Genomic DNA, 72,089 nt, shown 5'->3' on the forward strand with positions numbered 1-72,089 from the left:
CATAAAATTACCGTACGTCAAAGTACTAAGTGAAGACGTTTCGAGATTATTGCAATCTACGGGCATGCATAGCGTTTATTGTATACCGAAAAAATTGAATACACTAATTAAACGTGTCAAAGATCCTTTGCCTTTAAAAGAAAAAACAGGAGTTGTATACAAAATTAACTGCGCAAATTGTTCCTCATCATACGTCGGTCAGACTAAACGACAATTAGGCACACGCATAAAAGAACATTTTAATAATATTAAGGTACACAATAGTAATTATTCAGTCATTAGTAATCATAAATTCGATAATGGTCATGATTTTGATTGGTCCGCTCCTGAAATTTTACATCATGAGAAATATGTACGAAAAAGAGAAATCGCGGAGATGTTTTTTATCAAAAAATTTGACAACACAATCAATTTACAAAAAGACACGGATAATCTAAATATTGTTTACGATAAACTAATAAAGGTCGTTTAGTTTGATCGAAGTAATGAATATATAAAGAGCTTGAAACCAACACAATAATATAGTTAATTGTTTCACATTATATCATGTCACATTTTAAGATCAGAAATTAAGTTTCTATATAGAAAGTTGTGTTTTAGGTAGGATACATATTAATGTGTGGAAATATTTATTGTTACTCAGTTACTTTTTAATTAATTTTTTAATTTTCTAATAATTGTCATTATTATAATTTGTAGCACTTAATAAGGGCCGAAACCCATGGCCGAAACGTCGTGAATATTAAATAAAGATCATTAAATAGCCAGAGTTGGTTGATTAAATTACTATCATTATATAATAAATATTTAAATATATGCAAAACGCGGTGTAAAATAAAATATCTGGGAGAAAGAAATAGATAACATAGTAGTCATCCACAAAAAAATTTAAACATTTATTTTGGTATAAATTTCGTGAAAGTCGGACAACAAATGTGGAAGTAGTTCGCGGTAATACAAAAAAAAGAATTAATTTTTTGTGTTAAAACGAATTTAATATAGACTATATGAGGACCGCGCTTCGCGCGGTCCGAAAAGCTAGTAAATTTATAATATGCAAAATAATTCAATATTACTGCTAGAATATTTATGAATAATTTTAAAGTGTTCTATTTAACACACACTGTAAAAAATTTATGTAAAATTACATGTAATTTTAAAACCCACTATAATAGTTGTAAATTTCTATATTTATTTATAAATGTATAATATACAAGTAAAATTAATTTCTTAATTTAAAATAAAGTAGATTGTACTTAAATCTAAGTAAAATTAATTTCTCAATTTAAAATAAAGTAGATTGTATTTAAATCTACTTTATTTCAAATTAAGAAATTAATTTTAAATGTATACTATACATTTATAAATGAATGGAAATTTACAACTATTATAGTGAGTTTCAAAATTACCCACTATAATAGGTGTAATTTTACACAAATTTTTTATATATTAATGAATATTTCTGAAATGTTTATGATTTATCAGTTTTTATATTTTACCCTATTTTTTATTGTATTTTATAATATTTATATTTTGTCCTATCTTTGAATGCATTTTATAATGTTTATATAGATATAAATTAACGTTAATATATTATTCTATCTTTATTTTTCACTAGATATCAATAAAAATAGAATAAGACGTCGATTTACGTTAATATAATGATACATTATTCAATGAAAATTAAAGATAAAATGACGCTTTTGCATTTTTTCGTATTGCTATAAATGATAAATAAAATACATTCAAAGACAGAGCAGAACGTTGCTTATTGTGAAAATATTTCCGATACAGATATTCTGATTTTACGCAATTTTTATGGGAATTCTGACAATTTTTATTTTTCACCAAGAATGAGGATTATAACATCGCTGAAGAAACCCAGGAAAATGACGTGGACGATGATAAAATCCAAGAGGATACAGAACGCGTAGACGAAGATAATATGGAAGTACTGAAGTACCTAGAAGAGCAGGGAAACTTGAGTAATGTATGGTCAATTTAATATTTTTTTAGGTACTTTGGAGAAGCAGCATCAAATTTTGGACGTGCTTCACAGAGAATAGCGGGGAGGGGCCGTTCTCACCCCTAATTTATTTGTTTGCTTTTTCAGGTGTAAAATATGGAGGGGCAAATTTTTTGATTGTGCCTCACAGGAAAGGGCGGGGATGAGGCCCTTTCCCTCTCAGCAAACACAAAATAACAATAAGTTTGAGCTGAAATAAGATCGAGTAGTACTTTCTTGTTATGGGGGGTGGTTTTAGCGGGTCACCTAAGGCTGCGGGGGGATTATTATGCCCCCGCACCATTGCACTGAACCCCGCACTATCTCTGGACCGATTCAGAGGTGTCTGGTAGCAGATTTTCACCTCCTCGTCAGGAAAAAAAAATATAACATACATATGCATTACAGTTATACATATAACTATACAGATATACATGTATCATTAAGTAAATAATAATAAATAACACTGATGTTATTCATATATGTATATATTATTGTCGCTTTATGTTTGCTGGGTGATTTTTAAAAAATAATTTTATTTTATTAAAAGTTAATTAAAATTTAATTTATATAATTTCATTTATAATTTAATTACAAAATAATTTATTTAAAATGTGTTATTTTTAAATATTAATTATATTTATAACTAACTTACATTATATATATTATTAATACATATATGCGTGAGTTAATTATAATTGATATACATGTATATTAGTTATATTAACAAAATATACATAATATTTGTACATATAGTAATATATATATACATATATATATATATATATATATATATATACCCTGCATAAAATGTCTCATTTATATATAATTTTATATTATTTATTAGAGTAAATTATTATACACTATATACATATATATGTATACACACACACAAATATATATATATATATATATACATATATATACATATATATATATACATACATATGTATGTATATATATATATATATATATATATATATATATATATATATATATATGTATAATACGCATATATATAACTTTTCTTAAAGTTTACTTTCGTGAAGAGCGCGAAACCTACACAAATCTTACATAGAGAAGAGAAGCTTAATTCACATTAAAAATCAATTATAGAAAGAGATATTCTTCAAGATTACACCTGAGATTGTCATTGCTGTAATTTAAAAATCAACTTACAATAAGGATTATATTTTTCCTAACTTTCAAAAACTCTTCCATAAATTTTTACAAATTATTCAATGGCGATTGATTGTTATTTTCCAAATTGTTCACAATTATATGAGATTATCTAACAATTAAAAAAACTTGAAAATAATTAAGTCGTTTGTCTACAATTGTTTATTTAACTGTAATTTCCGTATAACCGAGACTCTTCAGTATAACCGAAACTCCTCAATTCCCACTTCTGGATAGAAAGGCAAACTCGAGTTTCAAGTTTGCTAAAAAGGATAACAAGACACGTGAGAGAGCACTCACCTTGAACCCTATAAATAAATATAAAATAACTTAAAAAAATTAAATAACAGCATAAGAGAATAATCCTCCAAATATTATACCTATAAATTTTTAATAAACATACAATATGAATATACATTAGCATAACATATTATTCAAATGCATATATAACAAAGTGTAAATGCGTTTAATATATATTTTGCTTATATGTAAGACGAACAATAGAAAAAATATTAGGAATAATTATTAAATATTAGAAGAATAATTTAATATATTATTATTACATATGAATAAAATATATGTTATAAATTTATATAGTTATGTATATATTTGTTATGTAGTATAGTGGCAACATTATGTAACATATATATAACATTTAAAGTACAGTGATATATATCTCTGATATATCAGAGAAGTACTTTTGTTGCTGACATTTAGTAGTACATGTAACATAGATGTATTATATTTTACTTATTATGTAACTATGTTACTTGTGATATATAATGTTATAACTCTGACAATGAGATATATATATATATATATATATATATATATATATATATATATATTACATCTCTGTGTTTGCTGGGAACGAAGTAAAAAATTTTTTTTGTAACTATAAAAATTTCTCAAAATTGTGACGTGATGAAATAAAATTTGGATTCGTATTCAGCATTCAAAAAACTATAAGAAACGACTAGTCTTCTGATTAATTTTTTTTTGTTGAACAGGGTTACAGATGCGATACGTTTATCTTGCGTAAGAAACATATAACGAGAGAATATTGGAAAACATTGGCACACATATATAAAATTGGTAATAGAAATTGTCATACATGTCTTCGGAATTTGTATAAAACAGGTCTTTTTATTCAAGAAATTAAACATTAATTCTTTCCATTATCAGTAAGCAAAGTTTACTTTTGTGAAGAGCGCGAAACCTACACAAATCTTACATAGAGAAGAGAAGCTTAATTCACATTAAAAATCAATTATAGAAAGAGATATTCTTTAAGATTACACCTGAGATTGTCATTGTTGTAATTTAAAAATCAACTTACAATAAGGATTATATTTTTCCTAACTTTCAAAAACTCTTCCATAAATTTTTACAAATTATTCAATGGCGATTGATTGTTATTTTCCAAATTGTTCACAATTATATGAGATTATCTAACAATTAAAAAAACTTGAAAATAATTAAGTCGTTTGTCTACAATTGTTTATTTAACTGTAATTTCCGTATAACCGAGACTCTTCAGTATAACCGAAACTCCTCAATTCCCACTTCTGGATAGAAAGGCAAACTCGAGTTTCAAGTTTGCTAAAAAGGATAACAAGACACGTGAGAGAGCACTCACCTTGAACCCTATAGTTTACAGACCGGCGGTTTCGCGTACGGTATTCCTCGGAACGCGATGTAATTGCGCCTTTCGAAGCGGAGTAAGGCCGCCGTGATCATATTTTCCTCGACGATATCGATTAATTGGACCTGGCGCACGTCCACGTCAGTCGCCGTGCATGACGGACACTGAATGAATAACGCCAAAATCGGCGCTAGTAATCTGGTCGAGATCCACCCAGCGTGACTGTCGATATGTCTCCGTCGGGATTAATGCGGCCATATTTACGTTTACGCAATCGAACTTGGAATTTGGAAGCATATGATTATAAAACGAGTTGGACTGGCGAGGAATGATAATTCGTCATTTTTTGATGACAATCATTATGAATATCGCTGATAACGTTATTGATAATAATTCGAGACTTATCAAATACGTAGCGCGCAAATATCGATTTTGTATTTCTTGATTATCTTCTCGTTTACAAACTCATACGTCTAAGCCAAAAGAAGATAATGAATAGAAAAAAAATATAAATTAGTTTTTTTCTTTCTTTTTTTCTCGAAAATTTCCTCACTGGATGAATGGGTCAGTCAAGCATGATTCAATAACAGTATTGTAACAACCCAGTTATCATTTTATAGGACATTAGTTTTTTTTCAAAAACAGAAAAAGGATTTAAATAAAGATACATGGAGAAAAAGAAAGACATTTTATTCTTAAAAGAATATATTTTTCATACGTTTAGGGTTTAATAAATTTTTAACCAAGAATTGTAAAATATTTTTGGGATTACTTTAAAAGTATTAAAAGTAAAAAATATTTGGAAAAATAATATATGTATACAGTATACATATTATTATTCTAAATATTGCATACAGTAAACATATATGTATACTATATCTACATACATATGTATATACAGTATATATACATATACCTATACCTAATAAACAGATTATGTGTTTTAAAAAAAGGAGGCTATTAAATTGGGAAAACGATTGAGCTTTGGTCACCATTGATACATTACTTTGTTTCTCACTGTCAGTCTTTTGTTAGTTTGTCAGTTTTTTGCATCAAAAGTTTCTTTTCAGAGCTATTCAATTTTAGTTAGATTTCTTCATATTTTATCTCATACTATAGGTCTATGTGAAGTGTAGTTAACGAATGGTTCTGTATCAGAAAATTGTTCCAATTTGGTATAACCTTTTGATAATATAAGTCTGTTCTCCCAATCCCATCGTTGGTTTTCTTTAATAAAAATCTTCATTTGAGGTCTTCTATTAATTTTTAAATAATCATACGTAGTGCCATTTTTCACTGGAGTCCATGTAAAATTAGCTGCAGAAGGTGTTGGATTACTGCAATAAATGTGTAATTGATTATTATTACGCGACTGTACGATGTCACAATAAATATTTGTCAGAAATGTCAAGTCTATGGTACCCCGTTTTAGCAAAATCTGTCCACATCTGCGTTAAGTATTCCATTATTTTATAATCCGGCGTACCATGTGCAATTAATAAGTCACCGAAACATTTTTTTATATGAGGATAAAATAAATAGCCCAGTTCCTCGAAGTGAGATGTACCTGCTAAATATTGTTACGTAAATTAATCTCAAAAGTTGATAACTTTTTCCTTACATTACAATATAAAGTTTATATTTAAATGTTCTCTAAATTTTTCTTAATCAAATTTCTCCCAAACTACGTGTGTTTTCTCACAATCATATATAGAAAAAATTTCACGTTCACTTTTTTTCTAACTCTAATATAAATTTGATTTTTACATTGTTCTACTTTAATTAAAACGCAATACCTGAAAGCGCCTTTTCAAAAAATATTTTCTTTACAGGAGAGGTTTCACTTTTGTACGAAAATTTGTACAAGTAAGTCGACTCGTTAACATTAGAATTCATTTGAGTATCAATTGCTTGTATAATGCCTCTATAGATATGCTGATCGCCGATAAAATCAGAAAGATTCATTATCGTTTCCTTTGACACTGTTTTATTACCAAAATACAATGATCGTAATTCCGGTACCGTGATTCCAACTTGTGATAATTGACGCAAAACTCTAGGATATATGGCTTTTTTGAAATCAGAATTAAATTCCTTTAAAGTCTCGTTGTTTACTACTAAAAATATTTGAATAACGATTTTAATTTTAATTTAACTTAATTTATTGTATTTTAATTTTAATTTTATTTTTAATTTATATAACGATTTTTTATTTAGGTATTTTAAATAAATATATAACTCTATTATTTTGAAACGATTTCATTAAATAAATAATTAATAATTCTTTGTACATTTAAAAGTTACATACTGCTGTGAAATCCTAAAATTTATTAATATTGATTAAATTTATTATAACATTGTGTGTACATTAAAACATTTTCAAAATATTGCAGATCACCTTTCTATGAAAATTTTACGTTATAAAGTGATTCATGATATTCTAATAATGTGTAATAATAAAAAGCAAAAGCAAATATATATACTTACGGCCGACAATATCACTTATGAAAAAATTGCCTTCTTGGCTATTATATCCAAACATGATTGGTATTTCAATTCCATTACGTAATAATTGCAATGGATTTTCTGGTAAAAAAGGATTGGATGACTTGGAATCCACGGTCGGCGTAAATGCAAGCAAAATATCTAAGCCAATCTGCAAGAACATAATATTATTAATATAAAAAAATAGTTTATAGTAATTCATCGAACATTATTATTGCAATAATCGTAATAGAGCGTCAAAAGACCTCCGCTGCTATCAAATTTGTTCCGTCTATTTCTTTCAGAAATTCCAAGGCGACTTCTGGATCTGAAGTCGCATTACCAAGTTTCTGGGCTAACATCAGACCGTTATTGATAGCATCGTCTCGTTCAGTAAAAGCCCAAGGAACTGTCATGACACCACTTTGACATATTGCTTTATGAAATAAACCTGTTAAGCACACATTCGCACATAATATAATTGGCACTTGAAGTTTAATATGATTTTATCATGAGATCTTTACTTTTTTCCTCTTTGACTCAATATAACACATAAAATTAATCAGCGTGCTTTTAATTTTCAATTCTCTATTTAAAATTTTTTTACTGAAGGATGTTATCAGTTATCTTTCAAGTAATTTTTTATGACGTTTTAAAACGTCGATATTATATAGTTTGCAATCAAGATTTAAGTTAAAATGAAAAAAAATCTTAATTAAAAATTTTTTTGCTATAGCAAAGCTATAAACATTTTTTATTTTTTTTCGTATATAATGTGTTCATAAATATTCTTAATATATGTATATCAATATTATGTGTTTTTGATTCGTACCTTTAGCTAACGGTGAAATAGTCAGATAGTGTACCATCACTCCACCCGCATTTTGACCAAAAATTGTGACGTTATCGGAATCTCCACCGAATTGCAATATATTGTTTTGAACCCATCTTAACGCCATAACTACATCTTTTAAGCCCTGATTTCCCGGCGCCATTTCCTCATCAAAATTGAGAAAACCTAAAGAGAAAATGAGAGAAACATGTCGTTAATACGTTTAGTAAAATTTACTATCAAGTCTTAAATATTCGTATTCGCTAGTCAGTAAAATAAGAAATATTAAATAGCCGACCAAACTAGCACAAATTAAAATTAATTAAGTTTTACGACGTTTTGACCATGTAGTTGAAATGTTTTTAACGTTTTTCACTTGAAAAGGACCACAACCACATGTTCGAAACGTCGTGAAACTTAATAAATTTTAATTTGTGCAAGTTTGGCCGATTATTTAATATTCCTATTTTATTTATGTAAGTTATATAAATATATGAACATTTCGATAATTAAATAAATTGATTTCACGAGTTTTTTTAATTACTTTATAATTTGACAATTGTTAAAAAAATACAAAATTTTTGAAAAAAGTTACGAAACGTTAAAATTAATAAAAAAGTTATAAGTTATAAAAATTGGTTATTATTTTGAAATTGGTATTTTAAAATAATCATACATACACGTAAATTATTTGAATTGTGGAAAGTAGAATGCGTCGTATGTGTTTATTTAAAAAAAAGTAGATCATCGAACGCAAGTACAAAAATGATTTCGAGCTAATTAATAATGTACCTACAACACCTAATCTGTAATTTAAGGTGACGAGTACCACATCCTTCCGCATGATATAATCGGGACCGTAATAAAACGAGGTGCCGTCTCCCATAAAAAAGCCTCCACCATGTATCCACACCATCACAGCACTTTTCTTTGAAGGCGTCACATCGTTGGCATACACGTTCAAATAGAGACAGTCTTCTTTGCCTATGACAACGTTCGTTTTCCTCTGAAGACAGACGTTTCCGTTAGACGAAGCGTCTCTGTCGCTGGACCTTGGTTCTGGTGGCTGCGGATCCTACAATCAATGTTTGTAATTTAAATAAAATTTTATAGATGATCAGTTAGATAAAATTTTGAAGTAATCTTATCTTGATATAGATAATAGAAATATGTATTATCTATATCTGCATCTTAGATGGCGGAAAGGGTTATTGTTACTAAATTATTCAGATAATTTGATTTAGAGTCATAGCATAGAAATAATTAATTATTATAACTTAAGCAATAAGCGATAAAAATTTAGAAATAAAAGTATGAATATATTTTTATATCTCATTTATAATCTAAATTTTTTATATAACTGTGTCTACATAAGCGATCTTAAAAACAATATTATTCGGAAGTTATCTAGATCAATCGCCATGTAAATTTATCTTTTATCTAGATATATTTAAAACAAAATCTTCTCATTCTTCTCTATATGTACATAATATTAATTAGCCGAATTTCTATTATGTACAATTTCAATTGTTTACATAATAGAAATACGGCGAATTAAAATTATATGCATAATAGAAATTCAAGAATTAAAATTATGTATATAATAAAAATAAAAAACTAAATTTTTGTGCACAATAAAAAGTCGGCGAATAAAAGTTATGTTCATATAATTGAAATACGGCTAATTAAAATTATGTACATAATTGAAATTCGTCGAATAATATAACCCTAGGACCGGAGTAGAAAGTTACACTGGCAAATTTCATAAAATAAATTAATATTTCCTAGTTACAAATAACTTATTCTGGCGTCTTTTATCGCATTTTGAAGATAAATAATCAAACGAATAATAATCCTTAAGGTTTGCCAGTAATAAATAACAAAAATCTCTCCTCAAAGTTAAAAGTCGACCAGACTGGCAATCATTTATTATAAATAATTAGTTGAAATACAACGTTTCGGCTGTCATTGCAGCCCTTTTCAAGTAAATCTATAAAAAGTTACATAAATATAATTATAATTTTGATACGCTTCATCGCTACAAATAATTATACATTCAAAAACCAAAAATATGCTACATACCAAATTAATACAGTAAATCAAATTCACTGCAAACCACCGACAATATTAAACATTGTTTAGATGAACAATGCAGAACTGACAGAAGTGAGCGCGAAATAAATAGATGTTAACAGTTAGCAAGAATCTTAGTCACTACGCGTTAAGAACGTAGAGACAAACCTAATGTCTCTTTTGCTATTTAAAACGTCATAACAAAGTCAAATCAATAAATAAATAGGTAAGTATAAAAATAAAAATAAGTTAAATAGCGTCAAGAACACGATCATAAATCCCACTAAAATTCTCCGTATCTTTCTGTAAATTAATGCTTTTTACGTTGTTTTTTTATATAAAACCTTTCTGCAATTTCTCTTTTTCTTGTTTGTTTTTCTTGATGCAAGATCAGCGGAAAATCCCAACGGAACTCATGATCGTTGCAAGTCCGATGCAAACTAACGACTGAATGTAATGTCGTGTCTTTTTTGATATTATTTCTATGTTCTTTGATGCGCGTTTCTAAATGTCTCTTTGTCTGTCCAATATACGTGGAATCACAATTCGCACATTCAATTTTATACACGACACTAATGGTAATTTGCCTCGTGCCTATGGTTTACCAAAGATCCATAAGGTAGGTTATCCTCTTTGTATCATAATTTCAACGGTAGGAAGTCCTGTTTATAACATTGCATCCTTTTTGAGTGAGATACTGCAAAATGCAGTCAAGAAACCTCGATCTCATATCAAGGATAGTTGGTCCTTTGTGGAAATCATCAAAGATAAAAACATTGATGATAGTCATGTTATGATTTCGTTGGATGTAACTTCACTTTTCACCAACACCCCGTGGGAGCTAATTAAAATAGCAATAGAAAACCGATGGGATGACATCTCACAATTTACTTCATTTGTAGCGATGAAGTGTATCAAAATTATAATTATATTTATGTAACTTTTTATAGATTTACTTGAAAAGGGCTGCAATGACAGCCGAAACGTTGTATTTCAACTAATTATTTATAATAAATGATTGCCAGTCTGGTCGACTTTTAACTTTGAGGAGAGATTTTTATAAATAATCATACATTTCATAATCGTAACATAAAAAGGAACACATTGTTCCGATAAAACGTAGCATAAAATTTTCTCAAAAACTTCACAACCATATATCCAGTCTTTCCTACCTGTCGCGATAATGCATAAAACGTCGTATATGAGGTCAGCATACTAGAACTCGATTGTATACATCATTTTAAGCAAAACAGTTTTTGTAAAAATGTGTCCTATTCTGAACTGTTATGAAGATATAATGTTCAAGTTTAAGAACGCAAACATTTGTTAACTTAATAAAATTAAATGCTATGAAAGAATTATATTACATTTTTGTAAACATTAGTTTACCTTCGGCAAATCTTGTTAGTTTTAAATTTTTGTTCCTGATGTAATTAAAATGGTTTATATTAATTCATGCAAAATTATTATTAATTAATTGAAAAATGTTTATTAATTAATATTAATTATTCAAATGTATTGCAAGTTTAAAGTTTCATAGTATTTGATTGTAATAAGTTAATGAATGTAGTCATTCTTAAAACTGAATACGTAATATCTCTTTGTTCAAAATAGGACTTATGTTTATAATAACTTTTTTGCCTAAAATGATATGTACAATTATGTCTTAAAATTATGTAAAAAATCATTTCTTCTGTATAACAGATTATATTTCTAATTTTTTGTAAATTACTGTATCTTTTATGTTTTATAAAATTATCCAATAAACAGTTTGTATCACTTGTCAAAGTGAAACTTTTAACAAAAATAGTAATATTTATAATCATTATCTGTACTTACTTGAAATCTGAGATCACCCACTGGAGGTTTAGCATATGATATTCCACGAAAGGCATTGTAAGAACCATAGATGCTTTCCTCGACGATGCCGACTAATGTCCCTCCAAACACATTTACTTTTACTCTGTTCGACGATGCGGCGAAAGATAACTCTGAAAAATTTATGCTCAGGCTAATTTATTGCGAAAAATAAGTATTTATATATAAACATATATAGACATTTTCTTATCATGATCCAATAGCTGCGCGATGTCAAAATAGAGTTCGTATCTTGATAAACATGAAGACATTATGAATAAATAATTATTTTGTGCGCTACAAAAAAAACGTCGCTCTTATTAAATATATACATTGTAACAGCAATAAGACTACTATTAACAAATTCTTCGATATTTCAAACCAAATTTGTCTAGTTGCAGATAAAGAATCTTCTTATGTAACAAAATTAATTTTCTTTATAAATCATTTTGCTATCTGTACAACTAATAAATTTTATTACACAAGATATATGTATGTACAACAATATCAACGAACGGATACTTTTCAATGTCATTCCTTTGAAAAAGAAAAATATAAGAAAAATTTTAAGTGTTACTAAAAGTTACAACGTAGTTCCCTTGTAGAAATTTAATATTAGTAACGCCAATTAATTACTTATTTCGAGTACTTAAAATACTGATATACAGTAATTCAAGTACTCGAAATAAGTGAGTAAGCTCTCGAAATAAGAGATAAATTGGTGTTACTAGTGATAAATTTCTATAAGGGTTAGATTTTTATATAGGTATATAGAATTATATATACAGAGTATCTCAAAATTATATTCTTCAGCAAAAATGTCGAGAGGGATGTTATAATTTTTTCTGTTTCCAATTTTTACCATGTACATACATATATTTTAGTAACTAAATCTTAAATTAAAATTCTATTATAATAAAGAATGTAGTTTTGTTAATATTTCAATTTCACAAGGCTTAATTTCTAATTTATAATTATAGTAATAATGTATAATAATAAGGTATAATAAGGCTTAAGTTATAATTAAACGAAAAACTTAATTTTTTTCAATCGCTTATAACTCGAAAATTATTGGTGCCTCGACATTTCTGCCGAGAAAAAATCGTCTCCAAATGATCTCCATTGACACATCAATCTGTTTCTCACTGTCAGTCTTATGTTAGTTTGTCAGTTTTTGAACTAAAAGGTTTTTTTTTCGGAGGAATTTAATTTTAGAGTTAGATTTCTTTTTATTTTATCTCATACTATAGGTCTGTGTAAAGTTTCGTATAGTTAACGAATGGTTCTGTGTGGTAGAAAATTGTTCGAATTTGGTATAACCTTTTGATAATTTAAGTCTGTTCTCCCAATCCCATCGTTGGTTTCCTTTCATAAGAATCTTCATTCGAGGTTTTTTAATAATATTTAAATAATCATACGTAGTTCCATTTTTCACTGGAGACCATGTAAAATTAGCTGAAGAAGGTGTTGGATTTCTGCAATAAATGTGTAATTGATTATTATTACGTGATTGTACGATGTCACAATAAATATTCGTATAAGAAATGTCAAGTCTACGGTACCCCGTTTTAGCAAAATTTGTCCACATCTGCGTTAAGTATTCCATAATTTTATAATCCGGCGTACCACGTGCAAATGGTAACACACCGAATGTTTTTCCTATATGAGGATAAAATAAATAGCCCAGTTCCTCGAAGTGAGATGTACCTGCAAAATATTGTTACGCAAATTAATTTCAAACGTTGATAATTTTTTCCATACATTACAAGTGCATTATAAAATTTATATTTAAATGTTCTCTAAATTTTTTAAATCAAATTTCTCCAGAACTACGTGTGTCTTCTTACAATCATATGTAGAAAAAAATTTCACGTTTACTTCTTTTCTAACTGTAATATTAATTTGATTCTTACATAGTTCTATTTTAATTAACAACGCAATACCTGAAAGCGGTTTTTGAAAAAATATTTTCTTCACAGGAGAGGTTTCACTTTTGTACGAAAATTTGTACAAGTAAGTCGACTCGTTAACATTAGAATTCATTTGAGTATCAATTGCTTGTATAATGCCTCTATAGATATGCTGATCGCCGATAAAATCAGAAAGATAATTTATAGTTTCCTCCGACACTGTTTTATTACCAAAATATAATGATCGTAATTCTGGTACCGTGATCCCAAGTTGTGGTAATTGACGCAAAACTCTAGGATATATGGCTTTCTTGAAATCATAATCAATTTCCTTTAAAGTCTCGTTGTTTACCACTGAAACAATTTTTATAACGATTTTAATATTAATTTTATTTGATTCTATTTATTTTAATTTTAATTTTAATTTTTAATTTCTATAATGATTTTTTATTTAGGTAATATAAATATATATGTAGCTCTATTACGTAGAAACAAAACGGTTTTATTAATAAATAATTAATAATCTTTTTGTACATTTAAAAGTTATATATTGATGAAATCCTGAAACTTATTAATATTGTTAAAAATAACTGTGAGACGACCCAACTGGCTTAAACTGATTCTTATTATTAGTTTGATGTCATATACAAGAAAAGACAACGTTTCGACTTCAGGTTTAGGTCCTTATCAAGTCTAAAATTAAAAATTAAAAAATACAATAAATGTACATACAAGAAGGTTCGCTTTTATCATTCATACTGAACGTTTTACTTGACACAGTATTTATATTGAAATGTGTAAAATGAAAAAACTTAATTATATATTGTACTAAAGATTTTGTAAGGTACGTTCTAATTTGTTATTACAATCTTGGTTTACTTTTTGCTTTCTTAAAAATCGAAATTCTTGTATGTACATTTATTGTATTTTTTAATTTTTAATTTTAGACTTGATAAGGACCTAAACTTAAGGTCGAAACGTTGTCTTTTCTTGTATATGACATCAAACTAATAATAAGAATCAATTTAAGCCAGTTGGGTCGTCTCACAGTTATTTTTAATTTTATTCATCACTGGCAATACAAGATACCTGCTATTAATTATTAATATTGATTAAATTTATTATAACATTCTATGTTCATCAAAACATTTTCAAAATATTGCAGATCGTTTTTCTATGAAAATTCTACATAAAATAGTGATTCATGATATACTAATAATTAATAATGTGTAATAATGAAAAGCAAAAGCAAATATATATATTTACGGCCGACAAAAGTGGCATTTATGAAACAATTGCCTTCCTGGCTATTATATCCGAACATAATTGGTATTTCAATTCCATTATGTAATAATTGCAATGGATTTTCTGGTAAAAAAGGATTCGATGACTTGGAATCCACGGTCGGCGTAAATGCAAGCAAAATATCTAAGCCAATCTGCAAGAACATAATATTCTTAATATAAAAAAATAGTTTATAGTAATTCATCGAACATTATTATTGCAATAATCGTAATAGAGCGTCAAAAGACCTCCGCTGCTATCAATTTTCTTCCGTCTATGTCTTTCAGAAATTTCAAGGCGTCTTCCGGATCAAAAGTCGCATTACCAAGCTTCTGGGCTAACATCAGACCGTTATTGATAGCATCGTCTTGTTCAGTGAAAGCCCAAGGAACTGTCATGACACCACTTTGACATATTGCTTTATGAAATAAACCTGTTAAGCACACATTCGCACATAATATAATTGTCACTTGAAGTTTAATACGACTTTATCATGAGATTTTTACATTTTTCCTCTTTGACTCGATATGACACATAAAATTAATCAGCGTGGTTTTAATTTTCAATTCTCAATTTAGAATCGATATTTTTTTACTGAAAGATGTTATCAGGTATCTTCTAAGTAATTTTCTACGATGTTTTAAAACGTCGATATTATATAGTTTGCAATCGAAATTTAAGTTAGAATGAAAAAAAAAATCTTATTAAAATTTTTTTTGCTACAGCAAATCTATAAAATGTTTTAAATTTTTTTTTGTGTAAAATGTGTTTCTAATATTCTTAATATATGTATATTAATATTATGTCCTGTTGATTCGTACCTTTAGCTAACGGTGAAATAGTTAGATAATGAACCATCACTCCACCCGCATTTTGACCAAAAATTGTGACGTTATCGGGATCTCCACCGAATTGCAATATATTTCTTTTAACCCATCTTAACGCCATAACTACATCTTTTAAACCCTGATTTCCTGTCGCCATTTCCTTATAAAAATTGAGAAAACCTAAAGAGAGAATGAGAGAAACATGTCGTTAATACGTTCAGTAAAGTTTACTATCAAGTCTTAAATATTCGTATTTGCTAGTCAGTAAAATAAGGAATATTAAATAGCCGACCAAACTAGCACAAATTAAAATTAATTAGGTTTCACGACGTTTTGACCATGTGGTTGCAATGTTTTAAACGTTTATCATTTGAAAAGTACCACATCCACATGTTCGAAACATCGCGAAACTTAATAAATTTTAATTTCTGCTAGTTTGGCCGATTATTTAAAATTCCTAATTTATTTATATAACTTATATAAATATATAAAAATTACAACGATTAAATAAATTGATTTCACGAGTTTTTTAATTACTTATAATTTGACAATTGTTAATGAAAACATAATTTATAAAAAAAGTTATGAAACGTTAAAATTTATAAAAAAGTTATGATAATTGATTATTGTTTTGAATTTAATAATTTAAAAGAATCATATATACACGTAAATTATTTGGAGCGTAGAAAGTAGAATGCGTGTGTATGTGTTTACTTAAAAAAAAGGTAGAACATTGAACGCAAGTAACATAAAATGATTTTGAGCTAATTAATAATGTACCTAGAACACCTAATCTGTAATTCAGGGTGACGAGTACCACATCCTTCCGCATGATATAATCGGGACCGTAATACAACGAGGTACCGTCTCCCACAAAAAAGCCTCCACCATGTATCCATACCATCACAGCACTTTTCTTTGGAGATATTACATCGTTGGTATACACGTTCAAATAGAGACAGTCTTCTTCGCCTATGACAATGTTCGTTACCATCTGAAGACAGACGTTTCCGTTAGACGAAGCGTCTCTGTCGCTGGACCATGGTTCTGGTGGTTGCGGATCCTACAATCAGTGTTTGTTATCTAATTAAAATTTTATAGATGATCAATTAGATAAAATTGTGCAGCACTCTTATATTAATATAGATAATAAAAATATGTATTATTTATACATATTTAAAAAATTAAAAAATTAAAGGTAAAGTATGAATATATTTTTATATCCTATTTATGATTTACATTTTTTTATAACTGTGTCTATATAAGCTATCTTAAAAACAATATTATCCAAAAATTATCTAGATAAATCGTCATGTAATTTTATCTTTTATCTAGATATATTTAAAACAAAATAATCTTAATCTTATCTAAAGGTGCATATAAACGACACGTGACTCGGCGAGTCTGGCTCGGGACTTGGCGCGCCGCGAGCCGTGTGAATAGACTTATAGCGCGAGAAGGCTTGGCGCGGCGCGTCTTTTCTGTTGATCGTCGATAAGGATATACGAGTCAAAAGAAACACGCCGCTTGTCGCTTGTCCCGTAAACGCATTCACACAGGCTCGAATAGATTCGTGGTTTGTGCAAAGCGCAATGGATTGGTCAAATAAATCAGTAGCGGAATTTTTACATTTGTTGAGTAGATATTCACAATCTGCTGTTGACATTGTGCAGAAATTTTGGAATTTACCAGAAAGTTCTTTGATTAAATCGTATAGCATGTCGGTCGCGTTATATCTGTAATAAGTCACATAATTATTAAAAATAGTATAAATTATTTGTACGTTTCAAAAACATAATAAATGAATATATATAATACTTACATAGCCCGACTTTTATTTAATGATACCATCCACCATCGTCTTCTACGTTTTTTTCTTTAAAAAATAATCACCACTCATTAATACGTAGCAAGCTGCTGCACAAGAAATGATGTGTTCTCGTTGACAAGACATTTTTAAATGACAAATGGGTTTCTTTAAAGTTCATACAGCACAACAAGCGGCGCGGGATTCGCGAATTAACGCGCCGTGAGAACAATAAAGGTTTATAATAAGTCGAATTCACGAGCTTGCACGAGCTGCGCGAAACTCGCCGAGTCACGCGTTGTTTATTTGCACCTTCACAAGGAACATGTCACAACTGTCCGGAACCGATTTGTTTCTTTATCAAATATGTTGTTAAATAAATAAATCTAAAATTTAGATTTTTAAATTCCAAAATTATTTATACTTTACAAAATACAAAAATTATTTATTCTATCTATTTAAAAGAGAGGGAAGGAGGGAAGAGTGAGAGAGAGAGAGAGAGAGAGAGAGAGACATGTATGTAGTTTTCTTCGTATAATTATTTACGTAATGTAACATTTCTACCATTCTCAATCGCAACAGTTTATTCTTATTCGGTCGAAACACTGTGTGTAAGCGTTGAGAAAAAAAATGTTCGTTCTCAGAATAGCAGTTAAAAAGAATTGACGTCGTTTGAACTTTTCGGCACTCGTTAGAGTCGTTGGTCGAATGCTTTGTTATGCTATTAAAAAATTAAATTTAATCTATATTTACAGAATAAATTATATATCACAAATTCGAGAGAAATTTAAAAAAGGCAAATTAAAGAAGTTTTTGAATTTGATCCTAATTTAATTATCTGAAATCGAGATTGTTTTGTAATCGCAAACTAAACTTTTATTGTAAACTATCTGATTTTTATACAATATTGTATAATAACACTTGAATAAATATAATTAGGCTGAATATATATTATGTAAAAAAATCTTTATAATTTTTTAGATGCTTAAATGCAGAGCACTAAAAACTTTTTTAAATTCTTTGGGAGAGAATTACTGCAGTTTCTTTTCTTTTTGCCAGTTAACTAATATTAAAAACTAATATTAGGAGAAAAATTAACTTGAGGAAACATAAAACTAACCTGAGAAAAAATACTACTAATATGAAGAAAAATAATACTAATATTAGGAAAAATAAAACTAATATTAGGAAAAACAAAACTAATATGAAAAATAAAACTAATATTAGGAAGAATAATACTAATATTAGGAAAAATGTATTTTCGGCAAGTTCTAAAGTATTAAAAGTTAATATAAAATTGAGAAATGTGGCGCGCGCTCGTAGCGCGCTTTTGTTGTTCTAGTATTTTAAAAAAATTAATGAGAAGGAATAAATTATCGATTCATTTGTCTACCTCTATTGGATATACCTTATATTGCATAAGGTCACGAGTGCATATTATTCTTGTAACTTTTTAAAAGTTTCTAGAAGTTATTATTTTCTAAGAATGCGTGTTTTTCTATAAAGATAAAGTTTAAACAAAGTTACTATATTTTTTACATTTCTATTTTTTCCAACGTTCGAAAAGTAGGGGAGACTAGGGCTAAATGTTACATGGATAAAATGTTACACCTATAAAATTATCCAACAAACAGTTTGTATCACTTGTCAAAGTGAAACATTTAACAAAGATGGTAATATTTATAATCATTATCTGTACTTACTTGAAATCTGAGATCACCCACTGGAGGTTTAGCATATGATATTCCACGAAAGGCATTGTAAGAACCATAGATGCTTTCCTCGACGATGCCGACTAATGTCCCTCCAAACACATTTACTTTTACTCTGTTCGACGATGCGGCGAAGGATAACTCTGAAAAATTTATGCTCAGGCTAATTTATTGCGAAAAATAAGTATTTATATATAAACATATATAGACATTTTCTTATCATGATCCAATAGCTGCGCGATGTCAAAATAGAGTTCGTATCTTGATAAACATGAAGACATTATGAATAAATAATTATTTTGTGCGCTACAAGGAAAACGTCGCTCTTATTAAATATATACATTGTAACAGCAATAAAACTACTATTAACAAATTCTTCGATATTTCAAACCAAATTTGTCTAGTTGCAGATAAAGAATCTTCTTATGTAACAAAATTATATTTCTTTATAAAACATTTTGCTATCTGTACAACTAATAAATTTTATTACACAAGATATATGTATGTACAACTATAACAACGAACGGATACTTTTCAATGTCATTCCTTTGAAAAAGAAAAATATAAGAAAAATTTTAAGTGTTACTAAAAGTTACAACGTAGTTCCCTTGTAGAAATTTAATATTAGTAACGCCAATTAATTACTTATTTCGAGTACTTAAAATTTTGATATACAGTAATTCAAGTACTCGAAATAAGTGAGTAAGCTCTCGAAATAAGAGATAAATTGGTGTTACTAGTGATAAATTTCTATAAGGGTTAGATTTTTATACAGGTATATAGAATTATATATACAGAGTATCTCAAAATTATATTCTTCAGCAAAAATGTCGAGAGGGATGTCATAATTTTTTCTGTTTCCAATTTTTACCATGTACATACATATATTTTAGTAACTAAATCTTAAATTAAAATTCTATTATAATAAAGAATGTAGTTTTGTTAATATTTCATTTTCACAAGGCTTAATTTCTAATTTATAATTATAGTAATAATGTATAATAATAAGGTATAATAAGGCTTAAGTTATAATTAAACGAAAAACTTAATTTTTTTCAATCGCTTATAACTCGAAAATTATTGGTGCCTCGACATTTCTGCCGAGAAAAAATCGTCTCCAAATGATCTCCATTGACACATCAATCTGTTTCTCACTGTCAGTCTTATGTTAGTTTGTCAGTTTTTGAACTAAAAGGTTTTTTTTCGGAGGAATTTAATTTTAGAGTTAGATTTCTTTTTATTTTATCTCATACTATAGGTCTGTGTAAAGTTTCGTACAGTTAACGAATGGTTCTGTGTGGTAGAAAATTGTTCGAATTTGGTATAACCTTTTGATAATTTAAGTCTGTTCTCCCAATCCCATCGTTGGTTTCCTTTAATAAGAATCTTCATTCGAGGTTTTTTAATAATATTTAAATAATCATACGTAGTTCCATTTTTCACTGGAGACCATGTAAAATTAGCTGAAGAAGGTGTTGGATTTCTGCAATAAATGTGTAATTGATTATTATTACGTGATTGTACGATGTCACAATAAATATTCGTATAAGAAATGTCAAGTCTACGGTACCCCGTTTTAGCAAAATTTGTCCACATCTGCGTTAAGTATTCCATAATTTTATAGTCCGGCGTACCACGTGCAAATGGTAACACACCGAATGTTTTTCCTATATGAGGATAAAATAAATAGCCCAGTTCCTCGAAGTGAGATGTACCTGCAAAATATTGTTACGTAAATTAATTTCAAACGTTGATAATTTTTTCCATACATTACAAGTGCATTATAAAATTTATATTTAAATGTTCTCTAAATTTTTTAAATCAAATTTCTCCAGAACTACGTGTGTCTTTTTACAATCATATGTAGAAAAAAATTTCACGTTTACTTCTTTTCTAACTGTAATATTAATTTGATTCTTACATAGTTCTATTTTAATTAACAACGCAATACCTGAAAGCGGTTTTTGAAAAAATATTTTCTTCACAGGAGAGGTTTCACTTTTGTACGAAAATTTGTACAAGTAAGTCGACTCGTTAACATTAGAATTCATTTGAGTATCAATTGCTTGTATAATGCCTCTATAGATATGCTGATCGCCGATAAAATCAGAAAGATAATTTATAGTTTCCTCCGACACTGCTTTATTACCAAAATACAATGATCGTAATTCTGGTACCGTGATCCCAAGTTGTGGTAATTGACGCAAAACTCTAGGATATATGGCTTTCTTGAAATCATAATCAATTTCCTTTAAAGTCTCGTTGTTTACCACTGAAACAATTTTTATAACGATTTTAATATTAATTTTATTTGATTCTATTTATTTTAATTTTAATTTTAATTTTTAATTTCTATAATGATTTTTTATTTAGGTAATATAAATATATATGTAGCTCTATTACGTAGAAACAAAACGGTTTTATTAATAAATAATTAATAATCTTTTTGTACATTTAAAAGTTATATATTGATGAAATCCTGAAACTTATTAATATTGATTAAATTTATTATAACATTGTATGTTCATCAAAACATTTTCAAAATATTGCAGATCGTTTATCTATGAAAATTCTACATAAAACAGTGATTCATGATATACTAATAATTAATAATGTGTAATAATGGAAAGCAAAAACAAATATATATACTTACGGCCGACCACAAGGGCATTTATGAAAAAATTGCCTTCCTGGCTATTATATCCGAACATGATTGGCATTTCAATTCCATTACGTAATAATTGCAATGGATTTTCTGGTAAAAAAGGATTCGATGACTTGGAATCCACGGTCGGCGTAAATGCAAGCAAAATATCTAAGCCAATCTGCAAGAACATAATATTCTTAATATAAAAAAATAGTTTATAGTAATTCATCGAACATTATTATTGCAATAATCGTAATAGAGCGTCAAAAGACCTCCGCTGCTATCAATTTTCATCCGTCTATGTCTTTCAGAAATTTCAAGGCCTCTTCCGGATCAAAAGTCGCATTACCACGATCATGGGCTAACATCAGACCGTTATTGATAGCATCGTCTTGTTCAGTGAAAGCCCAAGGAACTGTCATGACACCACTTTGACATATTGCTTTATGAAATAAACCTGTTAAGCACACATTCGCACATAATATAATTGTCACTTGAAGTTTAATACGACTTTATCATGAGATTTTTACATTTTTCCTCTTTGACTCGATATGACACATAAAATTAATCAGCGTGGTTTTAATTTTCAATTCTCAATTTAGAATCGATATTTTTTTACTGAAAGATGTTATCAGGTATCTTCTAAGTAATTTTCTACGATGTTTTAAAACGTCGATATTATATAGTTTGCAATCGAAAAATTTAAGTTAGAATGAAAAAAAAAATTTTATTAAAAATTTTTATGCTACAGCAAATCTATAAAATTTTTTAATTTTTTTTTGTGTAAAATGTGTTTCTAATATTCTTAATATATGTATATTAGTATTATGTCCTGTTGATTCGTACCTTTAGCTAACGGTGAAATAGTTAGATAATGAACCATCACTCCACCCGCATTTTTACCAAAAATTGTGACGTTATCGGGATCTCCACCGAATTGCAATATATTTCTTTTAACCCATCTTAACGCCATAACTACATCTTTTAAGCCCTGATTTCCTGTCGCCATTTCCTTATAAAAATTGAGAAAACCTAAAGAGAGAATGAGAGAAACATGTCGTTAATACGTTCAGTAAAGTTTACTATCACGTCTTAAATATTCGTATTCGCTAGTCAGTAAAATAAGGAATATTAAATAGCCGACCAAATTAGCACAAATTAAAATTAATAAATTTCACGACGTTTTGACCATGTAGTTGAAATGTTTTTAACGTTTCTTATTAGAAAAGGACCACACAACCACATATTCGAAACGTCGCAAAACTTAATAAATTTAAATTTTTGCTAGTTTGGCCGATTATTTAAAATTCCTAATTTATTTATAAAACTTATATAAATATATAAAAATTTCAACGATTAAATAAACTGATTGCACGAATTTTTTAATTACTTATAATTCGACAATTGTTAATGAAAAAATAATTTATAAAAAAAGTAATGAAACGTTAAAATTTATAAAAAAGTTATGATAATTGATTTTTGTTTTGAAATTGGTAATTTAAAAGAATCATATATACACGTAAATTATTTGGAGCGTAGAAAGTAGAATGCGTGTGTATGTGTTTACTTAAAAAAAGGTAGAACATTGAACGCAAGTAACATAAAATGATTTTGAGCTAATTAATAATGTACCTAGAACACCTAATCTGTAATTCAGGGTGACGAGTACCACATCCTTCCGCATGATATAATCGGGACCGTAATACAACGAGGTACCGTCTCCCACAAAAAAGCCTCCACCATGTATCCATACCATCACAGCATTTTTCTTTGGAGATATTACATCGTTGGTATACACGTTTAAATAGAGACAGTCTTCTTCGCCTATGACAATGTTCGTTACCATCTGAAGACAGACGTTTCCGTTAGACGAAGCGTCTCTGTCGCTGGACCATGATTCTGGTGATTGCGGATCCTACAATCAGTGTTTGTTATCTAATTAAAATTTTATAGATGATCAATTAGATAAAATTTTGCAGCACTCTTATATTAATATAGATAATAAAAATATGTATTATTTATACATATTTAAAAAATTAAAAAATTAAAGATAAAGTATGAATATATTTTTATATCCCATTTATGATTTACTTTTTTTTATAACTGTGTCTATATAAGCTATCTTAAAAACAATATTATCCAAAAATTATCTAGATAAATCGTCATGTAATTTTATCTTTTATCTAGATATATTTAAAACAAAATAATCTTAATCTTATCTAAAGGTGCATATAAACGACACGTGACTCGGCGAGTCTGGATCGGGACTTGCCGCGCCGCGAGTCGTGTGAATAGACTTATAACGCGAGAAGGCTTGGCGCGGCGCGTCTTTTCCGTTGATCGTCGATAAGTACATACGAGTCAAAAGAAACACGCCGCTTGTCGCTTGTCCCGTAAACGCATTCACACAGGCTCGAATAGATTCGTGGTTTGTGCAAAGCGCAATGGATTGGTCAAATGAATCAGTAGGGGAATTTTTACATTTGTTAAGTAGATATTCACAAAATCTGCTGTTGACATTGTACAGAAAAATTGGAATTTACCAGAAAGTTTTTTAATTAAATCGTATAGCATGTCGGTCGCGTTATATCTGTAATAAGTCACATAATTATTAAAAATGGTATAAATCATTTGTACGTTTCAAAAACATTATAAGTGAATATATATAAAACTTACATAGCCCGACTTTTATTTAATGATACCATCCACCATCGTCTTCTACGTTTTTTTTCTTTAAAAAATAATCACCACTCATTAATACGTAGCAAGCTGCTGCACAAGAAATGATGTGTTCTCGTTGACAAGACATTTTTAAATGACAAATGGGTTTCTTTAAAGTTCATACAGCACGACCAGCGGCGCGGGATTCGCGAATTAACGCGCCGTGAGAACAATAAAGGTTTATAATAAGACGAATTGACGAGCTTGCACGAGCTGCGCGAAACTCGCCGAGTCACGCGTTGTTTATTTGCACCTTAACAAGTAACATGTCACAACTGTCCGGAACCGATTTGATTCTTTATCAAATATGTTGTTAAATAAATAAATCTAAAATTTAGATTTTTAAATTCCAAAATTATTTATACATTACAAAATACAAAAATTATTTATTCTATCTACTTAAAAGAGAGGGAGGGAGGGGAAGAGCAAGAGAGAGAGAGAGAGAGAAAGAGAGAGAGAGAGAGAGAGAGAGAGAGAGAGAGAGAGAGAGAGAGAAAGAGAGAGAGAGACATGTATGCAGTTTTCTTCGTATAATTATTTACGTAATGTAACGTTTCTGCCATTCTCAATCGCAACATTTTATTCTTATTCGGTCGAAACACTGTGTGTAAGCGTTGAGAAAAAAAATGTTCGTTCTCAGACTAGCAGTTAAAAAGAATTGACGTCGTTTGAACTTTTCGGCACTCGTTAGAGTCGTTGGTCGAATGCTTTGTTATGCTATTAAAAAATTAAATTTAATATATATTTACAGAATAAATTATATATCACAAATTCGAGAGAAATTTAAAAAAGGCAAATTAAAGAAGTTTTTGAATTTGATCCTAATTTAATTATCTGAAATCGAGATTGTTTTGTAATCGCAAACTAAACTTTTATTGTAAACTATCTGATTTTTATACAATATTGTATAATAACACTTGAATAAATATAATTAGGCTGAATATATATTATGTAAAAAAATCTTTATAGTTTTTTAGATGCTTAAATGCAGAGCACTAAAAACTTTTTTAAATTCTTTGGGAGAGAATTACTGCAGTTTCTTTTCTTTTTGCCAGTTAACTAATATTAAAAACTAATATTAGGAGAAAAATTAACTTGAGGAAACATAAAACTAACCTGAGAAAAAATACTACTAATATGAAGAAAAATAATACTAATATTAGGAAAAATAAAACTAATATTAGGAAAAACAAAACTAATATGAAAAATAAACTAATATTAGGAAGAATAATACTAATATTAGGAAAAATGTATTTTCGGCAAGTTCTAAAGTATTAAAAGTTAATATAAAATTGAGAAATGTGGCGCGCGCTCGTAGCGCGCTTTTGTTGTTCTAGTATTTTAAAAAAATTAATGAGAAGGAATAAATTATCGAATTCATTTGTCTACCTCTATTGGATATACCTTATATTGCATAAGGTCACGAGTGCATATTATTCTTGTAACTTTTTGAAAGTTTCTAGAAGTTATTATTTTCTAAGAATGCGTGTTTTTCTATAAAGATAAAGTTTAAACAAAGTTACTATATTTTTTACATTTCTATTTTTTCCAACGTTCGAAAAGTAGGGGAGACTAGGGCTAAATGTTACATGGATAAAATGTTACACCTATAAAATTATCCAACAAACAGTTTGTATCACTTGTCAAAGTGAAACATTTAACAAAGATGGTAATATTTATAATCATTATCTGTACTTACTTGAAATCTGAGATCACCCACTGGAGGTTTAGCATATGATATTCCACGAAAGGCATTGTAAGAACCATAGATGCTTTCTTCGACGATGCCGACTAATGTCCCTTCAAACACATTTACTGTTACTCTGTTCGACGATGCAGCGAAGGATGACTCTGAAAAATTTATGCTCTGGCTAATTTATTGCGAAAAATAAGTACTTTTATATAAACATATATAGACATTTTTTTATTGTGATCCAATAACTACGCGATGTCAAAATAGAGTTCGTATCTTCATAAATATGAAGACATTATAAATAATTATTTTGTATGGTACAAGGAAAACGTCGCTTCTATTAAATATATAGATTGTAACAGCAATAAAACTACTATTAACAAATTCTTTAATATTGCAAACAGAATTTGTCTAGTTGCAGATAAAGAATCTTTTTATTTAACAAAATTAATTTTCCTTATAAATAATTTTGCTATCTGTACAACAACTACTAATCTTTATTGTACAAGATATATGTACAACTATAACAATGAACAGATACTTTTCAATGTCATTTTTTTGAAAAAGGAAAAATATATTAGTTGCTATATATGGTTAAATTTTAAGTGTTACCAAAAGTTACAACGTAGTTCCCTTGTAGAAATTTAACATTAGTAACGCCAATTAATCATTTATTTCGAGTACTTAAAATAATAAAATACAATAATTTAAGTACTCGAAATAAGTGAATAAGCACTCAAAATAAGAGATAAATTGGTGTTACTAGTGATAAATTTCTATAAGGGTTAGATTTTTATACAGGTATATAGAATTATATATACAGAGTATCTCAAAATTATATTCTTCAGCAAAAATGTCGAGAGGGATGTCATAATTTTTTCTGTTTCCAATTTTTACCATGTACATACATATATTTTAGTAACTAAATCTTAAATTAAAATTCTATTATAATAAAGAATGTAGTTTTGTTAATATTTCATTTTCACAAGGCTTAATTTCTAATTTATAATTATAGTAATAATGTATAATAATAAGGTATAATAAGGCTTAAGTTATAATTAAACGAAAAACTTAATTTTTTTCAATCGCTTATAACTCGAAAATTATTGGTGCCTCGACATTTCTGCCGAGAAAAAATCGTCTCCAAATGATCTCCATTGACACATCAATCTGTTTCTCACTGTCAGTCTTATGTTAGTTTGTCAGTTTTTGAACTAAAAGGTTTTTTTTCGGAGGAATTTAATTTTAGAGTTAGATTTCTTTTTATTTTATCTCATACTATAGGTCTGTGTAAAGTTTCGTATAGTTAACGAATGGTTCTGTGTGGTAGAAAATTGTTCGAATTTGGTATAACCTTTTGATAATTTAAGTCTGTTCTCCCAATCCCATCGTTGGTTTCCTTTAATAAGAATCTTCATTCGAGGTTTTTTAATAATATTTAAATAATCATACGTAGTTCCATTTTTCACTGGAGACCATGTAAAATTAGCTGAAGAAGGTGTTGGATTTCTGCAATAAATGTGTAATTGATTATTATTACGTGATTGTACGATGTCACAGTAAATATTCGTATAAGAAATGTCAAGTCTACGGTACCCCGTTTTAGCAAAATTTGTCCACATCTGCGTTAAGTATTCCATAATTTTATAATCCGGCGTACCACGTGCAAATGGTAACACACCGAATGTTTTTCCTATATGAGGATAAAATAAATAGCCCAGTTCCTCGAAGTGAGATGTACCTGCAAAATATTGTTACGTAAATTAATTTCAAACGTTGATAATTTTTTCCATACATTACAAGTGCATTATAAAATTTATATTTAAATGTTCTCTAAATTTTTTAAATCAAATTTCTCCAGAACTACGTGTGTCTTTTTACAATCATATGTAGAAAAAAATTTCACGTTTACTTCTTTTCTAACTGTAATATTAATTTGATTCTTACATAGTTCTATTTTAATTAACAACGCAATACCTGAAAGCGGTTTTTGAAAAAATATTTTCTTCACAGGAGAGGTTTCACTTTTGTACGAAAATTTGTACAAGTAAGTCGACTCGTTAACATTAGAATTCATTTGAGTATCAATTGCTTGTATAATGCCTCTATAGATATGCTGATCGCCGATAAAATCAGAAAGATAATTTATAGTTTCCTCCGACACTGTTTTATTACCAAAATACAATGATCGTAATTCTGGTACCGTGATCCCAAGTTGTGGTAATTGACGCAAAACTCTAGGATATATGGCTTTCTTGAAATCATAATCAATTTCCTTTAAAGTCTCGTTGTTTAACACTGAAACAATTTTTATAACGATTTTAATTTTAATTTTATTTGATTTTATTTATTTTAATTTTAATTTTAATTTTTAATTTCTATAATGATTTCTTATTTAGGTATTATAAATATATATGTAGCTCTATTACGTAGAAACAAAACGGTTTTATTAATAAATAATTAATAATTATTTTGTACTGCTATTAATATATTTTGTGCTATTAATTATTAATATTGATTAAATTTATTATAACATTCTATGTTCATCAAAACATTTTCAAAATATTGCAGATCGTTTTTCTATGAAAATTCTACATAAAATAGTGATTCATGATATACTAATAATTAATAATGTGTAATAATGAAAAGCAAAAGCAAATATATATATTTACGGCCGACAAAAGTGGCATTAATGAAACAATTGCCTTCCTGGTTATTATATCCGAACATAATTGGTATTTCAATTCCATTACGTAATAATTGCAATGGATTTTCTGGTAAAAAAGGATTCGATGACTTGGAATCCACGGTCGGCGTAAATGCAAGCAAAATATCTAAGCCAATCTGCAAGAACATAATATTCTTAATATAAAAAAATAGTTTATAGTAATTCATCGAACATTATTATTGCAATAATCGTAATAGAGCGTCAAAAGACCTCCGCTGCTATCAATTTTCTTCCGTCTATGTCTTTCAGAAATTTCAAGGCGTCTTCCGGATCAAAAGTCGCATTACCAAGCTTCTGAGCTAACATCAGACCGTTATTGATAGCATCGTCTTGTTCAGTGAAAGCCCAAGGAACTGTCATGACACCACTTTGACATATTGCTTTATGAAATAAACCTGTTAAGCACACATGTGCACATAATATAATTGACACTTGAAGTTTAATATGATTTTATCATGAGATTTTTACATTTTTCCTCTTTGACTCGATGTGACACATAAAATTAATTAGCGTGGTTTTAATTTTCAATTCTCAATTTAGAATCGATATTTTTTTACTGAAAGATGTTATTAGGTATCTTCTAAGTAATTTTCTACGATGTTTTAAAACGTCGATATTATATAGTTTGCAATCGAAATTTAAGTTAGAATGAAAAAAAAATCTTATTAAAAATTTTTTTGCTACAGCAAATCTATAAAATGTTTTAAATTTTTTTTTGTGTAAAATGTGTTTCTAATATTCTTAATATATGTATATTAATATTATGTCCTGTTGATTCGTACCTTTAGCTAACGGTGAAATAGTTAAATAATGAACCATTACTCCACCCGCATTTTGACCAAAAATTGTGACGTTATCGGGATCTCCACCGAATTGCAATATATTTCTTTTAATCCATCTTAACGCCATAACTACATCTTTTAAGCCCTGATTTCCTGTTGCCATTTTCTCATCAAAATTGAGAAAACCTAAAGAGAGAATGAGAGAAACATGTCGTTAATACGTTTAGTAAAGTTTACTATCAAGTCTTAAATATTCGTATTCGCTAGTCAGTAAAATAAGGAATATTAAATAGCCGACCAAACTAGCACAAATTAAAATTAATTAAGTTTCACGACGTTTTGACCATGTGGTTAAAATGTTTTTAACGTTTTTCACTTGAAAAGAACCACAACCACATGTTCGAACTTTTAATCTGTGTTAGTTTGGCCGATTATTTAATATTCCTTATTTATTTATATAAATTATGTAAATATATAAAAATTTCAACAATTAAATAAATTGATTTCACGAGTTTTTTTAATTACTTATAATTCGACAATTGTTAAAAAAAAACATTTATTAAAAAGTTATGATAATTGATTATTGTTTTAAAATTGGTAGTTTAAAAAAATCATACATAGACGTAAATTATTTGGATCGTGGAAAGTAGAATGCGTGTGTATGTGTTTACTTAAAAAAAAAGGTAGATTATTGAACGCAAGTGACATAAAATGATTTTGAGTTAATTAATAATGTACCTAGAACACCTAATCTGTAATTCAGGGTGACGAGTACCACATCCTTCCGCATGATATAATCGGGACCGTACAAAGCCGAGGTGCTGTCTCCCACAAAAAAGCCTCCACCATGTATCCACACCATCACAGCGTTTTTCTTTGAAGTCGTCATATCATTGGTATACACGTTCAAATAGAGACAGTCTTCGTTGCAGACTGTGTCGTTCATATCCACTTGAAGACAATTGTATCCGTAAGACAAAGCGTCTCTATCGCTGGACCATGGTTCTGGTGGTTGCGGATCCTACAATCAGTGTTTTTTATCTAAATATATTTTTATAGATGATCAGTTATATGAAATTTTGGCGCACTCTTATCTTGTTATAGATAATAAAAAAGGTGTATGATCTATATTTGCATCTTAGATGAAAGAAAGTACTAATTACTAATCATAACCCTTTCGTAAATTATTCAGATAATTTGTTTTAGAGTCATAGCATATATATAAAAATAATTAATTACTAGAAACTTAAGCAAGAAGCGATAAAAATTTAGAAATAAAAGTATGAATATATTTTTATATCCCATTTATAATTTACTTTTTTTATAACTGTGTCTACATAAACGATCTTAAAAATTATATTATTTGGAAGTTATCTAGATAAATCGCCACATAATTTTATCTTTTATATATTTAAAACAATATCATTTTAATTTTATCTAACGATGAGGTAAATTTACATATTCATCTCATCTTTATTTTGCTAATTATAAATCATCTAACAATAAGCACAACACTGCCTACAATAAATATGTAAAATTTAAAAAATTACAACAAACACTTGTAGTAACAGATACACATGCAATACAAAATGAGATATGAAACGGGATAAGCATTTGTTTTTCTCATTATTTTGAATATTACGATCTTCTTCAACAGATTTACTAATAGAAGATTCAGATGTCTTGAAAATCTCTGTTGTTTAATCAAAGCCAATTGGGATCTGTTCTAAATTTGGCGATATCGTTAAGTCATAAACCCTTTCTTTAAAAAAAGATATGTTAACTAAGTAAATTTAATTTTAATCGAAGTATTAAGAGTTTTTTCCGCGATGGCTGCTTGTTTCGAAGTTTGTTTCGCGGCTTGAATCACAACCAAGTTGTTTGTCAGTTTTACAATTTGTGATTAAATTTAATTAATATTATTTTAATTTGCCGAGTTTCTATTATGCACATAATTTTGTTTATGTCATCGATCTTTATTATGTACATAATTTTAATTCACCGGTTTAACTGGTTGAAGTTTGGAACGTTTCAGGAGCGATTTTCTAAAAACGGTGGCTTCTACGGTGTTGTGTAGCACAAATGCTTGATTCTCTGTGAAAATTTTATTTTTTCGAAATATAATAGAAGGTTTATTATATATCAAAAGTGTTATGTTGTTGCGTATGCATTTATACGTACTTTGTGATTAATATTGCTATCCAAACAGTAAAATGGATAATTTACAAAAAATCAACTCTATTGAAATAAGGAGATTTGCAGAAATATTATGTAATTTGATGAATTCCATAGAAGATATTAACTTTGATTTTTGTGGGAAAGGATCTGTTTGCGAATTAGTAAGTGTCTTCTTTTAAATATTATATATATATAAACTGAAAAGAATTTACAGAAGAAAGAGATAAGAATGTTATCTTTTTAATTAATAATAATTTTTTATAGAAAAATTTTAATTACATACTTAAAGTTATAATTTCTTTCACTACCAAGAAGAGGCCGCGTGATGTTGCTCTTGGATTTAGATCAACTTTTTACCATTTGTAAGAAGAGGAGAGGTGTCCTGAGTACACTTAAAATATTAGGTGTAGATGACCAGCCATTCGTTAGTAATTAACAAAGAAACATTTTATGTCAGGTAAATTTCTATTTTCTAGCTCAATTTGCAAAGTGTTATTAAACATTACGAACTTTTTAATAATTTTTTCGTATCCAGGAGGTCAAAATTTACAAAAAAATCGATCACTTTTTTTTACATTCTAGTTTAGCTGAGAGAAGATAATAAAAAATGATCGATTTTTGCCTCCAAAAGTCTAAGTAGAAGGAATAGTGTTGTTTGTAGATTTTGACTTCCTGAATACGAAAAAATTATTAAAAAGTTCGTAGTGTTTGGGGAATACCTTGCAAATTGAGTTAGAATATAGAAATTTACCGGACATAAAATGTTTCTTTGTTAATTACTAACGAATGGCTGGCCATCTACACCTAACATTTTAGGTATGCACGCAGGGCACTCCCCCTACAAATAGTAAAAAGTTGATCTAAATCTGAGAGCAACATCACGCGGCCTCTTCTAGTAAGTTTATTATAAAAATTTTTCTATTTTACATTTATGTATTTGTTTAATTTTATATCTAATTTTACATTTATGCATTTTTGTTTTTCCAGCTATTTCAAAAACAGAAAAAAAATTTGATCGAAAGAAATTCTTGAATTATAAAAGGATATGGAATAACAATCAGGGAAATATACGAAGTATTGTACTAAATGTATTACAATCTCGATCCAAAGATACAACGAATATTATGACAAAATCTGTACATGAAGAGACTACTTCAAAACGTTGTAATGAAACGTTACACAAAATAAATTATGAACCGTTACACAATAGTTTAGCTACACCACAGCGATGTACTGTAAGATCGACGCGTAAATTACTTTTTAATGAAAATGACATGGAAAAGTTGACTGATATTGATATGCAATGCGAAAGTACCATAGATTGCGTGAATAATAGTGATAATACATTTAGCAGTAAAGGTGACAATAGTGACAGTTCTATACAATTTTATAAAAAAAATGACAAGAAAAAGTTGACTGATGTTGATATGCAATGCGAAAATAACATAGATTGCGTAAGTAATAGCGATAATACATTTAATAGTAAAAGCGACAATAATGATAGTTCCATACAATTTCATCAAAAGAACGTGAACTTACAAGTACAAAAGAAATTTTCCATTTTGCAAGGACGATTTCATATTCAACAAAATATCATTTTTAACGAATATGAAATCATTAACAGAGATAAAATACGAGAAATAATACAATACAATATGGTACATTTGCTACATTTTCCATGTCTGTTAAAGTTTTATGGCGGAATACGACGTAACAGTGATTGTTTAGTAACATACGCAAAATGCAGATACATCAGTCATGTACAACAATTTAAGTTTGATATAGAGAATTTAAATAATGCTATTGTTGATGTATTTGTTTCAAGTACAAAATGTACTGAAATATTGCACAAAGAACCACCTATTTTTTTTTATTTAAAAGGTGAATCGCGAGATCAGGCAAAGTTAAAAATGAATTATATATCTCCTCGAATGTTGTCCTCGAAAATATGGATCATGAACTTGCTAATGATGGATATTTTGAAGAATTGCGTAGACTTAGTACTTATCAAAAAGCAAAATCTGAGGAAAATAAAAAAAATGACTCATATCTTTCTTCATACGATTTATCTGATTTATTTCAGAAATATATTATAGATCAAGAATCTAATGATCCATATATACGAAATGTAGGTTTGCCATTCCATGTATATATGTATACAAAGAAACAAATTAATGTATTGGATAAAAATGACATTATAATTCATTTTGATGCTACTGGCTCTATTATCCGTAAACCAAAAGGTATAAAGTGCAAACGCATTCTATATTATGCAATCGTTGTTAATAAGAATGGTACTATACTTCCAGTAGCTGAAATGATAACCGCAGTACACGATATTAATGCAATTAGCATATTTTTGAAAACATTCCGACATTTTTTGCCAACTAAACGTTTTAGCTGGCCATTATTCTCAGTTATCGTTGTCGACTGGAGTTGGGCATTAATTAATGCAATTATAAACGAGTGGAATACACTAACAGTATCACAATATTTAGAAGAAGTTTACATAACGCTTAATAAGGAAGAAATAATACGTTCAAACTTAATTGTTGTACATAGCTGTTGTGCACACTTTCAAAAGCGCATTTTGTCTACTATTTCTAACAAATTTTCGAAAAGTATTAAAAATAAAAGTCTCATATTAGAGTGCATGGGTATATTGATACATTGTAACACTTTAAACGATTTAGATTATTGTTATGAAAATTTTATGATCTTATTATTGACATCATCTAACAAAGAGGCTCATAATAGTATTATTGATATGAAAAAATTTTATGCTTTAAAATATAAATTTGAGAATGAAATACACGATGTAAACTCAGATTTTGAACGTGACGCAGACTTTGTAGACAATAATGAGCCAGAAGGTCGAATTTTCATTAATTCGCCATTTTTTAAAAGATACATATCGAAATTGTGCGATTTAAAAAATACTGTTGAAAAAAATAGTGTAAAAGATAATAAATACTATGCTCCAGAAATTGCAGATTACATTACAAGTCATTACATGCCTTTTGTTCCAATGTGGTCTGCGTTACTATTAAAACTGGTTACACCTGATAAAATTCGATTAAGCAATGCGAATGTTGAAAGTTTTTTTAATATTGTAAAAAAAAATGTTTTAAATGATGAAGTAAACTTAAAAGTTGGACGTTTTGTTAAAAAAATGAAAGATTATACAACACAAGTATGCGCTGAATTGAAATTGAATATATCTATAAAACGCAGAAAACGTAATATTAAATATTGTAATACACAAGACACAAATAATGAATTAATAGAAGAAACGTGGCAAAAAAAGTAAAAACCTTTGTACAGTTATTTTGAAGCTCGCTCCTTAGGACGCATAGCTAGAAAGTATAACTTTCGTACAAGTACGCCTATATCAAATAAAAATACAATAGATTTATCAGAATTGAACTTAAGCGAAAGTTCTACTCATGCAAATGTCCTTAAAAATGGGTTATTTTTGGATGTCGAATATTATATGAAATCACCAGACTCTACATTTACAATTGAACAATATGGATCAATAACAAATGCATCAGTAACAGAATTTGATATTTATAATCTTATTGCAGAAGAATTTTGAACTTTAAAAAATGAAAATTGGATTGAAGGCAAGATTATTGATTATTTCGCAATTACCTTACTAAACAGCATCTCTGCTAACTTTATATATGTTTCTACAAATCATTCAAACTATATGATAGGAAATTCCTATAAAACATCTAAGAGTGCACATTGGCGCATGTACAATATAAAAAATCCTATTAGCGGTGTAATGTTAATACCTTATTTATATTTATTTCATTGGCATCTTTTAATTTTTGATTGTTACAAGAATACAATTTTACACTTAGATCCAAAATATACCGAAAGTTCTGACAAGAAACGAGCGATTACAGTATTTAAAAATTATTTAAAGGAAACCTCTTTGATAGATGAGTCTGGTGAAAACATGTGATAGATCGTGGCGCGAAATAACATGTAATAATAGGCCTTTTCAAAAGGATACATTTAATTGTGGAACATATGTTATATATTATCTAGACTGTATAATACGCGACAAATCATTTGATGAAAATTTTAATCCTGCACAATATCGAATTACAATTGCCGAATCCTTATTAACGTCATCTAGATGTATGAAAGACGTTTGTCAATATTGTTTCAACGATCGTCAAATATCTTTAGTAATGTGCAATACTTGTCGACGTTGGGCACATCAATTGTGTCTTAAAAGGAAATTTAATGATACAACAAACTGGACAGATCCAAATGCAAAGTATAGATGCTTATTGTGTGCCAAAGGTTTTCGACCATGGATAAAATATGTTCAATAAAATTTAATCAATCGCATAAAAATTTATTTCTTCTACCCCTCTTTACAACTAACAAAATAGTTTTCAAGTATCGTCATCTTAATGCATACAGTTTCGATATATATCGTAGTTTCGATATATATATATATATATATATATATTATCGTTGAGATGTAGGATCTTTTAAGTGATTTTAAGGGTTGTTTTTCGAGTATAAGGGTGTCTTCCGATGCATGTATCGAATCGTACTGTTTTGTACGTTGTGTAAAAATGTTAGGAGCTCCTCTATGCAAAAGCACAAGGGCGACAAATCATTCGTTGAGATGTAGGATCTTTTAAGTAATTTTAAGGGTTGTTTTTCGAATATAAGGGTGTCTTCCGATGCATGTATAGAATCGTACTGTTTTGTACGTTGTGTAAGAATGTTAGGAGCTCCTCTATGCAACAGCACAAGAGCGATAAATCATTCGTTGAGATGTAGGATTTTTTAAGTGATTTTAAGGGTTGTTTTTCGAGAGTAAGGGTGTCTTCCGACGCATGTATCGAATCGTACTTTCTTGTGTGTTGTGTAAGGATTTTAGGAGCTCCTTTATGCAACAGCACAAGAGCGACAACTCATTTGTTGAGGTGCAAGAATATTTTATTTGATTTTAGGGGTGGTTTTTCGAGTATAAGGGTGTCTTCCGACGCGTGTATTGCATTAATCGTTTCTGTACTTTGTTTTTGGCCCTCAGAACTTGCTTTATGTAAAAGGGTAATGGCAACAAACCCGTTTTTAGAAAATCGCTCCTGGAACGTTCCAAACTTCAACCAGCTACCGATTTACTATTATGTGCGTAATTTTAATTTGCTGAATGTCTATTACGTACATAATTTTATTGCATACATAACTTATTCTTAAATTTATATTGTGTACATAATTTTAATTCTTAAATTTCTATTATGTTTTAAATATCGATTTGCAAAATTTCCATTATGTATGTACATAATATTAGTTAGCCGAATTTCTATTATGTACAATTTTAATTATTTACATAATAAAAATTCGGCATGTTAATTCATGCCAAAATTATTATTAATTAATTGAAAAACGTTTATTAATTATTCAAATATATTGCAAGTTTAAAATTTCATAGAATTTGATTTTAATAATATAAATATGATGTTTTTTAAATCGGCTAACAGAGCCAAAGCACGAAAAATTAATTATTCGGAACTGTATCTCTTGGTTTGAGATCACTAAGTTCCATATATAAATTAATCTCGAAACTTACATATGGAGAAATAGGCGCGAAAAATATAGGTCCGAAAAGTCGCTGAAGCGGGAATCGAACCCGCGTCTTTCACTTTCCGGGCGACTGCTGTTACCAACTAAGCTGTTTAGATTTTTTCGATCTTATATTTTTCATTTACCTTTAAGTAGATGTTAGCAAATAACGCCGTGATTAGGCCAAGGCGTGAATAAAATCAGAAAGAAATATTTTTATTTGATTTTATTTATTTTTATTTATTTTTATTTAATAAATGTTATAAGCGTAACCCAATTTAAATTCATCGACTTATTAAACCAAAATGTTCATTAAAAAATAGACTCTAATGCGTAATATGTCATAATTTTTCTTAAAAGAATTTTTATTGTTTTTATATTTACTGAAGAAGGCTGAGGTAACAGCCGAAACGTTTTATTATTTTTATTATCATTGTATCTACTAAGAAATAAATCAATTATGTGTAGACATTACATCTCTCACTAATTTAATATGCTCGTTATAGTTGGCCCTGTCTTTCTAAATCTTAATTTTATAATATCACACGAGCCTTGTCTTTAAATATCTAATTGTTTTCCTTATTAAATTTAAATATTTTTATTTATTTATTTTATTTATTTATTTGATTTGATTTATTTATTTTTATTTGATAAAAATATTTCTTTCTGATTTTAATAAGTTAATGAATATAGTCATTCTTAAAACTGAATACGTAATATCTTTGTTCAAAATAGGACATATGTTTATAATAATTTTTTTGTCTAAAATGATATGTACAATTATGTCCTAAAATTATGTAAAAGATCATTCCTCTTGTATAACCGATTTTATTTCTAATTATTTGTAATTTACTGTAATTTTTATGTTTTATAAAATTATCTAATAAACAGTTTGTATCACTTGTTAAAGTAAAACTTTTTTACAAAGATAGTAATATTTATAATCCAGATACTAATATTCAATAATCATTCTCTGTACTTACTTGAAATCTGAGATCACCCACTGGAGGCTTAGCATATGGTATTCCACGAAAGGCATTGTAAGAATCGTTATATTTGCTTTCCTTGACGATGCCGATTAATGTCCCTTCAGACACATCTACTTTTACTCTGTTCGACAATGCGGATAGCTCTGAAAGATTTATGCTCTGGCTAATTTATTGCGAAAAATAAGTATTTATATAAAAACATATATAGATATTCTCTTATTATGATCTGAAAGCTAAGCGATGTTAAAATAAAGTTCGTATCTTGATAAATTTAAAGATATATAAATAATTATTTTGTGTGCTAAAAGGAAAACGTCGCTCTTATTAAATATATACATTGTAACAGCAATAAGACTACTATTAACAAATTGTTTGATATTGCAAACAAAATCCGTCTTGTCGCAGATAAAAAATTTTTTTATTTAACAAAATTAATTTTTTTTATAAATCATTTTGCTATCTGTACATCTAATAAATTTTATTACACAAGATATATGTATGTACAATTATATCAACAAACGGATACTTTTCAATGTCATTCCTTTGAAAAAGAAAAATATACAATATTAATTACTATGCATGGTTAAATTTTAAGTATTACGAAAAGTTACAACATATTTAGATTTTTATATAGGTATGTAAAATTATATATATAGAGTATCCCAAAATTACATTCTTCAGCAAAAATGTCGAGAGAAAGGTCATCATTTTTTGCATGTTTCCAATTTTTACCATGTATATCTTTGTAACTAAATCTTAATTAAATTAAAATTCTACTAAAATAAAAATTGTGATTTTGTTAATATTTCATTTTCACTAGGCTTAATTTATAATTTATAATAAGCAATAATGTATAATATAATAATAAGGTATAATAAGGCTTAAGTTATAATTTGACGAAAAGCTTAATTTTGTAACGGCGTAGCCGTTACTAACGCCTCGCGGGCCGATCACCCGCCCGCCACTTGAGGCTATGGCGCCTAAGGCGCCCCTAAGCACAAAATCATAACTGATACACGGGTCACCCTACCCCAGGGGCGCCCCACTACAACCCCCAGAGGCGCCCCACTACGACGCCGGCGTTACCCCCACCACAGCCTCGAGGTAGAGTGGGGGAACCGCCGGCAGGGTATATAAGCCGGCTCGACGGATGAGCCGGCACCAGTCCTGCTCCAGACCTCCTAGCCAGGCAACGGGCTTCTCGTTGTTACGCCGGGTTTCCCGGTTTCTGGCCTCCTACCTTTAGTATCGGGCAACGGGTTTCTCGTTGTTACGCCGGGTTTCCCGGTTTCCGGTCTCTTCCTGTTACACGCCGGGCAACGGGTTTCTCGTTGTTACGCCGGGTTTCCCGGTTTCCGGTCTCTTCCTGTTACACGCCGGGCAACGGGTTTCTCGTTGTTACGCCGGGTTTCCCGGTTTCCGGTCTCTTCCTGTTACACGCCGGGCAACGGGTTTCTCGTTGTTACGCCGGGTTTCCCGGTTTCCGGTCTCTTCCTGTTACACGCCGGGCAACGGGTTTCTCGTTGTTACGCCGGGTTTCCCGGTTTCCGGTCTCTTCCTGTTACACGCCGGGCAACGGGTTTCTCGTTGTTACGCCGGGTTTCCCGGTTTCCGGTCTCATTCCTGCTATACACCGGGTGACGGGTTTCTCGTCATTACGCCGGGTTTCCCGGTTTCCGGTTTCTTCCTGCCATAGGCTATACGCCTCCGTACACCGTATCTCTAAGTTATACCGGGTAATTTGTAAATCTTTTCCGGACACCGCTACAGGCTATACGCCTCCTTATTTTGTTTATACCGAGTAGTCAATAAGTTTCTCTATTTAGGGCTTTATGCCAACAAACATTTCGTTTATACCGAGTAGTCAATAAGTTTCTCTATTTAGGGCTTTATGCCAACAAACATTTCGTTTATACCGAATAGTCAGTAAGTTTCTCTATTTAGGGCTTTATGCCAACAAACATTTCGTTTATACCGAGTAGTCAGTAAGTTTCTCTATTTAGGCTTTATGCCAACAATCATTTTGTTTACTTGTTTCTTTTTGAATAAACCAAAGTATTGTTAATAAGGAATAAGCGAGTCTGAATCTCCCCCTTCCTCCCGAATCCTGGAACCGGCGAGCCGATCCGCGGCGTCGGGAAAGGTGAACCGTTACATGGCGCCCGAACAGGGACCTGCCCAGTGGAGATCCCGACTCGCTTAAGCCTATCCAGATGCCCGCGTGGGTAAATCAATTATCAAAAACCGAAGCTATTGCCTTGGCCAAAAGACACGGAATCGATAGCCAAGGAACTTTAGACGAGGTCCGCCGACGCCTCCGCCGATTTGTCGGGCAAAACCCCGCGCTATTTCGAACTCACCTACCTGTGCCCACTATCAACGTCGAAATGGCCACCGGAAGCCCAACCAAAGACGAAGAAGCTACCACCCCGACACCTGTTGAACCAGCCAGGATCATGGACCAGATCCGAAAATGGGGGTGCCACTTCGAGGGCAAGGACCCCCTGGCATTCCTCGAGCGTACGGAAGAGCTGTGCCTGGGCTACGGCTACACCGACGCCCAGATGCTGTTAGGGCTACCCGAACTCTTACGGGGAGACGCCCTGCTGTGGTATCGCAACATCCGCGATACCATAGCCAGCTGGGCCGACTTTCGCCAAGCTGTCCGCCAGCAATACCTGCCAAACGGGTATGAGAGACAGATGAAAAGGACGATCCAGGGACGTCAACAACGCTCTAAAGAGTCCTTCCAAAAGTACGCCACCGAGGTCCTGACCATGATGCGGCGCGCCGGGGGATATTCACCCCTAGACCAACTGGAACAGCCCTACGAAAACATGGATCCGGAGTACCAATTGTACGATCCGCCGTCTAGGGAGGGGGTAGTGTAACGGCGTAGCCGTTACTAACGCCTCGCGGGCCGATCACCCGCCCGCCACTTGAGGCTATGGCGCCTAAGGCGCCCCTAAGCACAAAATCATAACTGATACACGGGTCACCCTACCCCAGGGGCGCCCCACTACAACCCCCAGAGGCGCCCCACTACGACGCCGGCGTTACCCCCACCACAGCCTCGAGGTAGAGTGGGGGAACCGCCGGCAGGGTATATAAGCCGGCTCGACGGATGAGCCGGCACCAGTCCTGCTCCAGACCTCCTAGCCAGGCAACGGGCTTCTCGTTGTTACGCCGGGTTTCCCGGTTTCTGGCCTCCTACCTTTAGTATCGGGCAACGGGTTTCTCGTTGTTACGCCGGGTTTCCCGGTTTCCGGTCTCTTCCTGTTACACGCCGGGCAACGGGTTTCTCGTTGTTACGCCGGGTTTCCCGGTTTCCGGTCTCTTCCTGTTACACGCCGGGCAACGGGTTTCTCGTTGTTACGCCGGGTTTCCCGGTTTCCGGTCTCTTCCTGTTACACGCCGGGCAACGGGTTTCTCGTTGTTACGCCGGGTTTCCCGGTTTCCGGTCTCTTCCTGTTACACGCCGGGCAACGGGTTTCTCGTTGTTACGCCGGGTTTCCCGGTTTCCGGTCTCTTCCTGTTACACGCCGGGCAACGGGTTTCTCGTTGTTACGCCGGGTTTCCCGGTTTCCGGTCTCTTCCTGCTATACACCGGGTGACGGGTTTCTCGTCATTACGCCGGGTTTCCCGGTTTCCGGTTTCTTCCTGCCATAGGCTATACGCCTCCGTACACCGTATCTCTAAGTTATACCGGGTAATTTGTAAATCTTTTCCGGACACCGCTACAGGCTATACGCCTCCTTATTTTGTTTATACCGAGTAGTCAATAAGTTTCTCTATTTAGGGCTTTATGCCAACAAACATTTCGTTTATACCGAGTAGTCAATAAGTTTCTCTATTTAGGGCTTTATGCCAACAAACATTTCGTTTATACCGAATAGTCAGTAAGTTTCTCTATATAGGGCTTTATGCCAACAAACATTTCGTTTATACCGAGTAGTCAGTAAGTTTCTCTATTTAGGCTTTATGCCAACAATCATTTTGTTTACTTGTTTCTTTTTGAATAAACCAAAGTATTGTTAATAAGGAATAAGCGAGTCTGAATCTCCCCCTTCCTCCCGAATCCTGGAACCGGCGAGCCGATCCGCGGCGTCGGGAAAGGTGAACCGTTACAATTTTCTTCAATCGCTTATAACTCGAAAATTATTGGACCCTCGACATTTTTGCCGAGGAAAAATCGTCTTCAAATGACCTCAGGAATCTCCTTATTATTAGGGGGTCTAGTAATTTTTACACCCAATATATATACATATTTTTATAAAATTCGTGTTATCTACGCAACGCACAATTTTTTTCTGTTATTTTCTACCAAATGTTAGCTAGCGCCTTGATAGTATACGTATCTAAGAGCTAGACTACCACAATGTTACACATAAAGGCAAGCACTGACTATAGACTTACTATATTGACGCTAGTTCGTGTTTAGAAGAACTGGCTCGTAGCTATGCATCCGCGATTTTAATGGACACCCTGTATAAATGCAAATTTTTTCGCGGAATTGCGGAACAAATAAAAATAGCGATCCACGCGTGCTGAAACGGTAATACACAAGTCTGCGGAGAAGCTTTCCCGGGCAAGGAGATATAAATAAATTCAATGTGCAATTGATTGTGGTATACGGAATTTTATAAATCGGAAATTGTTCTATTTGATAAACGATCGCGCGACATTTTGTGTGTTTATTTGCGCGTTTTTCGTTGGAAAGCTCACTGTATTAGAGGACTTTAAATGATTTCCAGTAACGGAACGGTTCGGGTACACAATTCGGGCCTCTTTTGCTTGAATTATATACCATCTACAGTATTTGCTGTTATCTAAATAAAATTATATAGATGATCATCTAGATAAAATTTTATTTTATCTTTAGATAAATAATAAAAATATATATTTTCTATATCTACATTTTGGATGAAAAAAAGGGTTATCTTTATTAAAATTCAGATAATTTGGTTTAGAGTTATAACATAAAAATTATTAATTAGTAGAACTTAAGCAATAATTATGTCGCCAGTGTTTGCTGTTCTCTAAATGAAATTATATAGCTAAAATTTTGGCATTCTTTTTTCTTTAAATAGATAATAAAAATATTTAACTGCATCTTAGATAAAAAAATTAAGTGTTATCATTACTAAATTATCTAGAATAATGTTCAGATAATTTGATTTAGAGTCATAGCCAGGGTTTGCTGTTATCTAAATAAAATTATATAAAGGATCTAGTTAAAATTTTGACATTATTTTATCTTTATATAGATAATAAAAATATGTTTTTATCTATAGCTGCATCTTAGATAAAAAGAGTGTTATTTTTATTAAATTATCTAGACTAATGTTCAGATAATTTTTGGTTTAAAGTCATAGCACATAAAGATACTTAAGTAATAAAGCTTAAGTAGTAGGCGATAACAATTTATAAATAAAAATATGAATATAATTTTATATATACCTTTTATAATTTAAATTTTTTTGTAATTGTGTTTACATAAGCGGTTTTAAAAATAATATTATCAAGAAAATATTTAGATGAATCGCCACATAATTTTATTTTTTATCTAGATAAATTTAAAACAAAATCATCTTTATTTTTTCTAAGATAAATTTACATATTTTTATCTCAGCTTTATCCAGTTAATTTTAAAATCATTTAAACACAACACTGACCATCTGATAAATAAAAGTCTTACTTGTGTGTACAGGTTGATTGAGTATTTGAAGCGTTAGAATGCATCTCAAAATAGAAATCAAACATAGGTTCACGTTTAACATTTTTAACTCTATTCACGGATGGCACAATATTGTTACACAATATCTCGACTAGAAGAGGCTGACGAGGTCAACGATCTGTAAAATAGTAGAAGATACTTTTACCATAAGAAAATAGTAAAAAAATGTAAAAAATGTTGGTATCTGCGAAGTGACGCAGAACGACGATATACAATATTTTAACTGTATGATGTTAACCGCTGTAACTGGGTCATACAGTGTTATACAATATTGCTAATATTGTTTGAAAAACACTCTATTTATTAAATTAATTAATTCCTTTTGAACTGATTCTCTCACAAGAAACAGTTGCGTACATGCCACGGAAAAAAAAAGATTGCTATCACACCATACATGTATTTTATATGACAGCAATCCTTTAACAACTCCAGTGTATATATCTATAGAAAAACAATAAAGAAATTCAAGACAATGAACAGATTTAAATATATTACATCTTTTATATAAATAATTCTAAGTGAACTCACTACATATATTGTTGATATCTTGTAGTTTTAATTAAACTATGGAAAAGACGATGCGGATAGTGATATGCAGTGATGTTGCAAAGAAATTGAAAAGTAATGTTCGCTATAAATTTGCTGTTTGTCAACGATCGTCTGTTCGTTCCGGTGTTTTATATGGTACTGAAAATGTGCGAGCGTCTCGAAACGGCTACCAGAATTATTGTATCGTCATATTTACGTTTATTTTCATGTACATCTGTATAATCTCTAAAAACTCACCTTTAAAAAAAGGTAAAAAAAGGCGACCAGTTAAGGGCACGCCATTAACAAAAATTATCCATTGCAAACCCATGTAGAATCCTATCCTATTGCAAACCCATGTAGAATCCTATGAAAAATTAATCATTGCAAACCCATGTAGAATCCTAGGCAAAATTAACCATTGCAAACCCATGTAGAATCGTACCCATTGCAAACCTATGTAGAATCCTATGAAAAATTAACCATTGCAAACTCATATAGAATCCTATGAAAAATTAACCATTGCAAACCCATGTAGAATTGTATTAAAAATTATCCATTGCAAACTTATGTAGAATCCTACATTGCAAACCCATGTACAATAGAATTGTATGAAAAATTATCGATTATAAACCCATGTACAATCGTAACAAAAGTAATGAAATAAAAAAAAAATTGCGCCAAGTGAAAGTAGAAACTTGTACCAGTGGAAAATTAAAGTTGCAGACATATATAGAGTCGTATAATGAATCAGTAAAAATTTAAATTTGCAAATGTAGAATCGTACCATAAAAAAACTTATCTTTTAAAAAAAAAGATAAACAAGATGCCAAGTCCATGCGCCATGTGAAAAAGAAATAAAAAAATTTTAGTTAAAAAAACTGGGAGCGCTGCTAAATAATATTCTAACAATATTAAAATTAAATTGTTACTTTTAAACTCATTACAGTTAAAATATGTTTTGTGTTTAAATTAATTAATGTTACTTTAAGGTGCATTGTAATTTTGAAACTTAGCAGCGCGCCCAGTTTTTTTAACTAAAACTTTTTTATTTCTTTTTCACATGGCGCATGGACTTGGCATCTTGTTTATCTTTTTTTTTAAAAGATAAGTTTTTTTATGGTACGATTCTACATTTGCAAATTTAAATTTTTACTGATTCATTATACGACTCTACATATGTCTGCAACTTTATTTTTCCACTGGTACAAGTTTCTACTTTCACTTGGCGCAATTTTTTTTTTATTTCATTACTTTTGTTACGATTGTACATGGGTTTATAATCGATAATTTTTCATACAATTCTATTGTACATGGGTTTGCAATGTAGGATTCTACATAAGTTTGCAATGGATAATTTTTAATACAATTCTACATGGGTTTGCAATGGTTAATTTTTCATAGGATTCTACATGAGTTTGCAATGGTTAATTTTTCATAGGATTCTACATAGGTTTGCAATGGGTACGATTCTACATGGGTTTGCAATGGTTAATTTTGCCTAGGATTCTACATGGGTTTGCAATGATTAATTTTTCATAGGATTCTACATGGGTTTGCAATAGGATAGGATTCTACATGGGTTTGCAATGGATAATTTTTGTTAATGGCGTGCCCTTAACTGGTCGCCTTTTTTTACCTTTTTTTAAAGGTGAGTTTTTAGAGATTATATCATTCATTTTTGTATATTTTTATGACCGGAATAGAACAATTATTAAACATGTTTATCTAAACTTCTTTGCTTAAAATGATGTGTACAATCATATCCTAGAATCCTGATCATTCTTCCTAAAGCACCCTATTTATATAAATTTACCCATATGTGTGTGTGTGTGTGTATATGTGTGTGTGTGTGTGTACTAATGTCGAGCATTTTTTATACATTTTCTATTAAATTTAGATAAAAGTTGCAGGATTTCGAAAAAGAAAAAGTTGACACAGACTTTTTCCTAAACGGCGATTTTCAAGGTTATTTAAAGATCACTTATATTTTCAAAATAGAATTACCTTAATTTTTCTCATATAAATCGATTTAACTCGCAATATTTACTATAAAAAGTTGTAAAGATATAATTTTTACATAATCTTACATAAACTTCGAAATATTACAAATATTTTATTTTATGAAATATTTCAGTTTATGTAAAATTATGTTAACTATCTTTTAAATTATTCACTTTTAGCCATCTTACCCTTACAACCTTTTATAGTGAATATTGCAACAAATTGGTTTATATATATAATATATATATAACATCAGTTATTATTAATTGATGTTTACATTTATTTTTAGACTTACTAGAGCTCAAATGCTCCACATTTTTTGCAAAAACTGTTTATTCTACAGATTTCAAATATGCTTTTAAATGATGATTGAATATTTCCTTTTTTTAATTATTTTCATTATTATTTTTCAATCTCAATCAACTTCTATAACCTTATGCCAGCAGGATACAAATACATGTATGTCTTTATTATTGTATCAACTCTTGTCTTTTCCATGTAACCATGTCTTCATAGTTTGAATTATCCCTTCATCTTCTCAATCTTTCGCAGAGATTTAATTAATTAAATACACTTCACACGAAATAAAGTTTGCTGGAAGATATACAGCAAACGATAACTGTAAAAACATGATTACGTGGAAAGAACAAGAGTTGGTACAGTAAAGGCAAGTAAGTAAGTACATGTAATGTATCGTATTGGCATAACGCTATATCCGCGGAGCAGATAATGTGGCTGTAGAGGTAGTCTGCAGTGCAGCTAATGTGGACGTAGATGTTGATTGAGATAATTGTCTAATATAAAATAGAATTTAAAAATTTAGTTTAAAAAGCTGTTGCATATATAAATAAAGTTTATTTTTTCTAAATTTGGAATATGTTTAATTAATTAATTTTTTAAGTCTATGTTTAATAAATTTTTTAAGTCTGTATTCAATAATTTTATTCATTTGATAAATACATGTATGTCTTTATTTTGATATGTTTAATATAATTAGAAATTCATTATTAATTAGATATGTAAACTATATATTCATATATAATATTTGAAAATATATGTGAATATTTAAATTTTTATCTTCTCCTTCCTCTCCTTCAATCTCTTTAATATCAATAGGTGTATGTGTGTACACGCGCGCACATTTGTGCGTATTTATTTAATTATTGGATAGTTGAGAGTACTTAATTGATAAAAAATTATGATAATAATAATCCTTGTTTTTTTTCTTATTATTTACTCAGATTTTTTGTCTATCTTATAAGATAAACACTTTAGAGATTGAATATTTCAAGTAAACTAATTGTAAGTAAATTTCACATTAATGCATATAGATGTTTAATCATGAATGTACTAAATAAGTACACAAGACGAACAGTGAGTGAGTGAGTGAGAATGAGAGAGAGTGTGTGTGTGTGCGTGTGTGTGTGAGAAAGAGAGAGAGAGAGAGAGAGAGAGAGAGAGAGAGTTAGCCAACATAACCCCGCACGCTGCCGATCATGAATGTACTAAATAAGTACACAAGACGAACAGTGAGTGAGTGAGTGAGAATGAGAGAGTGTGTGTGTGTGTGCGTGTGTGTGTGAGAAAGAGAGAGAGAGAGAGAGAGAGAGAGAGAGAGAGAGAGAGAGAGTTAGCCAACATAACCCCGCACACTGCCGATATGGCGGAGCGCCACTATCGCCATCTGTTGTAAAACGTGCGAGATGGACAAAATTACCACTACATGCATCTTGCATGTGTTGTGTACGTGTGATATATGTGTGCGCATGTGTTGTATACGTGTGAATACGTGTAGCACGATACTACTATGTATGCGTGGTCGATGATGATAATGATGATGATAATGATGATAATGATGATAATGATGACGGGGACGTTTCTTAATAGAAATTTTTCATATTTCGACTTTGCATTTATATATCTCTGCTTACAAATCACGTAGAGCAGAAATAAAGACACTTTTATTATATAATTCGAACTCAATCTATCGATTAAGTCTAGTATAAACTCGATTGCTTCAGCCATTATTGAGGATTCGAAATATTATAAAGACTCAAATGTCCGACTCGCGTTAAGATACACGGTGTCTCCGCTACGCCCTTAACTGGTCGCGAGACACTACCGTGTCTCTTGATATTGGTATGTGTCTTCCTCGTCTTGTGTTTATTATGATTCTGCTTACCTGAGTGCCTATAGTATGTGTGTCTGCGCATATGTATAGATTTGTATGTTAACATTTTTAATTAATTATATTAATTTTTTTTTATTATTTGTATTGTATAACTAAAAAATAATATTATATTCAAATTTTTATTATTTTATACAATTGATATTTGAAACATTCATTCAAGTGGATTTCTTTCAATTTCAAGTAATTGTATCATATTAGAAAATGGAGAAAATATTGTTTTGCCACGGATTTTATTTTTTTTAACTTTTTCTTAAAGCAAATCAAGATTTTTTTACATAATGTACGTTTCGATCATTTTAGACATACGGATTATTAGAAAGAAATTATCTCAGTAAATCTATGATTTTTTGTCAAGATTGGGGTATTAGAAGACATAAAAATTTCATTCAATAAAATTTTTGTAATCACTTTACGTAACTTTTTTCAGAATTTAAACAAAAAGGACTAAACACGCGAATTTCGTTGTTTTCATCTATTTGTAAAGTTTACGAGTTAAAAAGAATTATTAAAATACTTAAGAAATAACATTTTTGTAATATAGTTTTTAATAATTTGAAATTATTATATATAAAATATACACTATATATTTTAGTAAAAATAATTTATATCTTATTGCGGTGGATATTATTATTTTTTATTCGATAAAAATTTTTTAATCACTTTACGTAACTTTCTTTCAGAATTTAAACAAAAAGGACCAAACTCGCAAGTTTCGTTGTTTTTACCTATTTATTACATTTTACTATATAAATAATTCTAACTGAACTTACTTTATGTATTGTTGATATTTTGTAGCTTTAATTCCATTCCGAGCAAGGCGATACGGATGGTGATGCGCAGTGACGTTGGAAAGAAATTGAAAAGTAATGTTCGCTATAAATTTGCTGTTTGGCAACGATCGTCTGTTCGTTCCGGTGTTTTATATGATACTGAAAATGTGCGAGCGTCTCGAAACGGCTACCAGAATTATTGTATCGTCATATTTACGTTTATTTTCATGTACATCTGTATATTGGTATGTGTCTTCCTCGTCTTGTGTTTATTATGATTCTGCTTACCTGAATGCCTATAGTATGTGTGTCTGCGCATATGTATAGGTTTGTATGTTAACATTTTTAATTAATTATATTAGTTATCGATATTATCAATATTTTATTCTTTCTATAAAATTACGAAGGAAAGACGGTCATCACGAGTAGCGTCTGGCAGATATGAATGGAGCGTGTACTACCCTTATAGAAAAGTATTACTGAAAGTACTAAAAAGTATTCAGTAATAAATTATTGCGAATACTGGCAGTATTATTTTGGCGGAGTACTACCAGTATTTCAGAAGTACTGAGTACTACTGGATTACCGGGATCAGTAATAAATTACTACAAATACTGGCAGTATTATTTTGGCGAAGTATTGCCAGTACTTGAGAAGTGTAGAGTAGTATCGAATTACTGGCCAATATTTCATTAATACTCTATATTTCTAAAGTACTGGCAGTGCTCCCCAGAAATAATACTGCTAGTATTTATAGTAATTTATTAATATTATTTAATACATAAAACACATTGTTTCAATTTATTACTATATTTTATTATATAATATATAAATGAATTACATATTTGAAAGCAAAATGTTACATTTCGAAACCGTACAAGTATAATTAATCCAAATCCAAGACAATTAAAATTGATATAAAGAATGTAAAATTGAAAGTAAAATGTTATATTTCAGAACGTTACAAAAATATATCCAAATAAGACAATTAAAAATAGAAAAAATAAAATTGAAAGTTAAATATTACATTTCAGAACGTTATAAGTATAAATAATCCAAATCTCGTTTATTAAGACAATTAAAATTAGAAAATATAAAATTAAAGAAAATATAAGAATATATTGATATATTTTTTACTATTTGTAGGTCACGCTCTTATGCAGAATCTTTCATTTTTTTATCTTGCTGTTATTGAATAACTGCAGGTCCCATTGATATTTGTTTATTTTTGTTACGCCATATATTTGATTTATTATTTAATTTACTTTTCATTGCTTTAAAAATTTCTGCTATTGCAGCCTTGTTTAATGGCCCTTCTGTAGGACAATCAAATTCCTTTAGAATGTATTCTGTGGAAATTAAAAATAATTTTTACTAAACAAAAAGTGCTTTTTGAGAATAAGAGAATATTAAAATTTTTACTTGTAACAATTAGTATATAGCAATATCTTACCCATCACTGCGTTTTTCACAGGAGGATTCAGCTCTGGCTTGGCCTTCACATCTTCTGCATGGAGTTTAGTTTTTCCTCGAGAGAAATTGCTCATTATTCCAGTCATACTATAATTGGCCATTTCCTCATCTGTGAAAACTAGATCCATCACAGAAGCTGTGAATAAAGATAGTTTGCTGCGACTGAGTCTTTTTAATTGTTCGGTCTGTACTTGTCTTCCCGCAAAATCTGTGAGATCTTCCTATAAAATAGAAATAAAGAAAATATATTAAAAAGATATATATATTTTACTAAATGCATATACATATTTAAAGACATAAAATAGACGTAAAATAACATTTTATCTATATCTAATGTCTTTGATATATATGTACATATTTAAAAAAGATCTATTCAAATTTCATGATAAAATTATCATGTGTCACGAAATAAATATTGCTACTTACTATAGTAATTGATGGTTTAGCCTAAAACTTCTCTGGTTGCTCTATATGAGCAATACTTAATAATATCTGCTGCTGTAAATTCTGGAAAATAAAGTACAATAATTGGTCAAGCTTTTTATAATCATTTATCTAAGACCATGGAATTTGTCTAAAATCATGGAAAATATCTCAATAATCTCAGTTATGTTGATATATTGTTTACTCTTCAAGTTCTTCAAAAAAATCCTATGTGGTATATCAAGCTTTTTTCTGTTTCTGAGTTTGCAGTCAAGTTATATTACCACAAAGATATAGTAGTAGGAATATAGGTATATGTATAATAAGACAGTAACAGCTAACATACAAGAAAAATGAAGACTATTTCGGTATATTTTGTGCTTAATAAAATAAAAGTATCCAATATGGTGTTAATAATAGAATCTATCAATAATGATAAAAAACTTTATTACTATATAGCAAGCATTAGGAAAATTTTACTCGATTGTGTTTATCGGTCCAATATTAAAGAATGGAACAAAAAATAAAATTTATCGGTTCATTATTGCCTTATATTGTATTAAATTTATTTAGCATTCTCAGTGGCAAAAACAAAATCCTGGTAACTCATTCCTTATTTAAATTATTCTAGCTTTACTGTAAACTTTTTAAAATGAAAATTAGTGTGTTTCTTTCATTATTCCTTAAAAAGTTTTAAATATATTAAATTATTAACACTTTATAAAGATTTTGTTGTACTTACTAGCCAGATTATAATCTTGCTAAAGTTTAATCATCTATGTCAGGAATTACATAATAAATTTATATTTAATATTACTTTATATTTTAACATACACATATACATACATGCACATATGTACATAAATACAAAAGAAAAAGCAAATAAAGTTTATCATTGTATGAAAAGATTTACGTTACCTCACTTTGTGTTTCAACAATCTCCGAAGTACTTCCAGCATTGTGACTAATATTATTTTCCTTCTGTTCATCTTTATTTAAATAACTTAGTTTAATATTATTATTATTATTATTAATGTTATCACTATTCTTGTTTTTGTTACTGCTTTGATCAGCTTTAATACGTAGAGAATCAATGTTCCTGCGTAATTTATCCATGTCTTTAAATAAAGTAGATGACATGGCAGTCATTTTATGTAAATCTAGAATCAGATACCAAAAGAATGGAAAGTAAGATCAACAGCTACAGCAGATATTTACATCTCACTAGGCACATCTTACCTTCGTTAATAGCTCTTAATGCTCGTAATCTGGCATTATCTTCCCTTAGCTTTTTGTTTTCTATTTGTAAAGTATTTATTAAATCGATTAGTTTGGTTTTACTCCATTTAAACATAGAACCGTCTTCGTCATTCTCCTTCTCCTCTTCATTATTTATTAAATCAATCTGGAAATAAATACAAATCCTAAAGTAAGAGACATATGAAATTTATTTCACTTTTCTTGAAAAAAAGCAAGAATAAAGTAAGAATGCATATATGATTTTAATGCACATCTAATTTTAAATATTAAAAGCTTTGCATAGGCAAAAGATAAAATATTTTTTTTTCAAACATACAAGACAATATTAAATTTACCCGAGATGATTTTTTTATAAAATCTCTTGATAAGTTTTCTATTGGCGACTGTAAACTATGACTTTTTCCAATACTTGATGTTTCAGTCTTCTTCCGCTTTTTTAATGATTTATTAGGCTCCTGTTAAAAAATTAAACAGAGAATAAATTTCATGTTAAACTTACAAATTAACAAATCTTATACTTAAATCAAATAAAAAAGAAAGCAGCATTACTATTACGATAACACAACAAGCTGTACAGTTTCAAACATAAATAATTAAAAAAGAGATTATAATTATTATTAGACATACTAATTGCAGATACTGACACTGTCATCTTCTGATGAGTTAAAATCAAGCGTGTGGCTTTGATTAGATGAGCCTGATGGCTTATGGCAAAGTTTCCGTCTCTCTTCTCGAGAAGGATTAGGCACGCCAAAAAGTTCAATATTTTTGACGTGTTGGCACATATCAGTAAATACTAAAAATTTTGAAATTTATTTTATGCTTAAATATATATTTATAAAATTTAGGGGAGAGTTGTCGGCGGTTTTGTCAAACAAAAACTTAAAGCAAAGTTGAGAACGTTATTTATTATTATTTATTACGTATTAGTCTGAAGTCCGTGTTTGCATTAACGTAGCTTAAACTCAGTTAACTTACTTTATTATATGTACACACAATGACATGAAAAAGGACAAGAGGATAATATACTCATATATTTACATATATTCTAGCTCATCACACATGCACACATGCGCTATGCCCCTTCCAGTATATACATGTTCTAAGCTTCTATGTTAAATTATGTTAAAATCATTACTTACTTCCCAAAGATCGCACTCTTACAACCAAGTCCTCCCAAGTAATATTTTTCTTCTTAATCATTTTTTCCATCATTTTGGCACATTTTATGTCCTCTGCTACGGGCCATCGAATGATCACCTCCGAGTTTAGGAGGTGACTCAAATCTGATTCTGTATTTTCCTTTTTTAACCACGCTTGAAAGCCCACTTGAACAGGTTTATGTCTCTCATTAATAAACTGCACGACGAGACACTTCTCATCTGACAATTTTGTTTCCACAGCACTTTTTATATTAGACATGATTACTGCACTTATTCACTCTTCAAATTTCCACGATGCGTATATATCAACCGGTAAAAATACCACAATTGATGCAGATATTGTAAAACAGCGTGGCTTGACAATAGAAATATCGCAATATCGCGATACCAGTATAACGCATCACACGCGGTCACGCAGATGATAATCCTGTGGCGGCAATTGTTTTTTCACTTACAAGAAAATTCATGTCCGCGCATGGATACTGAAGAAAGCGTGGCGCGCTATGCAGTACCGTATACGTAAAATAAACGGCACACTCGGGCCCTATGGGCCAATGCTCTGACGCCACTTGTTAGCATTAGCAAGCTATACGAGCCTGAACGAGTCAATTTCAACGTAATTCAAAATTATTAATTAATAGTTGCTTTTATATTAAAAGAAATGTCACGCCGAGGTCCATACAAACAATACCTTCAAGATTTAAATATTCCTATCCCTGACACAACTCTTCGTCGTCGACAAGTTATTCAACGTAATGAGGTTAATAAACATTATAAATTTTCTTAAGTTAAAATTGACTACTAAATTCTTTATCAATGCGTTGATGAATGATTGATGTTGGTTATTATTTGATATTTTTATTTCTTTTTATTTTATTATAATTGGTTTTATATCATTTAGAAACTGGTCGCCTAAAATATATAATGGATAGATTTTCTCAATCATATCATTTTTAAAAATATTGAATTCATCAGTTAAAGTAATTGAAAACATAAGGAATCAATAGTTATTTTATTAAAATTTATCGAGAAAAAGAATAAAATATTTTAACGATATATTAATAAGTCATAAATATTAATGAAAAAATAAGGACGTCGAAATAAAACTAGCTTAAATTTACTTTTACAATTTTGAAATATTAACAATTTAAAATAAAATATTTCTATTTATCAATTATTTATATCAATTATATATTAGTTTTATACTATTATCATTTATGAGTCTTATATTAATATCATTTATTATAATAAAATAGGTGATTTTGTAGGATTAGGATATAAAATAGGTATCAGCATTGATTAAATTTGTATAACTACAAATTAATGTAATACAGAATAAACGAAAAACATTCTTCAATAAACTTTTTTTTAATTTAACAATTTAAAATAAAATTGTATAATGATGTTATATTATCAGTTGTAGAAATTGAAAAGAAATTTTAAATAATTATATTTAAAAAAACTTATTTTCAGCATGCACTATCGGATAACATTGATGAACTTATGGACTGGGATCCTAGTGAAAGATATTTTGACAGTAGGGAGAATTCAGAATGCTCTTTTAACAATGAAGATGAATTCGAACAGCAGAGCCTTGAACAAAGTGAAGAAAGATTGTATTTCACAATGCAAGAAAGTGATGACAGTATATATAGACAATGATGACAGTAAGGAAGGAATAAGCCTACATAATAGTGATTACATTGACACTGATTCAGAAGATAGTAGCATTTCTGATAATGATGGCACTGTCTTCGAAGACTTTGTAGATGATGAAGACATATTTCAAACAGAAAATTTTGAACATATCAATTCAGATAGGAAACCCTTATATGAGGGTTGTGACATTACAAGAGAGGAAAGTGAATTATTAATTATGACCTATGCTATGCGTTTTGGACTGTCTGATATTGCCCTTCAATCTCTTATAAATCTCATAGATTGTCATCTTCCAAGACAGGAACATAAATCATTACATTTACTCATTCAAAAATTTCCTAAGCCACCTAATATAATAACACATTTCTTTTGCTCTGGTTGCAAGAGTTTAGTTAATTTCTTGGAAACAAATAAAGTAATTTGCAGTTGTGGACTGATATGTGTAATGGATGATTTAAAGTCGCAGCAATGCTTTTTTATTCAAATTCCATTACAAGATCAATTGATTCGGCTACTTCAAAATGATCGTATACATTCCATGTTTCAAGAAGGATTTATAAATGGTCAAAGCGATGTTCACAGTGGCGAAGTATATAAAAGATTAATACAAGATGGTATTATTTCAGAAAAAGATCTCACATTACAGTGGAATACTGATGATACAAATTTTTAAATCATCTAAAGTAAGTTTATGGCCTATCCAGGTAGCTGTAAATAATTTGCCTTTTCAAGCTCGTAAAGAAAATGTTTTACTCTGCGGATTATGGTATGGATCTAAACCTGACATGAATATATTCTTGAAACCATTTGTTGAGGAACTAAGTATGCTACATAATGAAGGATTAGAGTATGTCGTTCCAGGCTCTGAAGACAAAGCTAAAGTAAAAGTTCACACTCTCATAGCCTCAGTTGATTCTCAAGCAAGACCATTGCTTCAGAAATTAAAAACATTTCGAGGTAAACAAGGCTGTTCTTTTTGTCTGAATGAAGGAGAGGAGTGTGAAGTTGGTCGTGGAAGAGCAAGGATTTATCGTGGTGATATAGGACAATTACGAACTCACGAACAACATGTGCAAGATTCCAAAACTGTCATGCAAACTGGAAAGGTTAAAAATGGAATAAAGGATGCATCTGTCCTTCTTCTGCTTCCCTTATTTAATATAATAACATCTTTTGTGCCTGATTACATGCATTGTATTTTACTTGGCGTTGTAAAAACTATGGTGGAGTGGTGGAAAAATGGAGAAAATAAGAAGGAACCTTTCTATATCGGATCAGACATTAAGCTAAAACAAATTGATGCCATCCTTTGTTCTATTAAGCCACCAAGTGAAATTACTAGAACTCCTCGGTCCATTACAGAATGTAAACTATGGAAAGCTTCTGAATGGAAAAACTTTTTATTATATTACTCTTTGCCGTGTTTACATAAAGTAGAAATGCCAAGAAAATATATCGAGCATTGGTTTCTTCTTGTATGTAGTGTACATATTTTTCTACGTGAAAAAATTTCATTAGAGGATTTCTCTATTGCAGAAAGGTGTATACGACAGTTTGTTTTAAATATAGAAGACGTATACAATGCACCTCAACTTATGAAATTTAATATTCATTTACTTCTCCACATTCCTAAAAGTGTAAAACAGTTTGGAGGTTTGTGGGCTGTATCTTGTTTTCCATATGAACATTATAATGGTACATTAGCCAAGATGTTTCGGAGTTCTCAAGCAGTACCCCTGCAAATTTGTAAATTTTATTTAAGACTTCAATCTCTTAAAGAAAAGGGTGCAGAACTTTTCTTGTCAAATAATAATGCATTATTTGCCAAACCTTTGTACGAAGCATTGACTTTTCGAAAGCTTACATCTAATAACTGCGTAGCATATGGTGAGCATATACGATTATTTGGTAAGCCTGATTATATTACGCTAACATTAACTCAAAAAGTTGCTGTGGAAAACTTTTTAAAGGAAAACATACAAAATCAGCAAATTCACTTGTTTCGAAGATTTATTTACAAAAATATTCTGTTTCATGTGGAAGGATACGAACGCATGAAAAGACACATTAATAATATTGTTTATTTACAAAATAAAACAGTAATCTCCATATCACATGTACTTATAGTTAAGACTCTTCAATCTAATCAGATGAAATGCATTTTATTAGGTATGCGTCTTCACTTAATAAATGATATTGTTTGTCAAAATCGCTCAATCAATGTCTCTTCTAACATTTTCTGTAGCATTATGGAAATGACTCCTGAATGTATGGCTATTTTTCCCCAAATGATACAGTGCAAATGCGTTGTAACACCATATGATAGCAAATTATGCGTATATCCTCTAATTAATTCTTTAGAAAGAGACTAAGATAGATACACTTCATAAAATTCCTCAACAAATGATTTCAAGTATAAGAGTTAAAAACAAGTTTAATTAAACAAAAGTATAATTTTATTAGAAATATTTATGTTCTGATGTACTCTCTTAATAAAATTTAATATATTTATTCAATCTTAACATTTTTTCAATTATTAATATATCTTGTCATTGTATTATTTTATGTCAAGAGAAATACATTTTATGTTTTCAGAAAAATTTGACCATTCTTTTTTTCAACCTTAATTTCATCATAATTGCAACAGCTGATTAGATTCAATCATTTATTTCATGTTATAATATTAGGTTTATATTTTTATATATTAGGTTTGTACAATTATTATCTCAAAATTGTATTAAATTATTGTAGAAATAGGTTGTGATATTTAAAAACTTAAGAACAGTAAAAAAGACATAAGTTCAGTATTTCAGTATTTACCCCAGTAGTTGAATCCCCTTTTTACAAGTACTTAAGTACTACACCAAGTAATGAATTACTAGAGAAAATACTTATTTATCCTATTAGTACTTTATGTCTGAGCTGAACTACTGTATCCCTCAGTACTTCGGTATTTTACCATTACATATGCAAGTATTGAAGTACTTGCACCAGTACTTCAGATTCCAGAATAAATTACTAAAATTACTAGCTATTACTCATAGGTCAGTAGTTGAACTATTAGAGTACAAGAATGAAATACTAATCACCAGTAATAAATTACAATACTTCAGTAATAAATTACTGACCAACCAGTAATACTTTTCTATAAGGGTATATAGTGGTATTTCTAGTTTATTTCTGAAAAATGCGTTGTCGGATTAAAACTTTCTTATACAGGGTGTCCGGTAACTAACGGACCAACGATTACAAGTGGATTCTTTGGTCAATTTGGGAATGATTTTTCCTCAGCGAAAATGTCGAAAAAGGTCATCATTTTTTACAACTTTCCAATATTTGTCATTATGTATCTTTATAACTAAGCCTCAAATTAAAATTTTATTATAGTAAACTCTACCTGAAATTAACTGAAGACTGTAATTATGTTAGACTTTTAACTCCAAAACGTTTAGTTTTCAAAAAACCCATTTTTTTCAATCGCTTATAACTCGAAAATTATTGACTTCTCAACATTTTTGCTAAGGAAAAATCGTCTCCAAATCGGCCAGAGAATCCGCCCTTAATCATTGGTTCGTTAGTTATCGGACACCCTGTATATGGTTGGATTTGGAATTAAATAAGCTTTCAGAATTTTTATAAAAAATTTAAATGTTTTCAAAAATTATGGAAAAAGGGGGGAATTTCGGAAAATTTGAAATTTTTGAAAAATTCTTTTTTAAAAAAAAATTCACTGTTTTAAAGAACATTAAAAACCATAAAATTTTTACTTAAAACATTTTTTAATATCTTTTGCCGTTTCGACGGAATTAGCTCAAAAATTTAAAAAACTTTTTTTTCAAGAGGGTGTTTACTCTCTAAACGTCGAGATACGCAGCTAGAAAAAATACGGGTCTAATATTTTTCAATGCTATATAATATATTCAAGGCTCATTAAAATCGGTGAGGGAGATTTCCGACCGTTCCCTTGTAAGTGAAATATATAGCGTATATATTGTTGATAAAGGCGATGCGGATTGTGATGCGCAGTGACGTTGCAAAGAAATTGAAAAGTGATGTTCGCTATAAATTTGCTGTTCGGCAACGATCGTTTGTTTGTTCCGATGATTTATATGATACTGGAAGTGTGCAAGAATCTCGAAACGGCTACCTGTATTCTTGTATCGTCATATTTACATTAATTTTCATGTACGTCATATTTACATTAATTTTCATGTACGTCTGAGTATTGGTGTGTGTCTTCCTCATTTTGTGTGTATTATATTCTGCTTGTCTGAATGTGTGTATCTGTGCATATAGATGTGTGTATGTTAAAATCTAAAAAACAAATAGATGTGTGTATGTTAATCCCAAAGAACAAATTCAATTCCACCAAGTGCGCTTTAGATACAGATGATGTCAACGCTAATTTTGAAAATAATATGCAACTTTACATTTTCTAAATTTTATGTTGAGGGAGTTAAAAGATTATGTTAGAAAATGGAAACAAGATTGTTCTGCCATAGATTTTACTTTTTTTATTTTTAATTAAAACAATAAATCAAAATTTTTTAACATATTGTACACATTGATCATTTTAAACATGCGGATTACTATAAAGAAATTTTCACAGCATAACTGTGATTTTTTGCTAAGAGATACTAATTAGTAACAAAATTTACTTAACATAACTTTATCACCTTTGTACGTACTGGTGTTTTGAATTTGTGTTGAAAATACTAAGAAATGTGAGCGGATATAGAAGACAAGGGATTTTTGTGCAGCTGCATAGAATATAATTCACGATCCATTTCTGAGGGTGTGGAACATATCTCTAACATCTCGTGCTTTTTATCATGCGGTTTTTCTAATGTTTGAATTATCAAGCGTATCTGGATATCACACACACACATATTATAATGTAACAGTTAATAATTTCTCTGCATTTTATTTGTATTGGACGCTGATAAAGGCTCAAAGAAAGAGCCGAAACGTACGTCGTATCTCATTTTTGTAATTTGTATTTTAACACTGTAATAAATTGGATTAATTTAAAAAAAATATATATATCATGCTTCATTATCTGCGCTAAAGCTCTTATAGCCAATTACACTTTAATGATCTTTTGTTTTAATTTAGTAGAGCTATTTTAGAGTGACAGAATCGTCATCTCGGTTGCTAGTTATTGACTGTAACGCAGGCTGGAAAATGCTCCCCCCCCCCTCGTTTTTTATCAATATTAAACAACAATATGGTTGTACAGCAGTTAACTTATTTAAGGCATGGATTAAATTTCAAAAAGTGCGTATATACATGATGTTAGATATGCGTGAGATTATTATATTTGCGCGCTTAAAGTAATACGCGCACGCGTGTAGGCTCAGCGAATAAGTTCACGACACGTGCGTGACGATAGCGATGCCGAGAAGACAAGGAAGAGCCCTCAGGAGGGAGCTCGAAGGTGGGAGATATATCGGAGCAGTCGAGCGACACACACACGCGAAAAATACTGTACCCGTTTAACGGACTTTCTGTTTAAAGTAAATCTATTTTCAATTTACTGAATATTGTTATTTGGTGATCCTCACATACACAACAATCTTGGCGACGACAATGGGATTATTCTAATCTCGCGTACGTAGAAAGATTTATTTGTGCAAGACGTATATTCGTCGCTGCGGCGGATTCGACTGATCGGTGTGTGATCGCCACGTGCTCCGGGCTACAACGGCTCGTGCTACGAGTCGTGATACGAGGATAACGGCGACGCTGCCATACAAGGACGTAAGTCAAAAAAAATCCAAATTGTGGAGCGAAGATTTTAAAACCGCTTAGGGGCAGATCATGGCACAGGCTACCATACCCGGGTCTCTTGCAATCGAAGCATTTGACTCGGCGAATACGACGTGGAAAAGATGGCTGCAACGCCTTCAAGGAGCCTTTATGATTTTCGGAATCAAGGACCAGGCTAGGGTCCCGTATTTGCTGCATTACGTGGGGCCCACGGCATTTGACATGCTAAGTGATCGACTTGATCCGGTCGATCCTTTCACTGGTCGATACGACGACTTAGTGAGATGTCTACAAGAATATTACGCGCCGGCGCCGCTGGAAATCGCAGAGAATTTTACTTTCCACCAGCGGAAACAGCAAGAGGATGAGTCTGTACAACAATACGTTGCCGCATTACGGAAACTTAGCATACATTGTAAGTTCGGCAACTACCTTAACACTGCACTACGGAATCAACTGGTTTTTGGACTGCGCAATAAAAAGGCTCAGAGTCGGCTGCTAGAAAAGACGGACCTGGACTTCGATGAGGCTGTCAGGACTGCGGTTACAATGGAACTCTCCGACAAGAGCTCAGCGCAGATGAAGGAAACGAGTGCGGAGGCAGCCGGCGTGGCGTATCTCAAGGCAGGGAAGAAACCTCCAAGAAAAAATGCAGGTGATAAACGGCCGAAGCAGGAGGTCACGAGATTCGAAAATTCGAGACAGGCGAGTAAAGAAAATAAACAGTACAAAAACACTAATGTAAAATGTTTTAGGTGCGGTAAAGGTCATTTGGCAAATAAATGTAATATAGACAGGAGCGTACGTTGTCATAGCTGTGGGAAACTGGGGCACTTACGTGTGGTCTGCTTCAAGAATACGTCCTCCACTAACAATTTAGAGGAAATGCTCAGTTTGGAGCATGCGAACTATCGCGACAAATTTCTGTTGTCAATGGAGATTGAAGGAAAAAAAGTCGAGTTCGAGTTAGACAGTGGAGCGGCGGTTACAGTAATGAGTGAGTCTGAAGCGATCAAACTTTTCCCAACAGCGACCATTCGTCATACAAATTTGCGTTTAATTTCATTTTGCGGGCGCGCGCTTAAATGTAAAGGATATATTACAGTCAGAGCTAAGTACAATAATTCAATTGTAAACGATTTGAATATTTATTTAATAGGCGGAGTCAGAAAGCCATTATTAGGACGCGAATGGATTAGGCAATTTAATGGGCACGTTTTTTTAGCCTGTAATGCTCAAGTAAATACAGTAACAGTAGACGCAAAAAGTAAGCTACAAGCAATATTAGAGAAGTATCGAAATATTCGCTCTTCAGAATTTGCTTCAATTAAGGACATACAAGTACACTTAAAGCTAAAAAAAGACGCGTCCCCGATTTTCGTGCGAGCTCGATCAGTTCCTTTTAAATTACAAATGTTGGTTGAAAAGGAGCTAGACACATTAGAACAAGCGGGTATTATTGAGAAAGTAGAGTCATCTAAGTGGGCTACGCCCATCGTGCCAATTTTGAAAAAGGATGGAAAAATTCGTATTTGCGGTGACTACAAAGCTACGCTAAATCGGCATTTAATAGTTGATGAGTATCCTTTTCCTGCAGTTGACGAGCTATTTATGAAACTTGCCAATGGAAAAAAATTTTCAAAAATCGACTTGAAACAAGCGTACTTACAACTAGAAATAGCACCCGAGGATCGCGAGTTGCTAACGATCAGTACAAGTAAGGGACTTTACAAAGTAAATCGTATGATGTACGGAATTGCGCCCGGTCCGACAATATGGCAACGCGAAATAGAAAACATTTTACAAGGAATACCGGCCGTGGCAATTTTCTTCGATGATATTGTAATTACGGGCAGTATAGATACGGAGCATTTAACACGACTTGAGGAAATATTAAGTAGATTACACAAGTTCAATGTTCGAATAAATTTAGAGAAATCGAAATTCTTTTTAGATAAAGTTGATTATTGCGGTTACGTAGTCGATAGGGTAGGCGTTCATAAGGATAATCGAAAAATCGAAGCAATACAGAATATGCCACGGCCTAAAGATGTATCAGAAATACGGGCTTTTACAGGCATGATAAATTATTACGGTAGATTTATACAAAATTTAAGTTCTATTTTACATCCTTTAAATAAATTATTGCAAAAAGAGGTACGTTTTGTATGGTCTAAAGAATGCGAAACGGCATTCAACAAGGCTAAAGCGGCGTTTACAAGTAAACAAATGCTGGTTCATTTTAACCCGAAATTACCGTTGGTTTTAGCAACCGACGCGAGCTCGTACGGAGTCGGAGCCGTGTTGTCACACCGATATCCGGATGGATCTGAGAAGGTTATTCAATTCGCGTCACAAACATTTTCAAAAGTACAATCAAAATACTCCCAAATCGACAAGGAGGCATTTGCAATTATTTTTGGTGTTAAAAAGTTTGTTCAATTTCTATACGGAAACAAGTTCACGTTAATAACAGACCATAGACCGCTTGTACAAATTTTCTCGCCTTCTCAGAGTCTGCCTATATATTCAGCGATGCGTATGCAACACTATGCTATTTTTCTACAAGGATATAATTACGAAATTGAGTACCGAAAATCTGAGAGGCATGCGAATGCGGATTGCTTATCCAGACTTCCCGTGGACGCGCCACAAACGGTAGCGGATACGGTAGATGCGTATCAATTGGAAGTAATCGAAACCTTACCTGTAACGGCGAGTAGAATAGAGATAGAAACACGAAAGGATAAAACAATAAGAGAATTACTAGAAGCATTACAGACCGGGAAAGTAATACACAAATCAAAGCGTTTTAATATCGAGCAAAACGAGTTTAGTTTACAAAACAATGTAATTATGCGTAGATCGCGTGTCTACATTCCAAAAACGTTACAAGCTGAAGTATTAAAAGAATTGCATTTAGGACATTTTGGAGTAGTAAAAATGAAAGGGTTGGCTCGTAGCCATTGTTGGTGGCCAGCCATTGATAAAGACATAGAAAATTTGGTTCGAAATTGTGCAAACTGTAATAGTCATAAGAACAATTCCTCCAAAGGTGGAAGTACATTTATGGGAAGCGCCATCAGCGCCAATGCAACGCGTACATGTTGATTTTGCGGGGCCATTTTTAGGAAAAATGTTCTTGCTCATGGTCGACGCTTTTTCAAAATGGCCCGAGGTACATATAGTCCAAGACATTACTGCAAAAACGACAATTGCAAAGTGTCGAGGAATGTTTGCAGCATACGGATTACCAAAAGTAATAGTAACCGATAACGGTAGAACTTTTGTTTCTTCGGAATTTCAAAGATTTTTACAAATCAATGGAATTGAACATAAACGTACTTCACCCTTTAATCCTGCAACAAACGGTCAGGTAGAACGTTTTGTTCAAACGTTCAAACAAGCATTAAAGCGAATGAAGTGCGAAGCTAAAAATATTAATTTTGCATTAAACAAATTATTATTACAATATAGAACAATGCCGCATGCGTCAACTAACAAAACCCCAGCGGAAATGTTTCTAAATCGGAAAATATCCACTAGACTAGACCTAATGATTCCGCAAAACAGTAATTTAAATACTCATTATGATACTATAGAAAATGTAAAAACATTTGCTTGCGGAGAGAGAGTTGCGTGTCGGAATTATTCCGGGGGAGAAAAATGGAAGTTCGGTGTAGTATCGGCAAGAAAGGGGAAACTGCATTATACAATCCATTTAGACGATGGCCGCTCTTGGGAAAGACACGTAAATCAGATGCGCAAAATCGGAAAAGATACTCCTACAACCTGTTTAGAAAACGACCACTATTATTGGGAATTCTGAACAGTCTCGGGAACCGGTACGCTCGAACAGTCCTGTAACGCTAGACACGGAGAATTCTCCGGAGGTGCTAGAAAAGGTTGCGCCAGTTTCCTCACAGACCAACCAAGATGTTAATAGGGAAACTATATTAGAAACTCAGCGTCGCTCTGCTAGAACTAAGAGACGCCCAGATTTCTTTTCCGAGCGTACAGAGAAGTAGAAGCTTTCGATAACAAGAGAGGGTGTTAGATATGCGTGAGATTATTATATTTGCGCGCTTAAAGTAATACGCGCACGCGTGTAGGCTCAGCGAATAAGTTCACGACACGTGCGTGACGATAGCGATGCCGAGAAGACAAGGAAGAGCCCTCAGGAGGGAGCTCGAAGGTGGGAGATATATCGGAGCAGTCGAGCGACACACACACGCGAAAAATATTGTACCCGTTTAACGGACTTTCTGTTTAAAGTAAATCTATTTTCAATTTACTGAATATTGTTATTTGGTGATCCTCACATACACAACACATGAGATTAAAGATTGTCTTTGTGCGTAAATGTATTAACTTGAATATTATTCTTTCACATTTAAATCTTCAGAAATTTGGAGATTAATTGGTCACATCGTAAGTCCATCAACAAATTGAACTATATAAAATTTCAATTTTTCAAAAAATTATTAAAGTTAGTACAGATATTGCAAATTTCTAGGAATCTATATAGTATTATTCCAAGTTACATTTGCATTCGTTTTTTTCTAGACAAACGGGACCATTATTTACCTATTATAACATTTAACAGAAAATATAGATTTTTACTGATTAAGAACATAAATAGAACAAACAACATCAAAACAATTCAATATCATTGTATTTTCAACAATAATGACAAAAACTTTAATTTTTATTTTAAAAAAACCGACTACACTTATAGGTGATAATGAATTGCTAACACATGTTAAATTAGACTCTATAATGTTTAAAGATGACAAACAATCCATTAAAGAAGATAAATAATACATGGTTCATCAACTTATCGTCCGTCTCTATTCCTCCTACAATTCAAAGTCTGTTACAATTAGGAGAAAAGTTTAATCTTCTGGTTACGGACAACGCTAAGTTAATAATAGAATTTATTAAAAGTATTGAAAATAATCTCAAAAATATTCCGCGTACAAATCAAATTGAAATAAAAAATCACACTACAGACATTATGAACAAGCTTCCATCTTATAAATCTTCAAAGAAAAAACTCGATGCACATATCCTTAACTCAGTTTCCTTTACGAAAAAATTTTTAAAAGAACATCCTAACATAATAATAACGCGAGCAGACAAAGGGAATGTTACGGTGGCTCTCGATAAAAATAAATATTATGAAAAAATGAATACGATACTTGATGATAAAAATACAAATGTTGTTTGTAAAAAGAGTCCGATTAGTAAATTAACGAACAGCCTTTGTAACATTTTAACAAGATGGAAAAAGGAAGGATACATTTCGAGGTCTGCATATGCATATTTGTATTGTGGAGATGGGATATTACCGAGGGTCCTTTTTTTTTGCGATCGGCGCGGGAGGAGGGAAGCATTCCTTATTACTACCCCAGGTCGGCCCCGGGGTTATGTGGGACTCAGGCTCCACCGGGTGATCATTACCCGGCTTTATTTATTACCGTATACCATTACCGTGGGCATCGCCCACTACCCACTAAACCCTCCCCCCGAAACCAGAAAACAACCATGTGCACTTCTGTATTTGACTGGGGAAGCAAGAACTGTTGTTCACAATACCTTTGTTCCCCCAGTCCAGTTCATGGCTACATGCCATGCTGTCCTCTCTCCATCATTCGTTCATCCCTCTTTCATTCATCCAGTTTCTTCTTGCACTACATACACGAACGCAGACACACACTAGACAGCACTAACTGTCCATGCATCAGCCCTCATCATTTATTTCCCCCCCCCCACCCCCCTAAACCCCACCCATCCCCACCCCCACCTACACGCACACGCACTCACACGACACGCACATGCACACGCACGCACACATACACACAAGGCAAGTAATACGTAGCACGCTCAAGCGATATTCACTTGTTACTACAGCCCCCTTTTGAAAGAAAGAATTCCTAGCTATTATATGTCCATTATTTTTACTAATGGACCAGTCCTAATATTACCGAGGGTCTATGGGCTCCCAAAAAGAACTGCCTATTTTGGATAATTGTCTCATCTCTGGATAGTCCGCTATATAATTTAGCTTCCTTTATGCAAAAAATCATGTACAACAACTTCCCGAAAGTCACTAGTCATATCTCGAATAGTTTTGAATTAGTTAGCAAGCTATCTAATATTTTTATTGCTGACAACATGAAGTTGATTTCTCTGGATGTAGTCTCTTTTCACAACATCCCTATAGATATGGCAATGAACAGCATTGCTAACAGATGGCATTTTATCTTGCATAAGTGTTCTATCCCACAAAACGAATTTTTATTAGCAGTTTGATTTATATTAGATTCAACTTTTTTTGTTTTCAATGAAGTCATATATAAACAAACTTTCGGGACACCGATGGGCTCTCCACTTTCTCCGATCATTGCAGACATTATCATACAAGATTTAGAAAATAAAGCCTTAGATACACTAAAATTTACATCATCTTTTTACCTTAGATATGTAGATGGCATAATATTCACGTCTCCGTCGTCTGACCATAACCATACTAACAGCTTTTAACTCCTTTCATCCTCGTCTCCAATTTACAATAGAAACGAAAGTTGATGGCATATTGAACTTTTTAGATTTGACGTTAATTTTAAATAACAACTACATTACATTTGACTGGTTTCATAAAAGCACGTTCTCGGGGAGATATTTAAATTTTTATTTCCAACATCCGACTTACCAAAAACGAGGCACTATAATAGATCTTGTGGATAGAGCGGTCTCTCTATCTCATCCACTTTATCATCAAAAAAACCTTGAACTATGCATCAGAGTTTTACGTATGAACGGTTATCGGCTTGATTTTATTTTTGAAACAATACAGAACCGCGATTACACGCGTTTTTTAAGAGAAGACAGGAGAGAGGTGATAATATTAATTGTGAGCGGAACGAGGAGCGTGATTTATTTTTTGTCGTGCCTTATGTTCTTACTATTTCTGAAAAATTCAAGAGTATCGAAAAGAAAATAAATCGCAGAGTAGCATATACCGGCTTGAATAAAATGAAGAACTTCATTAAGGTACATAAAGACCCTCTTAAAAATGTTAACAAGTGTAACGTAATCTATAAAATAGATTGCAAAATTGTGAGGCTTTTTATGTACGACAAACGAGTAGACAATTGCAGACTAGAATTAAGGAGCATCAGAGCCACATAAGATGGAACTCTGCAAATCGTTCCGTTATCACCAATCATAGACTAGAATTTGGTCATGATTTTAAATGGGATGAGGTCAAAGTTTTAGATAAAGAACCTGGCTTAACTAAACGATTAACATCGAAAATGTTGCACATTAAGAGACAAAAAAAGAGCATAAACTTACAAACAGATACAGAACTTTTGCCTGATACCTATTTAACTCTAATGAATAAACTTCCTAAATTATAAATTACATATTTTATAAGTTTGACATATTCGCTCAGATAGAATTATGTTCAGTATATACTATTTCGGTGCTTCTAGTTAAGTTTAATTTTTGAGTTTAACTCATGCAATTTAGACAATTTCAATTTATACCCATTTTAACTATTTGTGTTCATAGATTAATGATAATTATATATGTGGGTACTTGTCAACACACTTCTACATCTTTTTACTTTTATTTTTGTGACTATTTATTTTAGGTTTTAAATATCCTTGTATTTTTATCGACGACTCTTTTATATATTTATTTTGGTTTTAATGTATCGTGAATTCAATCGATACAATGTATATATTTGCTATTAATACATTATTATATTATTATATATTAATATATTAATATATTATTATATTACTATATTAATATATTATATTATATTAATATATTACATAATATATAATATATTTATATATTATTGTGTTAATATATTAATATATAATTATATTTTCGCGAATTTATTATTTATTATCTTACTATTTTTTGAATATGCAATTTATTAAAATCTTAAAAACGCAATAATTAATAATGAGTAAAATTTAAATTTGAATTTTGCAATTTGACATCTAATCAATCTATGTTTGTCTCAATAATGTATGTCTTAAAAAATCGAAACGTTATTTAATTTATTATTAGTAATATTTATTATAAAGATTGCTGCGAAAATTTTGGTGCAAAAGAAGTAAAACATAATAATAAGTAAATGGAACTTTAAACATGCTAAATGATTAAAATATTATTAATTCCATTTTTCAGCCTTTTTAATCTACTTTTGTTTTTTGGAAAGTTTCTTCTGTTTAAATGTGATCAGTTTCGATATATGGTGGATATTCAGGCAAGTCATTCTAGAATATTTTATATTTTATTTTATTTTTTATACTTTAATTATCAACGTTTAAAAGAAAATGATTTATATAGAATAATTTCTTGCATATATAATACATATGTTATATTATATTATAACTGCATACACATTAAACCAATAATAAGAATGCATGGTAAAATTCGTATAGTCGTATATAATGTCTATTTTTATATACAGAAGAAGTTTTTGAGAATCGCGATCAAAAACAATAATTATTTTAATGTGCATTTGCATTATAATTTTTTCTATCATTTTTGGCAAAATGTAACATAATTTTTTTCGCAGAACATTCTGTTCGTTACAAAGAAATGTGAAACAGCAACAGAGAAAAAAATTGTTATTTCATGCAATCTATACGTGGGGAATTCCCTTTATTCTGGCTATCGTTTGTAGTATTATGGATTTTATTCCAAGCGTGCCAGAAATTTTTCAACCAAAATTTCGCACAAGCGGTTGCATGTTAGATGGTGAGTATACGTCACTGACGGATATAACTCTATTAACTTTAAAATATTTAAAGAATTTTAATAATTAAACTTGCGTAAATTCAAATATTAACAAGAGAAGAAATGGACCAATTAAATGGCTAACTAAAATATTAAAATAAAAGTTATTTAATCTAAAATTTCCTTACTTGTTTAGTCGGCCTATTTCTTATTAATTTTAGAATATTTATTGAATGAAAAATTATATAAACTATTTGAAACTTAAATTATGTTTTACACATTTACAAAATATAGAAATTTAAATAAGTACAAAAAATGTATTTTTTTTACATCGCATACTTTTATATTGTATTATATTATGTGCTCAAAAGTATGTGCATTATCAGTAGCAATTGTTTATCTATTTTTACGGCATTAAAAATTGGACGTTACAAAAAGGATACGGGTCATTGTCTGAAAAATTCGGAAAGCAAGTGCTATAACGATAATAAAAAATGGTATGTATTCAGATATCGTTGCATTGAGATATAATAATCCATTTTATTAATTTATGCTACTTTATTAACATTTATGCAAACAGCATCGCATAATTGATCGATTTGCATTTTTTTATAAAAGAGAGTGTTAGACCGGTATTAATAATAGTCCGATCTTATATTTAATCTTAAGTCCGAGCTTGATTAGTTAAATTTAAATTCAGATTATGAGAATACTGGCCATAGGTTGTCATTACCAGACGACATCTTTTCTATTCGTCGAGTCACTTTTTTTATTTTGTAATATTTTCAAAAATATATAACTTTACTTGTTTTTTTCGGAAATCTATGCAATTCTAAACAAAATGACAATTAATAACGAAAATCAAATTAATGAATGCACCTGTATTTTACAAAAATAAAAATTTTAAATTCTTAAAAATTTCATAAGGTTTATACACAAAATAAATTTCATACATCATATATTCACAAGAACTATGAAAATTATATATTTGTTCGCAGGTTTAATCTATATCTGAAGCTATTTATCGTGCTGTTTATCGTAATAGGCATAAAATGGCTCATGATAACAGCGTCATTATTATAAGAAAATATATCAATTTACAACTCGTGTGCTACTAATTTACTGAACATTATGAAGAATTTATGCACCTTTATCATATTTCTATGGAAAAAAATCAAGCGCATGTTATTCAAGTGATTCGGCTGCGGTTTGTTGCCAAAAGCTTGATCTGGATAAAATGCAACATTATCGAACATTATTATACTACATCAAAAGAAATAGTCAATCAGGAGAAGATGATTTCTTCTGGACAAGCAAGAAGTCACTATAGGACCGATCTTAAATTTTTATTTGAAAATTAAAAACATGTTTTTTTTATGTTGATCTTTATGTTTA

The 72,089-nt window shown here is 30.7% G+C and overlaps 8 protein-coding genes across 9 annotated transcripts; 1 reads left to right on the forward strand and 7 right to left on the reverse strand.

Moving 5' to 3' along the window:
• Nucleotides 1-5,750: 5,750 nt before the first annotated feature.
• On the reverse strand, nt 5,751-12,610 carry LOC114937696 (juvenile hormone esterase-like). Its single transcript, XM_085479948.1, has 9 exons — nt 12,598-12,610; nt 12,058-12,209; nt 8,938-9,220; nt 8,146-8,331; nt 7,580-7,764; nt 7,317-7,485; nt 6,626-6,946; nt 6,252-6,396; nt 5,751-6,166 (listed from the first exon to the last, which is right to left on the reverse strand). The coding sequence occupies exons 1-9, from the start codon at nt 12,608-12,610 to the stop codon at nt 5,938-5,940; spliced, it is 1,683 nt and encodes a 560-aa protein (XP_085336074.1). The 3' UTR covers nt 5,751-5,937.
• Nucleotides 12,611-13,130: 520 nt separating this feature from the next.
• Nucleotides 13,131-20,159, reverse strand: LOC114944923 (juvenile hormone esterase-like). The gene is made up of 9 exons (XM_085479949.1): nt 20,147-20,159; nt 19,607-19,758; nt 16,877-17,159; nt 16,091-16,276; nt 15,518-15,702; nt 15,252-15,423; nt 14,019-14,339; nt 13,638-13,782; nt 13,131-13,550 (listed from the first exon to the last, which is right to left on the reverse strand). The coding sequence occupies exons 1-9, from the start codon at nt 20,157-20,159 to the stop codon at nt 13,310-13,312; spliced, it is 1,698 nt and encodes a 565-aa protein (XP_085336075.1). The 3' UTR covers nt 13,131-13,309.
• Nucleotides 20,160-20,677: 518 nt separating this feature from the next.
• On the reverse strand, nt 20,678-22,526 carry LOC114933670 (juvenile hormone esterase-like). Of its 2 annotated transcripts, XM_085479947.1 has the most exons (5): nt 22,269-22,526; nt 21,793-21,887; nt 21,567-21,705; nt 21,186-21,330; nt 20,678-21,098 (listed from the first exon to the last, which is right to left on the reverse strand). In XM_085479947.1, exons 1-5 carry the CDS (start codon nt 22,489-22,491, stop codon nt 20,858-20,860), a joined length of 843 nt encoding a protein of 280 aa, XP_085336073.1. In that variant the 5' UTR covers nt 22,492-22,526; the 3' UTR covers nt 20,678-20,857. The 2 variants fall into 2 exon arrangements, with proteins under 2 accessions (XP_085336073.1, XP_085336072.1); XM_085479946.1 differs by having other exon boundaries at nt 21,567-21,887.
• Nucleotides 22,527-22,552: 26 nt separating this feature from the next.
• On the reverse strand, nt 22,553-25,546 carry LOC114933669 (juvenile hormone esterase-like). The gene is made up of 4 exons (XM_085479950.1): nt 25,526-25,546; nt 23,895-24,177; nt 23,109-23,294; nt 22,553-22,719 (listed from the first exon to the last, which is right to left on the reverse strand). The coding sequence occupies exons 1-4, from the start codon at nt 25,544-25,546 to the stop codon at nt 22,553-22,555; spliced, it is 657 nt and encodes a 218-aa protein (XP_085336076.1).
• A 1,038-nt stretch (nt 25,547-26,584) lies between these two features.
• Nucleotides 26,585-50,319, reverse strand: LOC114933672 (juvenile hormone esterase-like). The gene is made up of 12 exons (XM_085479951.1): nt 50,182-50,319; nt 44,650-44,806; nt 38,946-39,094; nt 30,925-31,207; nt 30,187-30,372; nt 29,615-29,799; nt 29,349-29,520; nt 28,654-28,974; nt 28,273-28,417; nt 28,031-28,185; nt 26,683-26,834; nt 26,585-26,590 (listed from the first exon to the last, which is right to left on the reverse strand). Exons 2-12 carry the CDS (start codon nt 44,729-44,731, stop codon nt 26,585-26,587), a joined length of 1,836 nt encoding a protein of 611 aa, XP_085336077.1. The 5' UTR covers nt 44,732-44,806; nt 50,182-50,319.
• A 1,039-nt stretch (nt 50,320-51,358) lies between these two features.
• On the reverse strand, nt 51,359-52,132 carry LOC146724400 (uncharacterized). The gene is made up of 3 exons (XM_085479944.1): nt 52,081-52,132; nt 51,635-51,875; nt 51,359-51,530 (listed from the first exon to the last, which is right to left on the reverse strand). Exons 2-3 carry the CDS (start codon nt 51,780-51,782, stop codon nt 51,370-51,372), a joined length of 309 nt encoding a protein of 102 aa, XP_085336070.1. The 5' UTR covers nt 51,783-51,875; nt 52,081-52,132; the 3' UTR covers nt 51,359-51,369.
• An 854-nt stretch (nt 52,133-52,986) lies between these two features.
• Nucleotides 52,987-55,164, reverse strand: LOC114938596 (uncharacterized). The gene is made up of 5 exons (XM_029312581.2): nt 54,480-55,164; nt 53,982-54,133; nt 53,673-53,792; nt 53,317-53,482; nt 52,987-53,237 (listed from the first exon to the last, which is right to left on the reverse strand). The coding sequence occupies exons 1-5, from the start codon at nt 54,757-54,759 to the stop codon at nt 52,987-52,989; spliced, it is 969 nt and encodes a 322-aa protein (XP_029168414.2). The 5' UTR covers nt 54,760-55,164.
• A 903-nt stretch (nt 55,165-56,067) lies between these two features.
• On the forward strand, nt 56,068-58,531 carry LOC146724401 (uncharacterized). The gene is given in 3 exon segments (XM_085479952.1): nt 56,068-56,816; nt 56,818-58,046; nt 58,521-58,531. Coding segments are annotated over 3 exon segments (1,989 nt in total).
• The last annotated feature ends 13,558 nt before the right edge of the window (nt 58,532-72,089 follow it).

The sequence above is a fragment of the Nylanderia fulva genome, unplaced genomic scaffold (genome assembly GCF_048542155.1).
Source record: "Nylanderia fulva isolate GAGA-0341 unplaced genomic scaffold, ASM4854215v1 Scaffold134, whole genome shotgun sequence".
NCBI lineage: Eukaryota > Metazoa > Arthropoda > Insecta > Hymenoptera > Formicidae > Nylanderia > Nylanderia fulva.

Bases quoted from the DNA above. Each gene is read 5' to 3' on its own strand.
- LOC114937696 (XM_085479948.1), bottom strand. The intron at 7,765-8,145 runs GTACGAATCAAA...TGTGCTTAACAG, and splicing joins TATTTCACCGTTAGCTAAAG to GTTTATTTCATAAAGCAATA. The intron at 6,397-6,625 runs GTATTGCGTTTT...AATATTTAGCAG, and splicing joins TTTTGAAAAGGCGCTTTCAG to GTACATCTCACTTCGAGGAA.
- LOC114944923 (XM_085479949.1), bottom strand. The intron at 15,703-16,090 runs GTACGAATCAAC...TGTGCTTAACAG, and splicing joins TATTTCACCGTTAGCTAAAG to GTTTATTTCATAAAGCAATA. The intron at 15,424-15,517 runs GTCTTTTGACGC...ATGTTCTTGCAG, and splicing joins GAAAATTGATAGCAGCGGAG to ATTGGCTTAGATATTTTGCT.
- LOC114933670 (XM_085479946.1), bottom strand. From the start codon at position 22,491: ATGAATTACTATAAACTATTTTTTTATATTAAGAATATTATGTTCTTG. The intron at 21,331-21,566 runs GTATTGCGTTGT...AATATTTTGCAG, and splicing joins TTTTCAAAAACCGCTTTCAG to GTACATCTCACTTCGAGGAA. The intron at 21,099-21,185 runs GTACCGTAGACT...CATTTATTGCAG, and splicing joins ACAAATTTTGCTAAAACGGG to AAATCCAACACCTTCTTCAG.
- LOC114933669 (XM_085479950.1), bottom strand. From the start codon at position 25,546: ATGGCAGAAACGTTACATTAC. The intron at 24,178-25,525 runs GTAAATAATTAT...CACTGATTGTAG, and splicing joins TGGCAGAAACGTTACATTAC to GATCCGCAATCACCAGAATC. The intron at 23,295-23,894 runs GTACATTATTAA...TTCTCTCTTTAG, and splicing joins TTACAGATTAGGTGTTCTAG to GTTTTCTCAATTTTTATAAG.
- LOC114933672 (XM_085479951.1), bottom strand. From the start codon at position 44,731: ATGTTAAACGTGAACCTATGTTTGATTTCTATTTTGAGATGCATTCTA. The intron at 29,521-29,614 runs GTCTTTTGACGC...ATGTTCTTGCAG, and splicing joins GAAAATTGATAGCAGCGGAG to ATTGGCTTAGATATTTTGCT. The intron at 28,418-28,653 runs GTATTGCGTTGT...AATATTTTGCAG, and splicing joins TTTTCAAAAACCGCTTTCAG to GTACATCTCACTTCGAGGAA.
- LOC146724400 (XM_085479944.1), bottom strand. From the start codon at position 51,782: ATGGATCTAGTTTTCACAGATGAGGAAATGGCCAATTATAGTATGACT. The intron at 51,531-51,634 runs GTAAGATATTGC...TAATTTCCACAG, and splicing joins TGTGAAAAACGCAGTGATGG to AATACATTCTAAAGGAATTT.
- LOC114938596 (XM_029312581.2), bottom strand. From the start codon at position 54,759: ATGTCTAATATAAAAAGTGCTGTGGAAACAAAATTGTCAGATGAGAAG. The intron at 54,134-54,479 runs GTAAGTAATGAT...CAAAATTTTTAG, and splicing joins AAGAGTGCGATCTTTGGGAA to TATTTACTGATATGTGCCAA. The intron at 53,483-53,672 runs GTAAATTTAATA...ATTTATTTCCAG, and splicing joins TTATAAAAAAATCATCTCGG to ATTGATTTAATAAATAATGA.